The sequence below is a fragment of the Coregonus lavaretus genome (genome assembly GCF_964263955.1).
Source record: "Coregonus lavaretus genome assembly, contig: HAP1_SCAFFOLD_2649, whole genome shotgun sequence".
NCBI classification, from domain to species: domain Eukaryota; kingdom Metazoa; phylum Chordata; class Actinopteri; order Salmoniformes; family Salmonidae; genus Coregonus; species Coregonus lavaretus.
Window position 1 is genome coordinate 4,087 of NW_028163770.1, and position 72,089 is coordinate 76,175.

At 43.4% G+C, this 72,089-nt stretch overlaps 1 protein-coding gene across 1 annotated transcript; it reads right to left on the minus strand.

Moving 5' to 3' along the window:
• Positions 1–24,092: 24,092 nt before the first annotated feature.
• On the minus strand, positions 24,093–59,251 carry LOC311117793 (sec1 family domain-containing protein 2-like; the record flags this gene model as incomplete). The annotated part of the gene is made up of 6 exons (XM_084192704.1): positions 58,347–59,251; positions 57,995–58,163; positions 40,441–40,568; positions 29,654–29,829; positions 28,563–28,652; positions 24,093–24,201 (listed from the first exon to the last, which is right to left on the minus strand). Coding segments are annotated over exons 1-6 (1,486 nt in total), but the record flags the coding sequence as incomplete, so codon positions are not given.
• Positions 59,252–72,089: the final 12,838 nt, after the last annotated feature.

Below are 72,089 nucleotides of genomic sequence, written 5' to 3' on the forward strand. Positions count from 1 at the left end.
GAGCAGTACAAAGGAATGGAGGGAGGGCTTTTTCACAATAAGAGTTGTGCCTTCATTCACTGTGAATCTGAATAAGTTTGAGCGTGTGTGTTTGGAAATGGGTGTGTGTGATCTGACCTAACTAGTGTGTTTAAAAACATTTAAGTATGGGCGGGTGTATGAGTGTGTGAGGCCAAGAGAGAAAATATGTGTGTGTGGATGCGAGAACCTCTCAGTTGTTGACTGTTTGTCCGTCCAGACAGTTCTATAGTGAACCAGTGGGTGTCAGTATTGCACCATGCAGAGCCCTGGTCCTCCAGTCACTGCCTCAGTATGCAGATGATCTCAATCAGTGGTTCTTTACATCACTCTAACCAGGGCAAGGGAGAGGAGAGGAAGTCTTTATTAGACAGGGACCAAACCATTTGACTGATAGTATATTTTTAGACTATTAGCTGTGTGTGTTTTGTGTGTGTTGTTGCTTTGTGACTGAACATTCTGCACTGTTGACTTCAGCGGTACGTCATAGCTATGGATATTCAGTCAGTCATAACTGCCATTGTTACATCGTTTCCAGCAAGGGTGTGGTATCTTATGTTTTGTATAAAACATTGCAAAGGCTCTAGGAGTACCTAGCAGTGTCTCATTGGTTAGAATACTAGGGTTGAGACATTAGTTTCAGCACAGCTGTGTTGCTGTCAGTCCGTTAGCACGGGGGGGGGGGGGGGGTTGCTGACACTTGTCATGTAAATGGGGAGAAGCAGTACCCCACTTACAACCCCCACAGTTGTACAGGGGTCACAGAGATAACCCTGTGTTTATAATGTGTGTGTGCTTGTGTGCGGGCGCGCACATGTGTGTGTCTGACAGAGAGCAAGGGGCCCAACATCTGCACATCTGTTTGATGGGGAGGGGGACTTTGCTGTGAGTGAGTAAATAAATAGTCTCCATCCCAGTCCCCTCTATGCACTCACCTCTTCACCCTTCACTCTGACCCTGTCTGACTTAGATTACGCTGAAGCTGCATCTGTTTTCCTCAACCTGCATCTCTATTAACACACCTCCTCACACCTACACTTCTCCAAACATTTACAGTCATCTGTCTGCCAGGGCTATACACAGGAAACAGACTTACGCAATCCTGTACTCACACATTCACAGAGTCACATCCAGCCTGCAGCACATAACTGTGGGAGAGAATTAGGGGAAGAACAAGTGAATGAACAAAAATGATTCAACAAAAAGTTGTACAACATGTTTTTTTTTACAAACTTTAACAGAAACTTCTTGCTCAATGTCATCTACGGGAAAAAGTTAAAGATTGTGAAAAACAGAAAAATCCAAAGATTCAGGACTTACGATTCAGGATGTAGTGTACTGGGGTTTGGGCAGATAAAGAGAGACAGAAAACAGAGAGAGAGAAAAGGAGACGTCTTTGGAGAGATGTTATCGCCTTGGTGAAAAGGGGGTGCAATCGCCAGTGACCGCAGCAGTGAGGTGACTCATAAAACTCATATTTATGAGTCAATTATTATTATCATGATTATTCACTGTGGGCCTGCATGCTGACAGCAGAGGTATTTGGTTTAACAGAGAGAAAACAGTCAGTGGATGATGCCGACGCACACGCACGCATAATGAAAGCATTAATCAAGGGGCACCGCGTGATAAACGAGTACAGACATATTCTCTCCGTTATTCATCCTTTTTACTGGAAAGCCACTCTTCATACAAAAGAAAGGAAAGAAAATAAGAAATGTTACGAAATAGAACCCGCAGCAGGGGGTGGGGGTGCTCTTTTCAAAGCAAAAGTCCTCTTTTCAAACGGTCAAGCCTCTAAAACGGTTAGGTTAAACAGGCAAGGTCAAAATAAATGCTCCTCTGACAGTGGACAAATCCACTCTAAAAATGTTGGTAATGTCTTTTGAAACTCAACACCTACGGTTGATGGTTAAAGATTCAATACATGGAAGGCCAGAATTACAATCATTTACAAGCGTGTAAAGGCTTGGTTCCTCCCAAACGAGCACAGTAAACACATCGGTCACAGCATGCTACAGTCAGTGCATAGCAGGCAGCAGAGCATTAAGAGAAAGCTCTTTCTGTAGGTAATCTAAGAGGTGAGAGAGGCTTTCTGCACACACAGCACACCTCTGTCAGCGTCCCTGCTAGCGTGCTGCTAACACAGACTGGTTGGAACCACGCAGTTCCACCAAAACACTGCTGAGTCTGACCCCAGAAGGCAAACACACCTTTACACAGAGGGCTGTTTTCACCATGAGCAACACACAAACTGCCACTTTCACAATGACAAAGACACATAGGGTTCTATTTTAACAAACCTAGTGCAATGGTAAATCTAAGCGCCGGTTGTAGCGCTATAGGTTCAGGGGTGTCAGAAATATTTGTCTTATTTTCACAACCAGAATTTTGGGCGCAGTAGCACGAAAGGGTTGGGTTTTGATGAATAAGCAAGTTGAAGGTGTGTCGAGGCTTGACCCCTCACTGGCTAATCAGAACGTGCTCCATGGCTAAATACGTGGTTGCTTTAAGTTGTGTATCAACAGTCTTATGTACTGCGTTGACATCAACTTCAATTCGAATGTTAGTCCGTTATAGCCTAGTTTGTTAAATAGCTTACAGAATCAAAATAACACAATGTAGACCTATCCCATATTTGCTAAATATTTTGAACATGTTTTTGAACAGCATTTGCACTGACATAGCATTTGCACTGATATAAGCCTACTGTAAAATGCATTATGTCTGAACCATGGACAATAAGGAATATTACGTTCACTAATAATAAGACCTAAAAAGACAATGAATAATTATAATCAAATTCTAATAAAACAAAACAACTTGTTTTAAATAGGCTGTCTAAATGCAGTTACAGAGGCACCATAATTGCTCCCCGTGCGCATATAATATTAGAACTAAGACAAAGTAGATATCTAAAACTTTCACAGGAGTTGAAAAAAGATTGAATAAAAAAGGTGAATGTCCACTACTTGTTACTGTTCCCAAATATATATAGCTATAGCCTTCCATCGCTGTTGATATGACCAGTAGTGACTTTGAGAAAGGTAAACAAACAAGCAAATACAGTGAGGGAAAAAAGTATTTGATCCCCTGCTGATTTTGTACGTTTGCCCACTGACAAAGAAATGATCAGTCTATCATTTTAATGGTAGGTTTATTTTAACAGTGAGAGACAACAAATAAATCCAGAAAAATGCATGTCAAAAATGTTATAAATTGATTTGCATTTTAATGAGGGAAAGATTTCTGGCTCCCAGGTGTCTTTTTTACAGGTAACGAGCTGAGATTAGCAGCACACTCTTAACGGGAGTGCTCCTAATCTCAGTTTGTTACCTGTATAAAAGACACCTGTTAATAGAAGCAATCAATCAGATTCCAAACTCTCCACCATGGCCAAGGCCAAAGAGCTCTCCAAGGATGTCAGGGACAAGATTGTAGACCTACACAAGGCTGGAATGGGCTACAAGACCATCGCCAAGCAGCTTGGTGAGAAGGTGACAACAGTTGGTGTGATTATTCGCAAATGGAAGAAACACAAAATAACTGTCAATCTCCCTCGGCCTGGGGCTCCATGCAAGATCTCACCTCGTGGAGTTGCAATGATCATGAGAACGGTGAGGAATCAGCCCAGAACTACACGGGAGGATCTTGTCAATGATCTCAAGGCAGCTGGGACCATAGTCACCAAGAAAACAATTGGTAACACACTACGCCGTGAAGGACTGAAATCCTGCAGCGGCCGCAAGGTCCCCCTGCTCAAGAAAGCACATATCCATGCCCGTCTGAAGTTTGCCAATGAGCATATGAATGATTCAGAGGAGAACTGGGTGAAAGTGTTGTGGTCAGATGAGACCAAAATGGAGCTCTTTGGCATCAACTCAACGTGTTTGGAGGAGGAGGAATGCTGCCTATGACCCCAAGAACACCATCCCCACCGTCAAACATGGAGGTGGAAACATTATGCTTTGGGGGTGTTTTTCTGCTAAGGGGACAGGACAACTTCACCGCATCAAAGGGACGATGGACGGGGCCATATACCGTCAAATCTTGGGTGAGAACCTCCTTCCCTCAGCCAGGGCATTGAAAATGGGTCGTGGATGGGTATTCCAGTATGACAATGACCCAAAACACATGGCCAAGGCAACAAAGGAGTGGCTCAAGAAGGAAAACATTAAGGTCCTGGAGTGGCCTAGCCAGTATCCAGACCTTAATCCCATAGAAAATCTGTGGAGGGAGCTGAAGGTTCGAGTTGCCAAACGTCAGCCTCGAAACCTTAATGACTTGGAGAAGATCTGCAAAGAGGAGTGGGACAAAATCCCTCCTGAGATGTGTGCAAACCTGGTGGCCAACTACAAGAAACGTCTGACCTCTGTGATTGCCAACAAGGGTTTTGCCACCAAGTACTAAGTCATGTTTTGCAGAGGGGTCAAATACTTATTTCCCTCATTAAAAGGAAAATCAATTTATATATATTTTTTTACATGCGTTTCTCTGGATTGTGTTGTTGTTATTCTGTCTCTCACTGTTCAAATAAACCTACCATTAAAATCATAGACTGATCATTTCTTTGTCATTGGGCAAACGTACAAAATCAGCAGGGGATCAAATACTTTTTCCCCTCACTGTATAGCCTACAAGCGGCTTCAGCAACACGGAGAGTGATAGGAATTCACGTGATTTGACAGTTAAGTCCAACAGAGGAAAGTGGATAGGCTTTAAAAAAACAAGATAAACAAAAAAAAACAATAAGTAGTCTTTTTAAATAACTTGTTGTTCCAAAACAGACTTCCTATAGTCACTGACACCTTCATGCAATGGACATCACACATAATGAGTCCAAAAGTTTCACTAAAGATGGACAAAAATAATGTTCAATATGAATAAAAAAGGGTCATGTCTGTTGACTGTTTTGCTGCTCGGGATATTTTAATAAAATATTGGTGATGTACATTAGGCTACTGTGTGCGCCTCCGCTGGCTAAATCCATGCCATAACCAAATGCGTTTCCACTAAGACCAGCTTTTGGTCAGTCTTAAATATCCCTATTTGCGCTCACTGAAATTGGCATACGTTTTTTAAGGACACACCTCAAATATTTCCACCCTTCCCACTCCTGACACATGCGCCTCCTTATCGCCAGACAAAAAAGGAGCCCATAGTCATAACGAGACCCATGTTTTCACAATGACAAACAAGCACACCCTCATACAGAGGGCAGTTTTCACTGGTCATTTGTGAACATACAGACCCATATAAATATAGTTTTCACATGAGGATCAAATCAAATCAAATTGTATTTGTCACATGCGCCGAATACAACAGGTGTAGACTTTACCGTGAAATGCTTACTTACTAGCCCTTAATCAACAATGCAGTTCAGAAAATAGAGTTAAGAAAATATTTACTAAATAAACTAAAGTAAAATAAAATAATAACAATAAAAAATAAAAGTCACACAAAATAACAATAAGGAGACTATATACAGGGGGTACCGGTACCGAGCGAGTCAATGTGCGGGGGTACAGGTTAGTCAAGGTAATTGAGGTAATTTGTACATGTAGGTAGGGGTAAAGTGATTACGCATAGATAATAAACAGCACGTAGCAGCAGTGTAAAAACAAGGGGGGGGGGGGGGGGGGGGGTCAATGCAATAATTGTTCAGCAGTCTTATGGCTTGGGGGTAGAAGCTGTTAAGGAGCCTTTTGGACCTAGACTTGGCGCTCCGGTACTGCTTGCCGTGCGGTAGCAGAGAGAACAGCCTATGACTTGGGTGACTGCAGTCTTTGACAATTTTTGGGCCTTCCTCTGACAGGGATGGTTGCCTGACGACTCACCCTGAATATAATTCTGCTGCTCTATCGATCGCTACATACATTCAGTCTGAAACTGCCATCCTATATGTAGTTTCTGTGACTTCAAAATGAGGGGCGTTGTACAAAACAAATTCATCAGCGCTTAGATAGTCTATAACAAATCTATGTAGGCTGGCAGTCGTCATAATGTAGGCTGGCTCTGGCCCAACCCATCGGTTTCTGGGACCAATCAGAACAGTCAGAATGTGTTTGCATTCTAGAAATCGTAGGGAGGGAGGCAAATCCAGACTCATCGTGGAGAAGAAACGTTTGTTTGGCCGGAGCGATGTAGATGGGTAGCCAGGCAAAAGGGATGGAGCTCTGAGAGCTGTGTGATTGACAGCTGGCTGACATCATCCAACATACACTGATCCTTCCAGACACACACATACTCACACCCATTTACTCCAGCGCTAAGACTGAGTGTGTGTACATATGTTTGTGTTTGAGTGTCTCTCTCTCTCGCTCTCTGAGGGTGCTGGCAGAGGGATGGTGTTTATATGGGGTAGTCAGGTTGGAGACAGATTACAGGCTGATGAATGCACAGCGGATCGGTCTTTGTGTGTGTGTGAAAACACAAGCCCATGTCTGCTGACACTCGCTCTACACACAAAATGAAACAGAACAATACAACAACACACATCCACTAAGCCAGGGGTACAGCCTGGTCTCTACAGGACAAACTTTCCCAGAGCCAACAAAAAATAATAACCAGTCATGCAGTTAGTAATAACCAGTCATGCAGTTAGTAATAACCAGTCATGCAGTTTGTAATAACCAGTCATGCAGTTAGTAATAACCAGTCATGCAGTTAGTAATAACCAGTCATGCAGTTCGTAATAACCAGTCATGTAGTTAGTAATAACCAGTCATGCAGTTAGTAATAACCAGACAAGCAGTTCGTAATAACCAGTCATGCAGTTAGTAATAACCAGTCATGCAGTTCGTAATAACCAGTCATGCAGTTAGTAATAACCAGTCATGCAGTTAGTAATAACCAGTCATGCAGTTAGTAATAACCAGTCATGCAGTTAGTAATAACCAGTCATGCAGTTTGTAATAACCAGTCATGCAGTTTGTAATAACCAGTCATGCAGTTAGTAATAACCAGACATGCAGTATTCTCTCTACCTCTTATCTCTTTCCAGCTCTCTAAACCTCTTTGTATGCCTCCCTCTACCTCATCCTTCCCATCTCTGCTTCTCAGGGTATGATTCTATTCCATCCAGACCACACTGACCCGGAGTATCTCTCTCCTCCCAGTCTGGGAAGATAAGAATTCCTATTCCAGCAATGATAACTCTGAGTAATCATAAGATATATCTACAATAAACTCAGAGCTACAATAACTCACAACTACAATAACACAGCTCTAATCAAATCAGCCAAGGCTTCACAGGAAAGCCTATGTGTGTGATTAGGAGAAGGGCTCTGGGGGCAGGGATGGAGGCGGTGTGTGTGTGTGTGTAGGGTGTTGGAAAATAGTCAGCCAGGGTAAACAGCCTAGCCCTCCCCCTCTCCTCTCCTCTCCCTGGGGTTTAATGGATCACCTACATTTTCCAGAATTCTCGTGTCCCTCCCTGTGACCCCTCACACACCAAGAGAGAGCAGCTTCTCCATCAAGCATCAGCTTGGCTGTGTTTCTCACACTTCCTGACTCTTTTCTAGCAGTTGTTTTGCTGACATATTACATTGTGAGTTCTGACTTGTTTCTACTGTAAATGGAAAGAAAGTACTGCAGAGGTTCAGAATATGTGCAGCTGTTTTCTAAATGGTGGTTTCTCAATGCCTCTGAATTGATAGTAAAGATGTATGTAACCTTATCGCAGAATGACAGTTAGTGATAGAACAGTGCTGTTTGTGGGAGTTTTCTGACATTCTGATTGTATAAATGTCAATATTCAGACTACAACCACCCCTTCCACCCTCCCCTATCTCCATACCGTGAAAATGTATCTTCCTCCTCATCCTCCCTGGTCATCACTTCCTGACCAGATGGTAAACACATCACTAATGCCTCATCCAGCCTTTAACAACACTCCAAACTTCAGCCCCTAAACAAGCCCATAAAACATCACCCTGTTATGGAAAGAACTGAGAGCTCCCCGCTTCCTTTTACTCCACTGGGAACTGGGCTGATAACCCAGACAGACCAAACTACACGGTCACATCAACCTGACTCTCCTCCATCAACTTTTTCTCTATGTTTTGCTCACAAACCTTTCTTTCCCCCTCTGAACTATTTTGTTTACTGTATCTCTACATTCCTATTTTCTTTCAATCACTCCCTTCTTCAATCACCAGTCTCCTTCACTCTCCCTCTCTAGCTTCCTGTTGTATCTTACATTGGTCTGCCATACAGGGTTGAGTTGGACTGTATCAAAAGAGCTAGACCATAGATGGACCCTAACGAAAGAATAAGACTGCAGGCAAGCACCGCTTGGAAGTGCCTGAGGAAAGGGGTATCTGTATCTCCACCTCTCTCTCCATCCTGGATGTCTGCTACCACTCCAGACACAGATAGGGGAGATATTCTGGGAAACTAAAGATGGAGAGCAAAAGAGAGAGATGGAGAGATCAAAAGTCTGAAAATAAATAGTGATAGTATATGCAAAGCACCTAAATGGAGAGATCAAAAGTTTGTGGAAAAACTCAGAGTTAAAATAGGAATAGCCCTGCTGGACAGAGATGACTGGTAGAATGGATGAGTTAGCCGACTTCAGATATGCAAACCTGCAGAATACAGTGTGGATTCTGCACTTTGATATTTGTATTATTATAATGCCATGAGCAGGATGTGGAGCAGTGGTTAGATTCTGTACAATGTGGTGGTGTCAAAATCTGAGTAGACCACTGAACTTCTGACTTTTCCATTATTGAAGGGTGTGCATGTTCACTGTGAACTCAGTATACTGGAGCATAACCCAACAAGTCAGAGTGATTGGAGACCTCCACCATCACTGGTTGAAAAACATCTAACCTTCAACCAACGGGTGCCTGGTCCAGAACACTAGATTACACTTTTCTAACACATACAAGGCGACCCATACACACATCAGATCACAAACACACAAGGTAACCATAAATCATCTTCATGTCAAAGGCTTTCAGCTACAGACAACACCCTCCTCTCCATGATGAGAGGAGCAGAGCAGACATCTCTGCTGTTGGCCATAACACTGCCATCATACACAACACACAGGGACATATGTGTGTGTGTGTGTGTGTGTGTGTGTGTGTGTGTGTGTGTGTGTGTGTGTGTGTGTGTGTGAGAGTGAGTGAGAGAAAGAGAGAGAGAGTGAGAGAGAGCGAGAGACAGATCTATTTCACTTGCTTTGGCAATGTAAACATATGTTTCCCATGCCAATACAGCCCTTAAATTAAATTCAATTGAAAGAGAGAGAGAGAGAGAGAATGGAAGGCGTATGAGCCACCCCACTCCCCCTTCTTAGCCCCTTCTCGTCCGCCTTAACCAAACCCACTCATAATTAGCGGTTTGGCGTCGGCGGCTCGTTTTGGGTTACTTTCATTCCTTTTGCCATTTTCATGAAAACAACACTGCTACAAACAGGCCCACATGTGTCTATCTAGTCAGAACAATAGGCAGAGAGAGACGAGGCATTTTAGTTTTCCACAGATGAAAGCTAGATGGGGAAACAAGTGAGGTTTTGCCTACATGTGTTTCCGAGTGTATTTTTCCAGTTGTATAAAGTATGGCGTAGTTTGGTTTTACACTGCAAACCATCATGGCAGGCGATGGAAAAACTCACTCAGTTTGACAGTATCTTCAACCATGCTCAGCATCATAACCATGCTCAGAGCTCTCTACCTATGCTCCCACCTTCCCTGACCTTGTGTTATCATTGCTAAATAATCATGAAAAGCATCATACATTCTAACTAACCATGCTTTAGCGATAAACATGTCCAGTGCTTTGACCATTGTTCTCAGACCTTTATAACATTCAGATGACTGCCTTGGCTATGACCAGGGAGATATTTACTGCTGAAGGCAACTCTGGTCTGGGTTTGGAGTTGGTATTGATCCTTCACAGAAAGAGGACATCTGACAGTATGTGGTTATATGGTCTTCATTTACACTGCAGGACCAGATTCATCCCTCTCGAATACAATGAGGGGACCCAGATCTACCAATCACCACATGACACCAATCAGGCTATAAAACAAAGAAAAGAAAGAAGGGGGAAAAGAGAGAGAGAGAGAGAGAGCAAGAGACACTCAAACACAAACATATGTACACACACTCAGTCTTAGCGCTGGAGTAAATGGGTGTGAGTATGTGTGTGTCTGGAAGGATCAGTGTATGTTGGATGATGTCAGCCAGCTGTCAATCACACAGCTCTCAGAGCTCCATCCCTTTTGCCTGGCTACCCATCTACATCGCTCCGGCCAAACTAACGTTTGAGAGGAGGCGCAGAGTGGGAGGGAGAAAGGAGGTAGCCTATAGAAACAAATTGGGGATGAAGAGAGATATAGGAGGGAGCGATAGAAGGATATTTAAGCATTTCCAGACCCTAGCAGAAATCTCCCCCCTCTCTGTGTCCATCTGTCAATCACACTGTGAGGGGGGTAGGAAGGTAACAGGGGGGCTGCCCCCAGAAAGCTCTCCACAGAAGAGATTCATTTCATAGAAATTGATTCCAAGAACAACAAATGTGAACCCCTCCCCCCTCCCCGTCTAAAAAGAAAAGAAAAAGCAGCATGCACATATTTCCTCACAAATGCAAAGACCAGCTTCAGTTGAAAGAAAGCTGAGTTAAAAAACAGATACATCCGAAGTTGTCAAAACATATAAACACATGACGTTGGACAGGCCTGGAGTTCTGTATACTGCGGTCGCTCAAATCAAACACGGTCCGCTTTGCCAACCAACCGGCGCTCAGGACTCCTGGATGCTGAGAGAATAGCATTACATCCCATTGCCATAGCATGGGTCTTTTGCCATGATTCAATCTGACAGGAAAGAACATATCTCTTCTCAGGGCAAAGATCATCCAAGACATGGCTGACAAGGGCCACACGGTTCCCTAAATTAAGATATTGTAGAAGAACAGAAATGTCAAAGAGTGGGCTCAGGTTATGGCTAACATGAGTATGTTGTTTCCTAAACCCTGTCAGAGGTGGTTCACCTGTGTGATTAGTGTAACACATAACATCACCCTGCTACAGACAGATAAACGCCAAACCCATCATACTAAACTTCACCTGGACCTATTCTGTTGGGTTTCACAGGCTAACATTGCATCAGAGCACCTGGGAATTGTTGGTAATTAGTTACAGGGTATAAGGGTGGCAGGATTCTGTCTCTGATTGACAGTTACCATGGAGACTGGGGTCACGGTCACCATAGTGACCGGGGAGTCCAGTTCCATTTGGTTGAGTACATCCCTGGGGCGAGAGAGGGCGGTCTGTAGGGGGGGCATGAGTAAGCACTAAGCACTGGGGTGGGGAAGAGAGAGTGACAGGAGGATTGGGGCAGGACTGGAGGGGCCCAGGGGTCTTAGCTGGGTATAATTACAGGGTTTTACCATCCCATTCCCTGTGTCCACAAAGAGGGAGTCTGTGCCCCATCCAGGGAACTGTGGGCAGTAGGGGGTGCTACCAATCTGCTGTCTTCCAATTGAGACTGCCCAGGAACATATAGGCCAACAGGGCCCTACCCATGGTGCCCAGATCAGCTCTGAACTTCCCATAAGGGACTGAAAAGTACACTGTCCACCCACACACAGACTGGTCATTCATCATCACACTCACACATTCCAGTCAGTCAGGTTTCCATCTGTACAGCATTGGCATGCTGGGGTTTACCCTCTACAGACCAATCATCCATTACAGCCCCTCAAATGGATTAATTCACATGCTTAACTCTTCAAATCAGATACGCCCTTTATCCTTGGTTGTTCAATCACCATGAAAACTTAAATCTATTCTCATGATCCTCCACAGAGGACACGCACGCACGCACACACACACACACTCTCTGGCATGTGACCTCTGCTGGCCTGTGCTCAGCAGGTAGTGACAAATGAGCTGATAGCTAATCTCTGCTGAGGTGGAGCTGGTAGAAGGTTGAGCAGTTGTTCCACCACAGAAAGCACAACAAAGACGTTTTTGACACCCACCATCTCCAATTGTTCTGAAATTGTTTCTGTAGTTAGAAACAGATAAGATTAGCATTCCTGAAACATTATTTGGTTGAAAGATTATTTTAACTCAAATTGGCCATTTCAATTTTTAGGATTCATATAATATTAAATAAATAAATCTAGCACCCAACATCTGATTCGGACCAAACCTCTTCTTAACAATGATTAAGACGTGATGAATCCAAATAAATGGTCAAAAGCCACTCACGAACCTCCCCAAACCCCACACCAAAGGCCAGTATACAGTATCAGTTCTCTATGTTTGACAAGTAGTTTGAAGCTGTGACTTGGAGTATTCTTTATTCATACTATGTAATGTATTCTCAGTGAATTTGGTGATGTTTTTTTCACCCTGTTAAGAGGAATTAGCCATTGAAGTCGCTTACATTTCCCCCCATAAATGAGTGTGAAAGTACCAGGTTTTACCCACTAGTTCAAATCAAATCCAATTTTATGTCACATGTGCTGAATACAACAGGTGTAGACCTTACTGTGAAATGCTTACTTACAAGCCCTTAACCAAAATTGCAGTTTTAAGTGAATAGAGTTAAGAAAATATTTACTAAATAAATGAAAGTAAAAAATAAATAAATAAAACACGTAACACAATAAAATAACAATAATTAGGCTATACACAGGGGGTACACAGTGGGTACCGGTACCAAGTCAATGTGTGGGGGTACAGGTTAGTCGAGGTAATTTGTACATGTAGGTAGTGGTAAAGTGACTATGCATAGATAATAAAAAGCGAGTAGCAGCAGTGTAAAAACAATGCAAATAGTCAATGCAAATAGTCCGGGTGGCCATTTGATTAATTGTTCAGCAGTCTTATGGCTTGGGGGTAGAAGCTGTTAAGGAGCCTTTTGGACCTAGACTTGGCGCTCCGGTACCGCTTGCTGTGTGGTAGCAGAGAGGACAGTCTATGACATGGGTGACTGGAGTCTCCGACACTGCTGTCCCTGCTGTTACTGCCACTGCTGTCCCTGCTGTTACTGCCACACCCTTTTATCCATTTTGCTGGTCTCTTGTGTTTATTACATGGACCACCATTTTTTTTTTTTTTTTTTTACTTTGGGTAGAAAACCAAAAGCTTTTGCTCATGATAAAAATAAATTGTGTGGTCATCCTCACAAGTCAAGCCAGTCCTGCAGGAAAGCAATTCAGTTTGTCCTTCTCTTAGAAACCTAATGCTTCAACACAACTCTTTAAGAATAGTCCAACAAATGGCAGATGACAAATGACAAATGGCAGAACAAATGACCCTATGGTGCAATTCTCATAAGAAGACTTCCTCCAAGCCCAAGAATATGATGGAGAAATGGGCTAGTGACTAAAATATTGTGACAACCCTAATAAAAGAATACAATTATAAACCATTACATAGCAATCATGTTTTTCAATAAAATGATTAGAAAAAACATCTCTATATGTTGTTTGATTAATGACATTTAACATTAAACCCAACCCAAATCCAACACTGCTGTAGCCTAATGGTTTGCTAGTTCACCAGGAATGGTCTAACTAATCCAGACCCTTTTGAAGGGAATAAACTACACACACAGTGGATCCGTTTCCTGGACACAGATTAAGCCTAATAGAAGGACATTTTGTGCGTCTTTGAATTGTTTTCACGGAGGACTGGCTTGAATTGTAAGGATGACCACACCATTATTTTCATTGCAAAAGTTATTGGTTTTCTACCCAAAGTTGCAAAGGGTCCATTTAATAAACACAAGAGACCAGCAAAATGGATAAAAGAGAGTGGCAGAAACTGCAGGAACAGCGGCATCTAGTGGGCAAAACCTGGGGCCTCATTTATCAATCATGCGTAGGCACAAATCTGTGCAGAAGCGGTGTGGGCTCATTTGGATGCAAAGTGTGAGATTTACCAATATGAATGTTTTCTTGAGAGTTTACGTACATTTATGCACAGCCATGACCATGCGTGCGCAAAGTGCCAAGTGGTGGAATAAGGGAACTGTTTGTCATGCGTAGTCTAGTGAATGGGGAAAATATACTTTACAAAAATATCAACACAATATGTAAAGCGTTGGTCCCATGTTTCATGAGCTGAAATAAAAGATCCCAGAAATGTTTCACACACACAAAAAGCTTATTTCTCTCAAATGTTGGGCACAAATTTGTTTGCATCCCTGTTAGTGAGTATTTCGCCTTTGTCAAGATAATCTATCCACCTGACAGGTGTGGCATATCAAGAAGCTGATTAAACAGCATGATCATTATACAATTGCACCATGTGCTGGGGACAATAAAAGGCCACTCTAAAATGTGCAGTTTTGTCACACAACACAATGACACAGATGTCTCAAGTTTTGAGGGAGTGTGCAATTGGCATGCTGAATGCAGGAATGTCCACCAGAGCTGGTCATGTGAAATACATAGATTAGGTCCTAATTTATTTATTTAAATTGACTGATTTCCTTAAATGAACTGTAACTCTGTAAAATCGTTGAAATTGTTGCGTTTATATTTTTGTTCAGCGTATGTAGTGCATTCGGAAAGTATTCAGACCACTTGACTATTTCCACATGTTGTTACATTACATCCTAATACTAAAATTGATTAAATAAAAAATTCATCAATCTACACACAATACTCCATAATAATAATAAAGCGAAAACAGGTTTTTAGATGTTTTTGCTAATTCATAAAAAAATAAAACAGAAATCACTTATTTATATAGGTATTCAGACCCTTTGCTATGAGACTCGAAATTGAGCTCAGGTGCATCATGTTTCCATTGATCATCCTTGAGATGTTTCTACAACTTGATTGGAATCCACCTGTGGTAAATTCAATTGATTGGACATGATTTGGTAAGGCACACACCTGTCTTTATAAGGTCCCATAGCTGACAGTGCATGTCAGAGCAAAAACCAAGCCATGAGGTCGAAGGAATTGTCCGTAGAGTTCCGAGGCAGGATTGTGTCGAGGCACAGATCTGGGGAAGGGTACCAAAATATTTCTGCAGCATTGAAGGTCCCCAAGAACACAGTGGCCTCCATCATTCTTAAATGGAAGAAGTTTGGAACCACCAAGACTCTTCCTAGAGCTGGCCGCCCGGCCAAACTGAGCAATCAGGGGAGAAGGGCCTTGGTCAGGGAGGTGACCAAGAACCCGATGGTCACTCTGACAGAGCTCTAGAGTTCCTCTGTGGAGATGGGAGAACCTTCCAGAAGGACAACCATCTCTGCAGCACTCCACCAATCAGGCCTTTATAGTAGTGGCCAGACAGAAGCCACTCCTCGGTAAAAGGCACATGACAGCCCGGTTGGAGTTTGCCAAAAGGCACCTAAAGGACTCTCAGACCATGAGAAACAAGATTCTCTGGTCTGATGAAACCAAGATTGAACTCTTTGGCCTGAATGTCAAGCGTCACGTCTGGAGGAAACCTGGCACCATCCCTACGGTGAAGCATGGTGGTGGCAGCAACATGCTGTGGGGATGTTTTTCAGTGGCAGGGACAGGGAGACTAGTCAGGATCGAGGGAAAGATGAACAGAGCAAAGTAGAGCGAGATCCTTGATGAAAACCTGCTCCAGAGCACTCAGGACCTCAGACTGGGCCGAAGGTTCACCTTCCAACAGGACAACGACCCTAAGCACACAGCCAAGACAACGCAGGAGTGGCTTCGGGACAAGTCTCTGAATGTCCTTGAGTGGCCCAGCCAGAGCCCGGACTTGAAACCGATCAAACATCTCTGGAGAGACCTGAAAATAGCTGTGCAGCGACGCTCCCCATCCAACCTGACAGAGCTTGAGAGGATCTGCAGAGAAGAATGGGAGAAACTCCCCAAATACAGGTGTGCCAAGCTTGTAGCGTCATACACAAGAAGACTCGAGTCTGTAATCGCTGCCAAAGGTGCTTCAACAAAGTACTGAGTAAAGGGTCTGAATACTATTGTAAATGTGATGTTTTTTATTCTTAATAAATTTGCCAAAATGTCTAAAAACCTGTTTTTTCTTTGTCATTATGCGGTATTGTGTGTAGATTGATGAGGGAAAAAAACACTTTACTCCATTTTAGAATAAGTCAAGGGGTCTGAATACTTTCCGAATGCACTGTATGTTGAAATTGTGAGAGTTACAATTATTTCCATTGTGAATTCATGCAACATATCTTGACAGGCTATATCATATAATTTGACCACATCAGTGCATTTGTTATGATAATAATCCATATAAAGTACAGTAATTTGTTAAATTAGAGGCACGTGTGAAAGTGAAACCATTGTTGAAATACTATAAAAGACCGATATAATGGGAGACGGCTGATCTTGCTCTGTTGGAAGATTTGGCACATGCTGCATTTTGCATAGAGCACATTTTTAGAGACAGTTGGGACTTTTTGCAGAAAGTACAGATTGGCTCATCAGATATAGTTTCCCAAAAACAATCTTATGGATTTCTGTGAGGATTAAGACCTACTTTAGAAAGGCAAACACATGCCATTCTGGTGCACATCCAAGTGCTATCCACCCTCAGGTTTTTGGCTATGGGCACTATTCAGCGGGAGCTTGCCGATCGGCATCTCACAGCCCTCGATGAGCCGATATTTTGGATGCAATCATCAGCAAAAAAACTGTTACATCCAATTTTCATACACCATCGCACAACAGGTTGAAGTCAAGAGGGGTTTCTTTGCCATCAATGAGTTCCCAAATACACATCGCCATAAAAGCACATCCCAAAACGAGTTCAACTATGCGAACAGAAAAGGCTTCCATGCTCTTAAATGTACAGGTGATAGGAGTTGTGATGCACAAAAGGCACTGCTGAATGTGGTGGCAAGGTGGCCAGGTGGAATGCATGGCTCGTTCATTCTGCAGAACAGCAATGTTGGCCTATATGTCTACAGGAGGGCGCTGTTGAGGATGTACGGCTTATTGGTGAGTGTTGCCTACTCATTTGAAGTATATTTGCCATTGTTAAATAAACTTTAATTGTCCTAATGGTCCTCTCTTTGTAGCTATGTTTTTATTTTTACTGGTCAAGCCACAACTGAAGCGGCCGGCTACGACAGAGCCTGGATTCGAACCATGATCTCTAGTGGCACAGCTAGCACTGCGATGCAGTGCCTTAGACCACTGCGCCACTCGGGAGGCGTACGAACATTCTAAATTCTGTTTGTAAGTAGTGTTTTAGAATAATTTATATGCAATGTTGATAAATGAGGCTGGTACTTTCACACTAATTTATGGGGAGAAATACAAGCTACTTCAATGGCTAATTTCTCTGAACAGAGGAAAAAAACATCACCAAATTCACTGAGAATACATTACATAGTATAAATAAACAATACTCCAAGCCGCAGCTTCATACTACTTGTCAAACATAGAGAACTGATACTGTATACTGGCCATTGGGGCGGGCTTGGTGTGGGGTTTTGGAGTCCGTGTGTGGCTTTTGACCATTTATTTGGATTCTTCACGTCTGAGCCATTGTTAAGAAGTGGTTTGGTCCAAATCGGATGTTGGGTATTATATTTAATTAATATTATATGAATTCTATAAATTTAAATGGCCAATTTGGGTGCAATCAATTAGCTTGATTTCTCAGAGATCAAATTGACTTTCAACAAAATAATGTTGAAGGAATGTTTATCCTATCCATTTCTAACTACAGAACAATGGTGAGTGTCATGGCTTGCTGACATGAAATGGAACGACACTGCCATGGGACACGGCAGGAAGCACAGCCACTGTTACAGCCTGAGTGCACGCACATAGACCCATACAAACACACAGTGTTGAGAGGAACCAGAAGGTGTAAGCATTTCAGGCCAATACATCTACCTACTTACTGTATCTACAATGAATCGTAACTACACCATAATCAGTATAAGCAGGGGAATTGATCATCCAAACTAATAGACAAATGAACTGAAAGGTAGATGAGGTGTAGAGACAGCAGGATGAGGGTCCATCAGAGGAGAGGATTACAGCTGAATCTGTTACTACAGGGTCCGTCTGGGACACTGGGTCACTGTTAGGTCTCGTTCTCCAAAGGCCCAACGCTCTTTCCAGAACCTTCCTCATTAGAGTGAAGGGGTGAAAGTAGGGATTGTGGGGGATTTTCCCCAGTCTGTGGTCTCCAGCTGCAGTGGAGAGTGCTCAGAACAGCCAGATGCCAGGGGGACCAGACAGCAGACCACACTGACCCGATTCACCAGGAGAGGAGAGGTTCTACTGAGGACCGTTAGACCCTGCTCCCTACCGCACAGCAACCCTCTCCCCTGGACACTCACAGTCTCAACCCCAAACACACAGAGGGGAAGACCAAACAACATAACGCTATGCAGAAGATGACATCACCTATGTGTTTAAAAACCTCTCATGTCTGACTTTATTTTGGGTGTTTTATGATACGTACCCTTTGCTAGCAATTAGTATTGTATTATGAAGATGTTTGCTTTGAGTTGTCTGTACAAAGTGTGCATTTCTGGCTACGTTGAGTTATTAGGTCAGAAAAGTGAGCCTGCTGAGCCACCCAATGTTCTCTCCCATGACTGGGAAAAGCATTAAATCTACAGCTATCTACATACAAAAACACACACATCCACACTGAAATAAATCCTAGCCACATGAAAACTCCTGACATCAATGGTTCTGACTCCTCAGCCAAACAGCCATAACAAACAATACGAGTAAAAAAATGTGTCACAGATGAGAAGTACTGATGTGGTGAACATGGCTCTAACAACACGTGGCGCGCTGCCAAAGGAAAATACTAACTCATGCAAAGAAAGAAAGATAGAAAAGTGAGGATATGAGAGCCAAGGCTCCTTTATGCACTTCAACTGTTTCAGCATTCTCTGGCATACTGTATACCGGTACTGGAGTAATGTAGGCTAACTCATTTTCTATCTACACCAAGGCCTTTGTCTTTAGGTCTCAGTTCAAATGTGTCTGATATGGATTTGAAGGCTTTCCACTGATGACCGAGTGGCGCAGTGGTCTAAGGCACTGCATTGCAGTGCTAGCTGTGCCACTAGAGATCCTGGTTCGAGTCCAGGCTCTGTCGCAGCCGGCCGCAACCGGGAGACCCATGGGCGGCGCACAATTGGTCCAGCGTCGTCCAAGGTAGGGGAGGGTTTGGCCGGCAGGGATGTGGGTTCGTTTCCCACGGGGGGCCAGTATGAAAAAAACAAAAAAACATGTATGCATTCACTAACTGTAAGTCGCTCTGGATAAGAGCGTCTGCTAAATGACTAAAATGTAAATGTAATGACAATCTTAACATGTAAATGCGTGATAGCGCATATAAAAATGCAGTACATCCTGTAAATACTATAGAGCTAAAATATGGTGATGGGCCAATGATCTTCAATGAGGGAATGTTTTCATATAACTACTGTAGGTCTCTTGCCTGGCTACACATCGCTCAGGCCAACTGACATTTATTCTCCACGATGAGCGCAGATTTGCCACCCTCCCTGATGATTTCTAGAATACGAACACATTCTGACTGTTCTGATTTGTCCCAGAAACCAATGGGTTGGGCCAGACTCGTTATCAACTTTGATACTCTGATTGCTTTGATCGGTTAGAGACGATCCAATCACTGATGATTTTGTTTTGCACAACGCTCATTTTAAAGTCACAGAAACTATTTATAGGATGGCAGTTTCAGACTGAATGTATGTAGCGATCGATAGAGCAGCGGAATTCAATTCATGGTGAGTCATCAGGCAAGTAGGTCTCCATCCAAAATACTACTTCACTCCACCGACAAAAATTAACATAATGAAGTATCATTAAAGGGATACTAGGCTAACCAGTCAATGTAGGATTAGGAAAGCTGTGAGTCCAGCTAGCCAGGCACCTATCCTCCTCAGAGCAGAGTGGTAATGGTTCGTGATATCCGGGATCCTTGGGACATCCATTGAAGATTACATTTAAAATGGTTAAGGTAAGGGTTAAAGGGGAATGGAAACACTTTAGGAAGTAAAGCTAAGCAAAGAGATGCATTCCATCCACTATATACTAAACATGTGCATTTAACATAGAAACACCTCTATTTGTATATTTTGATATTGAAAAACATTTATTAGAGGTATGGGTAGCGCCATCTTGAATTGCCATAGTAACGACAGACGCCAATAAGTAATTGGCAGGTTTGAGTTTTGGTGCAGGGACTGAAATTGAATGCTGCCACCGGGAGGCGCCTCGCCTCCACTGGACCTGAATGGTTTCTCACAACTTTGACAGCTTTGTCAGAGATCAGGACAACAATATTAAGTTACAAAACTGTATACAATTTGTTTTTATGTTGGTAATTATAATATGTACATTTTAGAGTATTCTTTCCGATTGATAAGATGAGTCTGTGAAATGAACTTCTGCCGAGCAACGATAGACAGTCAGTCAAAAACGAGGCAAGGTATCTAGCTAGCCTACTTGGTGTCTTTGATAACTGTACAAAATAAAATGATCAGATTGACAATATGAAGACCACTTGTCATTGGTATTAGCTAAGAGCTAAAATGAACTGGCTAGTGTCTGATTCGATTTGTAGCTAGCTAGCTAGAGTAACTATCTAGTTAACCAGCCACAACTAAGAGAGGGCTGCTGCAGGATTGCTAATTTACCAGTAAAATGTATGACACCCATATAGTGATTTGCTAGCTAGCTAACTAGCTACATAGTTTGATATCTCATTAGGTGTCTGTTTATATGTGATATGATTCCTAAATATAGTAAGCCTGCTGGCTGTGGATTGGAAGAATGAATGTAGCCTAAGCCTGAAGCCTAACCCTTATGATGATAGCTAGCTAGCTAATAGCTATGACTTTTGAAAGCTCAGGCTGGTAGTCAGCTTGGTAACTAAATCAAAAACTGTAAATTCTGTATTATTGTTGTGTCCTGTTAGGCCTATATACACTGTATATAAGGTCTATGTTTTTTAAATACTCTCTCTCTCTTTATCTCTCTGTCTGTAGGACACTGGTGGACTGTCAGCTCTCAGACCTTTGTGTGAGGAGGAGGACACTGTAGACATGTCACCTGTGCACCAGGCAGTCAATATACAGTAGCTGTCCCCATCGTGTCAAGGACAGAAAGGCGCTGGAGAAACTAGACAACATGCTGCTGAGGCTGCAGACAAGGCTGAGGGACAATCACACCATCACAGCCTAGTTGAGCCTAAGTGAACTTCAATGTACTGGATGTCTACTCTATAAATTGTTGGCATTGTTACAGGAAAGATAGAAAGGAGGATATGACATGGTTTGTTTGTGTTGCACAAGAATGAAAGAGAAAGCAGTTATGCATTGCACGGAACCGAAATGGTGTTAGGTTGTGGTACTCCAGCGCGTGTGACTCATTGCAGACACAGGCACTAGTAAAGGGACTCCTAGTCTTCACCCAGTAGCTCAGATTGTCACTGGTCATTTCACCTCCCTTGCATTCTTTTAATTTGTTCCCATTCTGACTGTGTATTTATTTGTTTATTTTTATTTTACCTTTATTTAACTAGGCAAGTCAGTTAAGAACAAATTCTTATTTACAATGACGGCCTACACCGGCCAAACCTGGACGACGCTGGGCCAATTGTGCGCCGCCCTATGGGACTCCCAATCACGGCCAGTTGTGATAAAGCTTGGAATCGAACCAGTGGGTCTGTATTGACGCCTCAAGCACTGACACCACTGCACCACTCGGTATTAGGCAATAGGCCTAGTGGAATGTATGTACCAAAGAAATTGATGTTGTAAAATACAATTATTGTTATTATATGCCTTATTCTTATCATATTTTGTAATTCCAATTTTCAATGTAACTTGCATTTTGTTTTCAGGTTTGAATGAGACATTGTATTCTCCTCAAAGTTATTTCAATAACGTTCTTCATTTATTAATATTACATTACTTGTGTATGTCTTTTCTTAGCATATGTAAGATTAATTGCCAATACACTATATACACACAAAAGTATGTGGACACCCCTTGAAATGAGTGGATTCAGCTATTTTAGCCACACCCGTTGCTAACAGGTGTATACAATCGAGCACACTGCTATGCAATCTCCATAGACAAACATTGGCAGTAGAATGGCCTTACTGAAGAGCTCAGTTAGTTTCAACGTGGCACCGTCTTAGGATACCACCTTTCTAACAAGTCAGTTCGTCAAATATCTGCCCTGCTAGAGCTGCCCCGGTCAACTGTAAGTGCTGTTATTGTGAAGTGGAAATGTCTAGGAGCAACAATGGCTCAGCCGCGAAGTGGTAGGCCACACAAGTTCACAGTACAGGACTGGCGAGTGCTGAAGCGCGTAAAACAATCGTTTGTCCTTGGTTGCAATGCTCACTACTGAGTTCCAAACTGCCTCCGGAAGCAACGTTAGCACAAGGACTGTTCGCCGGGAGCGTCATTAAATGGGTTTCCATGGCCGAGCAGCCGCACACAAGCCTAAGATGATCATGCGCAATGCCAAGTGTTGGTTGGAGCGGAGTAAAGCTTGCCACCATTGGACTCTGGAGCAGTGGAAACACGTTCTCTGGAATGATCAATCACGCTTCACCATCTGGCAGTCCGACGGACGAATCGCCCAACATCAGTGCCCGACCTCACTAATGCTCTTGTGGCTTAATGGAAGCAAGTGCCCGCAGCAATGTTCCAACATCTAGTGGAAAGCCTTCCCAGAAGAGTGGAGGCTGTTATGGCAGCAAAAGGGGGACAAACGCCATATTAATGTCCATGATTTTGGAAAGAGATGTTCGACAAACAATTGTCCACATTCTTTTGGTCATGTAGTGTATGTTTTGGTGCAGATATGCGTTTTAATATACAATCCAGATAAAAAAAGTGTCTGATAATGGAACATTCCATAGAATTCTAGAAAAATACCACCATTCTCTAAAACGGCTGTAACTCATTCACACTAAAAAGGTATTATTATTCTGATTTCAGATGTTCAACCCTCACAAAATAACGAAGCATCAATATACTCTACGTTTTTCAATCTCCAATAGGAAGCTGTGTAAATGGTAGTTGTTTGGGGAAAAAAGCAATGTTTTTCGTATAAGATACACATTTTCACAGGTGTTTATTCTTGACTGATTACCATTTCATTGATGTGGTGCTATTGTATGTCATATCATTTGAAAGGGCTGTTTCTTAGCTTTCAAAATATGTATCATGTTTTCATATATGGTTTGACACCAGCAAATTTTGCTCATTAATGCACGCAGAGGTCATGGTCTTTGAGTCAGTTTTGGGATTCAGCCATTTTTGGGAAATCCTGCCAGTAATGCAACAATGCCAGTATGGCGAGTTAATTACAGTTAGCTGGTGTTCTAAAGCCTAGTGTTTCAATTCCCCTTTAAGGTTGGGGTTAGGTAAGGGTTACGGTTTAGGGTAGGGACGTCCAATGGATACCGGATAGCACTGACCGTCGAGTGGTGATGATAACAGGAAGTAACATGGGTTAACTTTGACCTCTGACCTAACAGTCCATCAGTCAGTTAAAAAGGTCCTTCTCTATAAACAGGTCTCTCTCTCCCTATTAAACAGATAGTACATTAGTCCAGGGTCTGGGCCGGGGCTGGGGCCGTGCAGTGGCGGTATAGTCAGGCCTGCTGTATGTATGTATGTAAACACAGCCGTCCCAGACCATCTTAGACTGTCTCAGGGTCCAGGGCAGTGGGGGAGAGAGAGGGGGTTATTTCTGGGTTTCCTGACAGGGGCAGGGAGTAAACTCCATCAGCGCTCTGCTCTCACTCCCAGCCGGCCGTCTGGGCCCACTGTAATCCCCCCCAACTAAACACAGGAAGGAAGAGACTGGTAAATAACTAACTTCTCTGATAAACCAGACTATATTTTTTATGACATGCTGAACAACGAAAGAGATAGGCTAGGAGGGGGAGATGGAGAGAGGAAAATAGATTAAGAGAGAGGGGTACAGACAGAGTAAAGATGGAGCGAGAGGGAGGGAAATCTATAGAGACTGAGTAAATGAAGTAAGACAGAGAGTCCCTGTCATAGCGCTAGAGAGACTGAGGGACTCCCAGCCCCCTGCTGCTCCACCGGGCTTACCGGCCGCTCTCTTCCCCCGGGGCTGGATGGGGGGACGGTCAGTCCAGGTCAGCTCAGATATGAGGCTGTAAAGCGGTGGGGAGTCTGAGGGGTCAGCGACGATGGACTCCTGGATGTCTCAGACCAGCATGTCACACAGTCATTCACACTCATTTGTTACAGTCTCCAGCCCCCTACAACGTCACAATGCCTTGTGGGGTAGGCAGGGGGCAGCAGCAGCAGACAGTCCAGAGAGGGAATGAATGTCTGGGCTGGCTGGCTGGCTGGCTGTTGGACAGGCACCATACCCCTGGGGTAAAGACAATTACAGGCTTAAAGCCCCTCTGTCTGTGGCATGTAGGTACAGGTACAGAGAGGACCCGGCCAATACTGCAATTTTTCCTATTTCAGCATGTTAGAGTAAACTGGTTGTGTTGACCAGAATAGCCTGCATGTTGTTCTGCTTATTAACTTTCTCTGATTGATCGGTCTAGCTATGGCTATACAGTACAGTCGTGGTCAAACGTTTTGAGAATGACACAAGTATTGGTCTTCACAAAGTTTGCTGCTTCAGTATTTTTAGATATTTTTGTCAGATGTTACTATGGTATACTGAAGTATAATTACAAGCATTCCAGAAGTGGCAAAGGCTTTTATTGACAATTACATTGAGTTTATGCAAAGAGTCAATATTTGCAGTGTTGACCCTTATTTTTCAAGACCTCTGCAGTCCGCCCTGGCATGCTGTCAATGAACTTCTGGGCCACATCCTGACTGATGGCAGCCCATTCTTGCATAATCAATGCTTGGAGTTTGTCCGAATTTGTGGGTTTTGTTTGTCCACCCGCCTCTTGAGGATTGACCACAAGTTCTCAATGGGATTAAGGTCTGGGGAGTTTCCTGGCCATGGACCCAAAATGTTGATGTTTTGTTCCCCGAGCCACTTAGTTATCACTTTTGCCTTATGGCAAGGTGCTCCATCATGCTGGAAAAGGCATTGTTCGACACCAAACTATTCTTGGATGGTTGGGAGAAGTTGCTCTCGGAGGATGTGTTGGTACCATTCTTTATTCATGGCTATGTTCTTAGGCAAAATTGTGAGTGAGCCCTCTCCCTTGGCTGAGAAGCAACCCCACACATCAATGGTCTCAGGATGCTTTATTGTTGGCATGACACAGGACTGATGGTAGCGCTCACCTTGTCTTCTCCGGACAAGCTTTTTCCCGGATTCCCCAAACAATCGGAAAGGGGATTCATCAGAGAAAATGCCTTTACCCCAGTCCTCAGCAGTTCAATCCCTGTACCTTTTGCAGAATATCAGTCTGTCCCTGATGTTTTTCCTGGAGAGAAGTGGCTTCCTTGCTGCCCTTCTTGACACCAGGCCATCCTCCAAAAGTCTTTGCCTCACTGTGCGTGCATATGCACTCACACCTGCCTGCTGCCATTCCTGAGCAAGCTCTGCACTGGTGGTGCCCCGATCCTGCAGCTAAATCAACTTTAGGAGACAGTCCTGGCGCTTGCTGGACTTTCTTGGGCGCCCTGAAGCCTTCTTCACAACAACTGAACCTCTCTCCTTGAAGTTCTTGATGATCTGATACATGGTTGATTTAAGTGCAATCTTACTAGCAGCAATATCCTTGCTTGTGAAGCCCTTTTTGTGCAAAGCAATGATGACGGCACGTGTTTCCTTGCAGGTAACCATGGTTAACAGAGGAAGAACAATGATTTCAAGCACCACCCTCCTTTTAAAGCTTCCAGTCTGTTATTCTAACTCAATCAGCATGACAGAGTGGTCCTCTGTAGCTCAGCTGGTAGAGCATGGCGCTTGTAACGCTAAGGTAGTGGGTTCGATCCCTGGGACCACCCATACATAAAAAATGTATGCACGCATGACTGTAAGTCGCTTTGGATAAAAACGTCTGCTAAATGGCATATTATTATTATTATTATTATTATTAGAGTGATCTCCAGCCTTGTCCTCGTCAACACTCTCACCTGTGTTAACGAGAGAATCACTGACATGATGTCAGCTGGTCCTTTTGTGGCAGGGCTGAAATGCAGTGGAAATGTTTTTTTGGGATTAAGTTCATTTTCATGGCAATTAATTGCAATTCATCTGATCACTCTTCATAACATTCTGGAGTATATGCAAATTGCCATCATAAAAACTGAGGCAGCAGACTTTGTGAAAATTAATATGTGTCATTCTCAAAACGTTTGACCACGACTGTACATAAAGAGAAAGCACACATTGATTTTGCACAACAAAAAAATCTAGCAACCCTCTGACACTCTGCAGGGCCTATCACAGCTGTAGGTTTGAGCCTGTGCAGGAGAGTTCAGGGGTTAGAGGTCAGGAGTCTTGAAGAGGGGGCAGACAAGACTAACTGGAGGCTGATGAGGCGCGTGGGTCACTAGGCTCCAGACTGCAGGTTAACAATACCTCAGAGCTCAGACAGAAAGATACATACAGATAACCTACAAACAACATATACACTTCCAGACAAACAGTCTGACAGAGAGACAGGCATACATATACATTCATGGCACATTAGTACAACAGAAAAGCCATGAAAATAGAAACACATTCAAACAGAGTCAGATAGCCAGAAATAGCAACTCACAGACAATCAGACAGGGATATGGAGTCTGGCTGGCTGTTCTAGTAATGTGTGACCCAGCGGCAGGGGGACAGAGCAGAAGTCTTGTTTCTGACCAGTAATAACTGGCAGCTGGAATGTTATGAGAGGCAGGCCGGGCTAATCTCAGCAGAGATAGAGAAACAGGCTTGGGTGGAGAGGTTAGCTCTGCTCTCCTATTGCTAACACATTTACTACTGACTCTTAATGAACAACAGACACCACACCATGACTGACTGACTGACTGTCGCTATCCCTTTCATATCATCATTCAATGAAGTAGTCTTACTCCCCCATGAGTTAGGCCTATTCCCTGTTCATTCAGTTTATCACACACTCAGTCTTTCAGAGAGATTGTATCCCTCACTAACTGACTCAGCCATTAGCTAGTCTATGGGAGGAATGTAGTACATGTATGGTTTGGGAGTAGCTCTGTCTGGGCCGTTGGTGTAGAGGTAGCTAGTGTGATGTTCCGGGAAGGGTTTGTTGAGACTGTCCTTGCTGCCCCCCACCCCTGTCTAGTACTAGTCCCAGGCTGCACACAGGCCCTGTGATTGTGGGCTGGGTACGACCCAAACCTGCTCAATCTGCCCCATTCAGACCAACACTCCTCCATTCCAGGGCCCCTGGGTCCACAGCATGGGACATAGCAGGGGGCAGATGCAGGGGCAGCATTGGTAGGTAGGGTGGCAGTGCCCCCAACCTTGAGGTAAAGCACTACTCAGAGGTAATTACTGTACCTGAACTGCCCCCTTCATTACTCTGTAAACACCCTGAATTAACACCATCTATCACACTGACCACATCTAGCTAGATCACTGGCCAACCACCATGCCAGCCTACTCAACCAGATCTATATCACTACAACCACATCTTTATCACAAAAATAAAAACTGTCACCCTATAAACATTCCAATATGCTGTAACTAACTTCTAACATGAGGGAAAACGTACCTACATTACATTTACATTTTAGTCATTTAGCAGACAATCCAGAGTGACTTACAGTTAGTGAGTGCATACATTTTTCATACTGGAACTACATGCGTTTTAAAGTAGGAAATATCCTGTTTGGTGGTTTGTAGTCAGATATTGTTTCACTGTTAACCACTGAGTGAATGGGAGGTCAGAGTTTAAAGGTGTCGACCTTATCACAGTAAGGCCTGATCTGACCTCACAGGACCTCCACTCTCATGGTTACAGTCTGTTCCCATGGCATAACTAACCTTACACCACCACCAGGGTCTGGCACTGTGTCCATCAGCACCATGTGCCCAGCTCTGCCCACTGCTCCCCTCACACACTCAGGCAGGGTAAACAGCGCAACCACCACACCAGCCAGAGAAAAGAGCCATTTCATCCAGCCATGCAGTTTCCAATGTAATTACCCTTCTCTGTGTCCACCCTGTAGCCAGAGCCCAAACATCGTGGTGAGATGAAATCAACAGAGAGAGGGAGAGGAGCACACAGAATCTTATTTAACTTAATACCTCAATAGAAAACTGGGGCTCACATTACGGGTCCGTTTTTATTGCAAACATCAACTCTCACGAGTCAAGCAAGGCTTGATTGTGAGATCTGATTTCCAGACCTGGGTTAAAATACATGTGCATTTGGGTATCTGGTATTTTAAATACTTTTTGTTGTGTATTTGAATGGTTATTTGTAAAAAAACAAATAGTCTGCCAAATTGTATATCAAATACACTGACTCAAATACACTACCATGCATTTAACCCAGGTATTTGAAAATAGCATTTGAAAATACTGTCAAAATACTTTCCAAGTGTATTTTAAAATAAAAATATGCAACTACTTTATTTTAATTTTTTTATATCTGAATAGCTACTTACTTTGAATATATGTAAAAGTAATTGAGATATTTGAACCCAGGTCTGCTGATTTCCCAAGAATGTGTTTTGAATGGGGTCCCAAACATACACCTACACAAACAAAAACAATACACAGTTGAGATAAGATGGTTATCACTGGGCCAACCTGGTATCTATTTTTACCTGAGGACACATTTTCCACTTTCTTCTATAAAAGCCTGCTGACTACTATGATACTGAAGCTGAAAGGCAGAGTGGACTGTGAGAACTACTGAGGTCAGAAGGGTACAGGACAGACAGGGAGTAATATGGATTGATGTGGACTAACATGGTACGAAGGATACTGGTACCAAATAAGCCGAAGCATCTTCCTCCCAGGAGCTCAGCTAAGAAACAAGATTTACAAGGTTGTTTTCAAATTCCACTTTGGCATGGGACGCTGGCTGGTGCAGGCCTGTTTTGTTTTTCAGTGATTTACTTTAATAAGTTCCTAAATACTGTGCTGTCCTGCTGCTGGCTTTAGAGCTTCAGGAATATAAAGAGACTATGAAAACAGAGAGGTAAGAGGAGGAGGAAAAGGCTTTGGAATAGAGTAGTATTAGTTAGATTAGAAGACTCTAGAACATGAGTCTCCACTCAGCATGAGAGAGATTCTAAACTGTCAGGAGACCACTGCTATAGGTCGGAGGTGTGATGAGACACACTTCTGCTCTTTAACTTACTCTTGTCCTGTCAGTCTTTCCCTCTGTCCCCTTCTCTAATAACCTCTGACCCTGCCATGGTCTGACACACGTGCACATCCGCCCCAGTCTGCCCTGGTAAACTGCTTCCTCTTCTCCCGTTTGCCCCAACAACACACTGACTGGAAAGCAGGCTATTCCCCCCAGAAGTTTACACAGGATCTGCATGTTTTTTCCTACAAACACAACTGGATGTGTTTATAAACCACAGTAGAGACAGTCAGAGTGCATTTTTCTCTCTCTGACAGACAGTTTATCCCAACAAAGTTGTGGTCACCTTGCCTCACCAGTGTCACCCCCCCCAGGCAGGCGTCCCAGCGGGGCAGGATGGGGTGGCGGAGTGTGTGTGTGTCAAGGGTGTGTGTAGTATACCTGCAGGAGGAGCCTCTCGAAAGCAAGGCAGGCGTCCCAGCGGGGCAGTGTGGGGTGACGGAGGGTATGGGCGGTGGCCAGGCCCAGCTGTATTACCCCACAGTGACTCTCTAGAGCCCCCCAGTTGCTCTTAAACAGCTGCACGTAGGAACACAGCTGCTCCGGGGTCACACGGCCTGAGGGAGAGACAAAACAGACATGAGGAAATTATATGAATTTCTTATTAATCTATTCAATGTCCTTTAATGAAACAGTCGATCATACAACTGCTAACATGAAAATGATCGGAGGAAGTTCAGGAGTAAAAACAAACAAAATATAATTATTGTAGAATTTGACTGTGTCCATTGTTGTTCACTAGTTTACTCCAATTGGGGAAGGGGTGGTGGGGTTGGAAAGTAATGAAGGGAAATATAATTTTTAAAAGGATATATATATATATATATATATATATATATATATATATATATATATATATATATATATATATATATATATATATATATATATATATATATATATATATATATACACACACATATATATTTGCGAGAAAAAAAAACATTGGGGGATTGGAAGTGATGCAGACAATTACATTGATGGAAGTTACAATCTATCTGAAATATTAAAGCTGATCTACCCCCTAAAAATAAAAATAAATAAAATAAATAAACAATATTGTTTTGTTCAGTGCATACACACTAGCATACTCATGCTAGTCTGCCTGGGGTGGCAGCCTGTTGGGGTAGAGTAAGCTCAGGCATACAGAGAGAGTGTGAGTGATACCATAGCAGACCATAATATTATCTCAGAGAGCCAGACTCCACAGGCAAAGGAGACAGAAGAGAAGCTTGGAGGAGACGGGCTGTGAGAACCTCAGCCATAATCATGTATTGGGCATACTGTATATTCTGTGAAAGTGTGTATCTGTATCTTCAACTGTTATTGTTGAAGTGTGAGGGTCTATGTTTTATATGAGTCATAGTGTGTGATGGAATGTGTGAAGAAGTATTTGCCCCCTTTCTGATTTTCTCTAATTTTGCTTATTTTTGATACTGAATGTTATTTACATTTACGTCATTTAGCAGACGCTCTTATCCAGAGCGACTTACAAATTGGTGCATTCACCTTATGATAGCCAGTGGGACAACCACTTTACAATTTAAAAACAAATATTTTTCTAATTTTAAATTTTTAGAGTATATTTTTTATTTTCATTTGTTTCATATATATATATATATATATATATATATATATATATATATATATATATATATATATATATATATATATATATATATATATATATATATATATATATATATATATAAAAATGTTGTGGGGGTAGGGGGTGGGGGGGGTAGAAGGACTACTTTTATACTATCCCAGGTATTCCTTAAAGAGGTAGGGTTTCAAGTGTCTCCGGAAGGTGGTCAGTGACTCCACTGTCCACTTGTTCCACCATTGGTGTGCCAGAGCAGCGAACAATTTTGACTGGGCTGAGCGGGGACTCTGCTTCCGCAGAGGTAGGGGGACCAGCAGGCCAGAGGTGGAAGAACGCAATGTCCTCGTTTGGGTGTAGGGACTGATCAGAGCCTGAAGGTAAGGAGGTGCCGTTCCCCTCACAGCTCCATAGGCAAGCACCATGGTCTTGTAGTAGATGCAAGCTTCAACTGGAAGCCAGTGGAGTGTGCGGAGGAGCGGGGTGACGTGAGAGAACTTGGGAAGGTTGAACACCAGACGGGCTGCAGCGTTCTGGATGAGTTGTAGGGGTTTAATGGCACAGGCAGGGAGCCCAGCCAACAGCGAGTTGCAGTAATCCAGACGGGAGATGACAAGTGCCTGGATTAGGACCTGTGCCGCTTCCTGTGTAAGGTAGGGTCATACTCTGCGAATGTTGATCCTACAGGATCGGGTCACCGCTTTGATGTTAGCAGAGAACGACAGGGTGTTGTCCAGGGTCACGCCAAGGTTCTTTGCACTCTGGGAGGAGGACACAGTGATCTTCAACCAAAACCTAACATTAGAGAAAGGGAACCTGAGTGAACAAATAACAACAATTACATACTTATTTCATAAACAACATTATGCAACACCCAATACCCCTGTGTGAAAAAATTATTGCCCCCTTACACTCAATAACTGGTTGTGCCACCTTTAGCTGCAATGACTCCAACCAAACACTTCCTGTAGTTGTTGATCAGTCTCTCATATCGCTGTGGAGGAGTTTTGGCCCACTCTTCCATGCAGAACTCAGCGACATTTGTGGGTTTTCAAGCACAAACTGCTCGTTTCATGTCCTGCCACAACATCTCAATTGGGATTAGGTCTGGACTTTGACTAGGCCATTCCAAAACTTCAAATGTGTTGCTTTTTAGCCATTTTCATGTAGACTTGATGGTGTGTTTTGGATGATTGTCTTGCTGCATGACCCAGCTGCGCTTCAGCTTACAGACAGATGGCCTGACATTCTCCTGTAGAATTCACTGATACAGAGCAAAATTCATGGTTCCTTCTATTAAGGCAAGTCGTCCAGGTCCTGAGGCAGCAAAGCATCGCCAAACCATCACACTACCACCACCATGCTTGACAGAGGTTCTTACTGTGGAATGCAGTGTTTGGTTTTCGCCAGGCATAATGGGACCCATGTCATCCAAAAAGCTATACTTTTGAATAATCTGTCCATAGAACATTCTTCCAAGAGTCTTGATGATCATCCAGGTGCTTTTTGGCACACTTGAGTCAACATTTTGGATGACATGGGTCCCATTATGCCTAGCGAAAACCAAACACTGCATTCCACAGTAAGAACGGTCAAGCATAGTGGTGGTAGTGTGATGGTTTGGGGATGCGACTTGCCTTAATAGAAGGAACCATGAATTCTGCTCTGTATCAGAGAATTCTACAGGAGAATGTCAGGCCATCCGTCTGTGAGCTGAAGCCGAAGCGCAGATGGGTCATGCAGCAAGACAATGATCCCAAACACACAATCAAGTCTACATGAAAATGGCTAAAAAGCAACAAATTTGAAGTTTTGGAATGGCCTAGTCAAAGTCCAGACCTAATCCCAATTGAGATGTTGTGGCAGGACTTGAAACGAGCAGTTTGTGCTTGAAAACCCACAAATGTTGCTGAGTTCTGCATGGAAGAGTGGGCCAAAACCGATATGAGAGACTGATCAACAACTACAGGAAGCATTTGGTTGAAGATCTGATAACATTCAGTATCAAAAACATGCAAAATTAGAGAAAATCAGACAGGGGCCAAATACTTTTTCATGGCACTGTATATACTGTGTGTGTGTGTGTGTGTGTGTGTGTGTGTGTGTGTGTGTGTGTGTGTGTGTGTGTGTGTGTGTGTGTGTGTGTGTGTACTATTGATAAGAGTCCCTGTGAGGCTGTCTAAGTCTGCCTAATACGTGTGAATCAGTGGTTGTCTCTGATTATTTGCAGAGCTGGCAGAGTGAAGCTGGGTTCCTCATACTATTTAAGGCCCTCCCTCCTCTAAGGATGATTCACAGAGACACAGGAAGAAGGGGGGAGGTGGGGGTGAGGAGGGCAGCCTGGAGGTAGAGGCAAGGGAGACGGACAGGGGGACGGAGCGACCCCAGGACTGGGGGCGAGAGGGGTACACATTAACTCCCCATAAACCCCACTTCTTCATGTTGATGTTCAGAACCAGGAACAGATGTGGGACTATTTCCTGTTGGATTACACGGCCAATGTTTTCTTTAGCGGGGCCAAACACATGAATAGAAGAGAAACAGACAGACGGAATGAAAAATGGGGCACAACGTTCCAGAATACAAAATATAAAAAGTATGGAGTCATGTCAAGTACAGACGTAACGACTTCAATTTAACAACTTTGTTATTAATGCTGGATTATAAAACATGTTGCGTTTTCGTCAAGAACGGTTAGACAAGCAGCGTTAACCTACCAACAAAGGACTCCTATTCCCAGAAAGCATTGTCTGGTGCTGAGTAAAGTTGACAGTGTGCAAGACTGCTGAAACTCAGCCTGTTGGGTAATGTCGTCTTCTCATCATCCTAAACCAACCTGTGTGCTCTCTGTGTGGCACCAATGGGCAGAATGGAAGATATGTGTTCAAAAGCGAATCAAGTTACCTTTCCAACATTAAAACATAATTGAGGAATGGATCCGGGTCCAGGAATATCCAGACAGTGAAAAGCCCTATTGTGAACAGCCCCGGCCATGGCAGTAAAATGGCCTGGCAGTATACCCAAGCATCACTGAGCCTGATGTGCCAACAATAACTCAGCCCAGGAGTGGGAAGGAGAACCACAGCCAGGGCCAAACATAATTTAGCCCTAGAATAGGCCTGAGAGAGGGATATACTGGGGGAAAACCATAATCTAACCCAGAGGTAGGGGTACAGTGTGAGAGGGAGTACAAGCTAGGGAAAGAAATAGAAAATTATAGAAGAATGAGAGAGAGAAGAATGAAAGGCCCACAATGAGTCTGAGGATCAACCATCATTCAACCCCTGAACAATGCTAGGAAGCCAAGGGCCAACCATTATTAACCCTAAAACTGAACCAGGGGGATGACTTGCATTTTTGTTGGACAGTATGTGGGTGATTCAGGGACTATGAAGTACTGACTGTTTGAGCATGAAGCTGAACAGTGGTCTGCCTCGCTCACAGTCCTGGCTCGTAAGTCACGGTGCTGCCTGGACCAGAGGAAGGAGCAGGGAATTGTATTTATGCAGGGGAAAGACCTGGGGCTTTTATTTATGGACACATCACTGGGCCTACTCCCAGACTGTACAGTACAGTAGAGTAGAGTACAGTACACACAACACACCTAGCTCAGCCACATCGCTGCACCTGTGTGTGTGTGTGTGTGTGTGTGTGTGTGTGTGTGTGTGTTTATAAATGAGTGAAGCAGCAAGAGAGAAAGAGAGAGACTGTGTAGCTGCATACAGCATGTGTCATGTTCATAAGTGCACAGAATATGTAGCCTAGCTCTTCTTCTCCTGTTTATAATATGTGAGAATGTGTGTGTTTTGATTCCTCTGGCATGGTTCTGATCTTGTTGGCTGGGAGAGCAGGAAATAGCTGTTGTTTGATGCATTGGTTTGGCTGCAAATGTGTGTGTGTGCGTACACTCAAGTATCTGCCATAGTCCCCTATTTCTGCAAAGTGAGAAATCCCACAATACACTGGGGGAATTAGGCCATATGCTACAGAGCCAGTACAGATCCTGTCAACACTTTTCTCTTCCACTGCAATTAAACACATTCACACACACATCTATATATATATATATATATATATATATATATATATACAGTGGGGAGAACAAGTATTTGATACACTGCCGATTTTGCAGGTTTTCTTACTTACAAAGCATGTAGAGGTCTGTAATTTTTATCATAGGTACACTTCAACTGTGAGAGACGGAATCTAAAACAAAAATCCAGAAAATCACATTGTATGATTTTAAAGTAATTAATTGGCATTTTATTGCATGACATACAGTGGGGAAAAAAAGTATTTAGTCAGCCACCAATTGTGCAAGTTCTCCCACTTAAAAAGATGAGAGAGGCCTGTAATTTTCATCATAGGTACACGTCAACTATGACAGACAAAATGAGAATTTATTTTCTCCAGAAAATCACATTGTAGGATTTTTAATGAATTTATTTGCAAATTATGGTGGAAAATAAGTATTTGGTCAATAACAAAAGTTTCTCAATACTTTGTTATATACCCTTTGTTGGCAATGACACAGGTCAAACGTTTTCTGTAAGTCTTCACAAGGTTTTCACACACTGTTGCTGGTATTTTGGCCCATTCCTCCATGCAGATCTCCTCTAGAGCAGTGATGTTTTGGGGCTGTCGCTGGGCAACACAGACTTTCAACTCCCTCCAAAGATTTTCTATGGGGTTGAGATCTGGAGACTGGCTAGCCCACTCCAGGACCTTGAAACGCTTCTTACGAAGCCACTCCTTCGTTGCCCGGGTGGTGTGTTTGGGATCATTGTCATGCTGAAAGACCCAGCCACGTTTCATCTGCAATGCCCTTGCTGATGGAAGGAGGTTTTCACTCAAAATCTCATGATACATGGCCCCATTCATTATTTCCTTTACACGGATCAGTCGTCCTGGTCCCTTTGCAGAAAAACAGCCCCAAAGCATGATGTTTCCACCCCCATGCTTCACAGTAGGTATGGTGTTCTTTGGATGCAACTCATCATTCTTTGTCCTCCAAACACGACGAGTTGAGTTTTTACCAAAAAGTTCTATTTTGGTTTCATCTGACCATATGACATTCTCCCAATCCTCTTCTGGATCATCCAAATGCACTCTAGCAAACTTCAGACGGGCCTGGACATGTACTGGCTTAAGCAGGGGGACACGTCTGGCACTGCAGGATTTGAGTCCCTGGCGGCGCGTAGTGTGTTACTGATGGTAGGCTTTGTTACTTTGGTCCCAGCTCTCTGCAGGTCATTCACTAGGTCCCCCCGTGTGGTTCTGGGATTTTTGCTCACCGTTCTTGTGATCATTTTGACCCCACGGGGTGAGATCTTGCGTGGAGCCCCAGATCGAGGGAGATTATCAGTGGTCTTGTATGTCTTCCATTTCCTAATAATTGCTCCCACAGTTGATTTCTTCAAACCAAGCTGCTTACCTATTGCAGATAAAGTCTTCCCAGCCTGGTGCAGGTCTACAATTTTGTTTCTGGTGTCCTTTGACAGCTCTTTGGTCTTGGCCATAGTGGAGTTGGGAGTGTGACTGTTTGAGGTTGTGGACAGGTGTCTTTTATACTGATAACAAGTTCAAACAGGTGTCATTAATACAGGTAACGAGTGGAGGACAGAGGAGCCTCTTAAAGGAGAAGTTACAGGTCTGTGAGAGCCAGAAATCTTGCTTGTTTGTAGGTGACCAAATACTTATTTTCCACCATAATTTGCAAATAAATTCATTAAAAATCCTACAATGTGATTTTCTGGATATTTTTTCTCAATTTGTCTGTCATAGTTGACGTGTACCTATGATGAAAATTACAGGCCTCTATCATCTTTTTAAGTGGGAGAACTTGCACAATTGGTGGCTGACTAAATACTTTTTTTCCCCACTGTAAGTATTTGATACATCAGAAAAACAGAACTTAATATTTGGTACAGAAACCTTTGTTTGCAATTACAGAGATCATACGTTTCCTGTAGGTCTTGACCAGGTTTGCACACACTGCAGCAGGGATTTTGGCCCACTCCTCCATACAGACCTTCTCCAGATCCTTCAAGTTTCGGGGCTGTCGCTGGGCAATACGGACTTTCAGCTCCCTCCAAAGATTTTCTATTGGGTACAGGTCTGGAGACTGGCTAGGCCACTCCAGGACCTTGAGATGCTTCTTACGGAGCCACTCCTTAGTTGCCCTGGCTGTGTGTTTCGGGTCGTTGTCATGCTGGAAGACCCAGCCACGACCCATCTTCAATGCTCTTACTGAGGGAAGGAGGTTGTTGGCCAAGATCTCGCGATAAATGGCCCCATCCATCCTCCCCTCAATACGGTGCAGTTGTGCTGTCCACTTTGCAGAAAAACATCCCCAAAGAATGATGTTTCCACCTCCATGCTTCACGGTTGGGATGGTGTTCTTGGGGTTGTACTCATCCTTCTTCTTCCTCCAAAAATGGCGAGTGGAGTTTAGACCAAAAAGCTATATTTTTGTCTCATCAGACCACATTACCTTCTCCCATTCCTCCTCTGGATCATCCAGATGGTCATTGGCAAACTTTAGATGGGCCTGGACATGCACTGGCTTGAGCAGGGGGACCTTGCGTGCGCTGCAGGATTTTAATCCATGACGGCGTAGTGTGTTACTAATGGTTTTCTTTGAGACTGTGGTCTCAGCTCTCTTCAGGTCATTGACCAGGTCCTGCCGTGTAGTTCTGGGCTGATCCCTCACCTTCCTCATGATCATTGATGCCCCACGAGGTGAGATCTTGCATGGAGCCCCAGACCGAGGGTGATTGACCGTCATCTTGAACTTCTTCCATTTTCTAATAATTGCACCAACAGTTGTTGCCTTCTCACCAAGCTGCTTGCCTATTGTCCTGTAGCCCATCCCAGCCTTGTGCAGGTCTACAATTTTATCCCTGATGTCCTTACACAGCTCTCTGGTCTTGGCCATTGTGGAGAGGTTGGAGTCTGTTTGATTGAGTGTGTGGACAGGTGTCTTTTATACAGGTAACGAGTTCAAACAGGTGCAGTTAATACAGGTAATGAGTGGAGAACAGGAGGGCTTCTTAAAGAAAAACTAACAGGTCTGTGAGAGCTGGAATTCTTACTGGTTGGTAGGTGATCAAATACTTATGTCATGCAATAAAATGCAAATTAATTACTTAAAAATCATACAATGTGATTTTCTGGATTTTTGTTTTAGATTCTGTCTCTCACAGTTGAAGTGTACCTATGATAAAAATTACAGACCTCTACATGCTTTGTAAGTAGGAAAACCTGCAAAATCGTCAGTGTATCAAATACTTGTTCTCCCCACTGTATACACACACACACACACACACACACATGCATGCATCCACGCACACACATAAAATACAAAGCACACACACAATCAAAGGCACACACAAACACCCCCACACAAATACAGATCTCCACACACACACACACGCACACGCACACGCACGTATACTGACACACTGAAACCAAAGCTGTCCAAACACCCAAAAACAACGTTGAACGCCCTCAGACTGACACACACACATCCACACACGTGCACACAGGGTTTCACAAGCCTATTCTGTTGTGAGAATGTGTCTCGTCTCTGAACGTGCTCAGCAGCATCAGAGAGATGACTTGTCTCTTTTTCTCTGGAGTCTGATCCTCCTGTGAGGTGAAATGAAGCCAACTTGGATCCAGACACTATATGTGCTTGTGATATATACATACAGTACAGTACATGTCATACAACTTGCATGAAGCTACACAGTATGTATGTGAACAATGCTACAGTGGAAGTAGATGCTGTGAACAGTACTGTATGTGTGTGAGCGTTAGTGTACAGTGTGTGGATGAATACTACTACGTGTGTGAGCGTTAGTGTACAGTGTGTGGATGAATACTACTACGTGTGTGAGTGTGTGTAGTCTGTGTGAAATCTGTCTAACTTACAGCTCTGTTTCCTCCCTTGACATGTGACCCCACAGGCATTAGAGTAGAATGTGTTGTCCCACAGTGCTGGTGGGCATGATGGGAACAGTGTGGGGGTGGGACAGGCACTGTGAGGGGTAGGAGGGGAGTGGAAGGGGAGGGCAGGTCTGGTCCTCTGCCAGCGGGGCATAAAGGTCCAGTGTGTCAAGGCTTTGACACTGCCCTCTAGCCTGGACACAGGCTAAGTCAACAGGCTGTCAGTCAGAGAGGAGCAACAGCTTACTGCCATACCAACACTTCACTCGCTCTCTCAAACCCCCTCTTTAGAACCATACCCTTCACCTTCTCCCTTTCCCCCTCTCTTTCTCTCTCTTTACTACCCTCTCTTTCTCTGAGGTGTGTTGGTCAAAATAAACCCAGAAGAGAGCGAGCCACCCAGTATTAGAAAGAACGACGGCGCTGCTCTCAGACACAGATGTGTGAAAGGAAACCACCATGGCGGCAGCATGTGTGTGTGCGTAGCGTTTGTGTGTGTGTGTGACCCCCCCGGCACATATTCCAACCTGCTTGTTAAGCGAGCCGGGTTACCTCTGTGATTACAGGAGCAGTGGGACCACAGAGCCCCTCCCAGCTCACCTCCCCTCCATTACTGTTGCACAGACACACAGACCTGCCACATGCTAACATACATATCAGTCAATGTGTGTGTGTGGTGTGTGGTGTGTGTGTGTGTGTGTGTGTGTACAAGACATGCTACATATGATTCATGGCATGCATACACCTAAGTGAGTCAAATAGGAGTCTAAGTACACAAAATGTGTGTGATGTGTACGTCTCTGCGTGTCTGCAAGTATTTCTACCCTCTGCTTAAGGCCCTTTTGCTTCATTAACAAACAACAAAAGTAATTGAGAGCTGTGTGTGTGTGTGTGTGTGTGTGTGTGTGTGTGTGTGTGTGTGTGAGTCAGAGAGCCAACATGTGGTTCACATTTCCTCTGTGGCCACATGGGCAAACACACACAGAGGCAGCTCTCTGTAGGTGGCGCTGTGGCTCTTTGTTAAAACAGCAGGACCTCTCTATCCCTCACTCTCTCTCCTACCCTCACACTCTCTCCCACTCCCCCTCACTCCCTCACTCCCACTCCCCCTCACTCTCTCTCTCTCTCTCCCTCACTCCCACTCCCCTCCTCTCTCCCCTCCTCTCTCCCCCCTCCCCCTCCGCCCCTCACTCCCCTCCTCTCTCCTCCCACTCCCCTCACTCCCCTCCTCTCTCCCTCTCCCCTCCCACCCCACTCCCCCTCCCTCCCTCCCTCCCCCTCCCTCCCTCCCTCTCTCCCTCCCCCTCCCTCCCTCCCTCTCTCCCTCCCCTCCCTCCCTCCCCTCCTCCCCCATCCTCTTTTCCTCTCTCTGCTATGCCTTCCAAATTCTGAGAGTTTGACTATATATTATAATAATGTAATTATGTGTTTACTCATTGCAATAATTTCCCCCTCTTTTATTATTCAGCCCTAGATCAGATAGTGTCTGTGTATTCTGTGGCATTGGGATTTGGGAGAGCGAGTCAGAGAGTGCCTGTTAACTTGGAGAGCGTCAACAGTGAGTGTAGTCAGTATGTCTGTGTGTGATGGTTGGTGTGTCCTGGTCCTTCCTTACCCAGACTCATCTTGATTGGCAGGTTCTCCTTGCTGGCGGCCTCCACCAGCTGTCTGCGAACCTCCATCACAGCCTCCTTCTGCTTACTGGCCAGCATGGTCTCCCATAGCAACCTGGCCGTGGACGACCTGAGAGGTAGAGGACAGACACACATCAGTAAGGTCACCCAGCTGCTACTGGAAAAACACTCTCAACATGTCTATTCCCAAAGACCGGTAAACACACACACAAATATATAGATATGTGTGTCTTGTTCATATATCCTGTACACAGACAAATCAGGGAAAGCGCTCCCACTCTCATACACACACATCATACACAGTACACACACCACCATGAACATGAGTGAGTGCTCGTCCTGTAGGTTGGGGATGCTGGGTAATAGGGGGCGTTCACTCCCTGTGGGACCCCTCACCGGAAAAAACAAAAATTAGCAGGAGGAACATCAGGAACTTTCCCAATCCCAATCATCTCTAAACGCTGCCGATTCCCCAGAGCAACCCTTTTCCAACATGACCAGAACCTCCCAAAACCAGAACCTGGACCAAGGAACCATATCTGGCTCCACCGTAACCCTCCCTCTCTTTCCACCAGGTCAAGAAGTACACTGATCACACATCTCAGATGGGAGAACAGGACTACGAGGAGAGTCATGTGTGTAACTTAAGACTTATCTGCCATAAGCAGTAAAACGAGCTTCAAGCGTTTACCCAGAGAATCAAAGGGTGTTGCGAATGCATTTCATCATCATTACCCTCACTGAGGCTGACACGGTTTTATAAAGGACCTCTGCATCTGAACCTGAGCCAATGTCTCTATTTCTCTCTCTGTTCAGATATCTCACCCCTCTTAAAGACATGTCAATGCTTTGATGGTTCTATAAAAGGCCATCAAATGGGCAGAGCATCTGTACTGTTCTGTTCGATTTGTCCTCAGTGTATCTGTGACCTTCAGTCTGATGTGTACATACTTCTAATGAGCCTGTGATCACTAGAGAGGGAGAAGTTAGTACACAAACTCAGGACTAAAGAGACAACAACAGAGAATGTTAGAATGGTTAGACAAGGGAGGCGCTTAGAGCGTACCGATAGGACACATGGGGAGTGAGTAGCTCCGTTTTGTACCCAACAAGCCGTGGCTTCCCTTAGAGGAAAAGACAAAGAACAACTTGGAGATGCAAATGAGAGCAACAAACAGCTAAAGGATATCCAGGAAAACATAGCTAAAACTGTTACAATCTGTTGTTAAAAAAGTAGGAAAGTAGAGTCCATCATGTCAGATATGCATATACAGGGCGGGCGCGTGGACGAACAGGACAACATAATTGACATTCTGGAAACAAAGGTGCAAACTTTAGACGATGAACTGGACCAGCAAGAAAACAGAACATGACAAAACATGAGAGTATTGTTCCTACTGGAAGACGAGGAAAAAGGAGACCTTTCCAGCTACGTGATCAAGCTGATATGGGAGGAGCTTGGCATAGATGTATCACCGAAGGATCTGGAGCGATGCCATCGAAGTGAAACAGAAGAAAGTTAAATACCCTCGCATGGTAATGTGTAAGCTGTGGAACTATCAGACCAAAGTCAACATTCTGAAGGCATAGGCGATCCAAATACATGACCAGCCCATCCGATTCGTCCAGGATCGGTCTGCTAGTCTGAGGAAAAAACGCAAGCAATTAATTCCGATCAGACAGTCACTGTAGAAAAAAAGAATCAAGTCTCAACTCCGATTCCCGGCAGTGCTGTGGGTATGGAAGGGAACACAGAGGATGGAGTTCACAAGCGCCGATGAAGGCCTAAACAGGATGAAGGAAACCTTTCCAGTTGAAAGAGAGCCCAGTACCCTGTGAAGAGGAAGAAGTGGAAAAAAGTGATAAGCACACTAGGCTACATACTGTGATGCCCAAAACCAGCCTATCGTAAGTTGAGACAATATTCTTTCCCCCTCCCCCCAATACAATCTAGACTCTATTGTCTCCAAGTAACTGTTCTTCTCTAGGAAGTAACGATATAATTAGCAAATGCCAATGAGATACATGGACACTGAAAAGACAACATAAAAGAGGAAAAATAGCATGCATGTCAATAATTGTTCTATGGATGTGTGTGGGTGAGAGGGTGTATGTGTGTATATGTCTGCATATGAATGGGAGACTGAAGGAGGGTGAATATTAATATGTGTAGGAGGGCGGAGAGAATGGGTGCACAGACGCATAGGCTATATGTTGTGTCCGAATTTAGGAGATGTGAAGAGTGGTGTAAATATATGTCTGAGAAGGGAGGGGGGAAAGACGGGAGGTTGGGATAAACTTGGCCTGGGTGGGTAAGAGAGGGAAAGATGGGAGGTGGTGATAAGCTTGACTTGGGTGGGCAGGTGGGACAAGCTTGTCTTGGGTGGTCAAGGGTGAGTAAAGATGGGAGGTTAGGATAAGCTTGGCTTGGGTGGTGTAAAGAGGGAAGAACTGGGAGGGGGTGGTGGAGAGGGATGTATTTGGTTTGGGAGAGAGAGAAGGAAGGAAGGACTTAATTATACTACAATGTAATTGTATTTCTTTTTTTATGACTTGTAAACCTGCTGTAAAATGAATAAGAGTTCTGGACAGATTAGGAAAGCATGTCGAATAATAATTATTCCTTGTTTCTCATTACAACTAAGATTCAATGGTGTTTATTGGTGAGAATGGAGAGGGGCTTTATCCGGGGATTGGGATGGGGTGACTGGGGGTGACCGGGGCCTCCATTCATCCCATTTCAGTCTCTTGGTGGACCGACTACCCAAGTAGACCCACACCAGCCACTATACTTAAATTTAATTTAATTTATAAAGGTACAGTGCCTTGCAAAAGTATTCATCCCCCTTGACGTTTTTCCTATTTTGCTGCATTACAACCTGTAATTTCAATTTATTTTTATTTGGATTTCATGTAATGGACATACACAAAATAGTCCAAATTCGTGAAGTGAAATGTAAAAAAATGCAAAAAAATCAATAACGAAAAAGTGGTGCGTGCATATTTATTCACCCCCTTTGCTATGAAGCCCCTAAATAAGATCTGGTGCAACCAATTACCTTCAGAAGTCACATAATTAGTTAAATAAAGTCCACCTGTGTGCAATCTAAGTGTCACATGATCTGTCACGTGATCTCAGTATATATCCACCTGTTCTGAAAGGCCCCAGAGTCTGCATCACCACTAAGCAAGGGGCACCACCAAGCAAGCAGCACCATGAAGACCAAGGAGCTCTCCAAACAGGTCAGGGACAAAGTTGTGTAGAAGTACAGATCAGAAGTTATAAAAAAATATCAGAAACGTTGAACCTCCCACAGAGCACCATTAAATCCATTATTAAAAAATGGAAAGAATCTGGCACCACTACAAACCTGCCAAGAGAGGGCCGCCCACCAAAACTCACGGACCAGGCAAGGAGGGCATTAATCAGAGAGGCAACAAAGAGACCAAAGATAACCCTGAAGGAGCTGCAAAGCTCCACAGCGGAGATTGGAGTATCTGTCCATAGGACCACTTTAAGCCGTACACTCCTTCAAAGCTGGGCTTTACGGAAGAGTGGCCAGAAAAAAAGCCATTGCTTGAAGAAAAAAATAAGCAAACACGTTTGGTGTTTGCCAAAAGGCATGTGGGAGACTCCCCAAACATATGGAAGAAGGTACTCTGGTCAGATGAGACTAAAATTGAGCTTTTTGGCCATCAAGGAAAATGCTAGGTCTGGCGCAAACCCAACACCTCTCATCCCCCCGAGAACACCATCCCCACAGTGAAGCATGGTGGTGGCAGCATCATGCTGTGGGGATATTTTTCCATCGGCAGGGACTGGGAAACTGGTCAGAATGGAAGGAACGATGGATGGCGCTAAATACAGGGAAATTCTTGAGGGAAACCTGTTTCAGTCTTCCAGAGATTTGAGACTGGGATGGAGGTTCACCTTCCATCAGGACAATTACCTTAAACATACTGCTAAAGCAACACTTCAGTGGTTTAAGGGGAAACATTGAAATGTATTGGAATGGCCTAGTCAAAGCCCAGACCTCAATCCAATTGAGAATCTGTGGTATGACTTAAAGATTGCTGTGCACCAGCGGAACCCATCCAACTTGAAGGAGCTGGAGCAATTTTGCCTTGAAGAATGGGCAAAAATCCCAGTGGCTAGATGTGCCAAGATTATAGAGACATACCCCAAGAGACTTGCAGCTGTAATTGCTGCAAAAGGTGGCTCTACAAAGTATTGACTTTGGGGGGTTGAATAGTTATGCACGCTCAAGTTCTTTTTTTGTCTTATTTCTTGTTTGTTTCAGAATAAAAAATATTTTGCATCTTCAAAATGGTAGCCATGTTGTGTAAATCAAATGATACAAACCCCCCAAAAAATCCATTTTAATTCCAGATTGTAAGGCAACAAAATAGTAAAAAAGCCAAGGGGGGTGAATACTTTCGCAAGCCACTGTAATACAAACTGACCACAGTACTTAAGTGGCAGTCTTTCTCCAATGCATCCACTGTTTTTCTTGGTACAATAAGAGAGGTGAACCTTAAAAGCTTTTTTTGGGGTGCTTTTTGTTAAATGTCTGCTCAGCCTACATGCCCACACGCTCTATACAGTGTATATGTAATGTATACAATAACTATATTTTTATACCATGACTCTCCCATTCTATGGAATGCCCACCGCCCTCATGCAGTGAGGGAAAAAAGTATTTGATCCCCTGCTGATTTTGTACGTTTGTCCACTGACAAAGAAATGATCAGTCTATAAATTTAATGGTAGGTTTATTTGAACAGTGAGAGACAGAATAACAACAAAAAATCCAGAACAATGCATGTCAAAAATGTTATAAATTGATTTGCATTTTAATGAGGGAAATAAGTATTTGACCCCGTCTCAATCAGAAAGATTTCACACTCTTAAAGCGAGTGCTCCTAATCTCAGCTTGTTACCTGTATAAAAGACACCTGTCCACAGAAGCAACCAATCAATCAGATTCCAAACTCTCCACCATGGCCAAGACCAAAGAGCTCTCCAAGGATGTCAAGGACAAGATTGTAGACCTACACAAGGTTGGAATGGGCTACAAGACCATCACCAAGCAACTTGGTGAGAAGGTGACAACAGTTGGTGCGATTACTTGCAAATGGAAGAAACACAAAATAACTGTCAATCTCCCTCGGCCTGGGGCTCCATGCAAGATCTCACCTCGTGGAGTTGCAATGATCATGAGAGCGGTCAGGAATCAGCCCAGAACTACACAGGAGGATCTTGTCAATGATCTCAAGGCAGCTGGGACCATAGTCACCAAGAAAACAATTGGTAACACACTACGCCGTGAAGGACTGAAATCCTGCAGCGCCCGCAAGGTCCCCCTGTTCAAGAAAGCACATATACAGGCCCGTCTGAAGTTTGTCAATGAACATCTGAATGATTCAGAGGAGAACTGGGTGAAAGTGTTATGGTCAGATGAGACCAAAATCGAGCTCTTTGGCATCAACTCAACTCAACTATGACCCAAAGAACACCATCCCCCACCGTCAAACATGGAGGTGGAAACATTATGCTTTGGGGGTGTTTTTCTGCTAAGGGGACAGGACAACTTCACTGCATCAAAGGGACGATGGACGGGGCCATGTACCGTTAAATCTTGGGTGAGAACCTCCTTCCCTCAGCCAGGGCATTGAAAATGGGTCGTGGATGGGTATTCCAGCATGACAATGACCCAAAACACACAGCCAAGGCAACAAAGGAGTGGCTCAAGAAGAAGCACATTAAGGTCCTGGAGTGGCCTAGCCAGTCTCCAGACCTTAATCCCATAGAAAATCTGTGGAGGGAGCTGAAGGTGTGAGTTGCCAAACATCAGCCTCGAAACCTTAATGACTTGGAGAAGATCTGCAAAGAAGAGGGGACAAAATCCCTCCTGAGATGTGTGCAAACCTGGTGGCCAACTACAAGAAACGTCTGACCTCTGTGATTGCCAACAAGGGTTTTGCCACCAAGTACTAAATCATGTTTTGCAGAGGGGTCAAATACTTATTTCCCTCATTAAAATGCAAATCAATTTATAACATTTTTGACATGCGTTATTCTGTCTCTCACTGTTCAAATAAACCTACCATTAAAATTATAGACTGATCATGTCTTTGTAAAAATTTTTTATTTGGTTCAATGACAGATAAGGTTAACTTATCCGTAAAGACCAACAAAATCCAATTCATCACATGGAATGTGCATGGGCTCCATGATGAAAACAAAAGCATATAGTTCTCAAACACTTAAAGAGATTGTCAGCATATTCAGTTTTCTTGCAAGAGTTACATTTAAAAAAAAGGAGAAATGTAATATTTAAAGAGGAGCTGGGTTAGAGAGGCCTATTCTGCCACCTACTGTAGTAACAGCAGAGGTGTAGGCATCCTGATAAATAAGAATACACCCTTTGTCGCTTATATCCCAGCACATGGACCAAGAAGAATGTTTTCTAATGTTGAATTGTACCTTACATGGTGAAAAATACACATTGATTTAATTTTATATCCCACCAGGTGGAAATCGGGTGTTTTTAAATAGAATTCAAGCTATATTAGATCAAATCCAGACAGGAACTATTCTTTTAGCAGGTGACCTAAATCATACATTCGATAAGATTGACATAAAAAAGGCTAATTTAGGGAGCCGCCAAAGAGGCTGAAAAATGTAATCTCTATAGTAATTTACAGGACACCTGGAGATTACTATTCCCAACTACAAAAGACTATTCCTTTTTTTCTCAAAGTAATAAAAGCTATTCAAGAATTGACTACATTTTCATCTGCACTCAACAATTTACTGGATAAAAAAATTCATAATATATTGATATCGGATCATTCTCCGGTATCATGCTTAATTAAACCAATAGAAAATAAACTTGACAGAATTTGGAGAATGAAAATAGAGCGCATCTTCTGGACCGGAAATTTATTAAATACGTAAACGAAAAAATAAAAACTTTTACCATTACAAATGTAGACAGAGGACAAAGAAAAGCTGACCCCCGATATAATGTATGCCTTTAAGGCATACATTACGGGAATGATAATCTCATACTCGGCAAAAGATACATCTAATTTAGAATGGAAAATGAAAGAAAAATACATCAGGAAATAAAAATTCTGAACTTAAGCAGGAAAACTTTTGAAGAGAGACTACAACTACAGGTTAAACTCAAATAAAGCATACTACTTAATGGCAAATAAACCTGGTAAATATCTTGCAGCTCTCACAAAACGAATACATGCTAAACCAGTTATAATTTTAAAAGATAAAGACACAAATGCATTAATTAGAAACAACATGATTAATGACAACTTGGTAGTAGGTGCCCGGCGCACCAGTTTGTGTCAAGAAGTGCAACGCTGCTGGGTTTTTCATGCTCAACAGTTTCCCATGTGTATCAAGAATGGTCCAACACCCATCCAGCCAACTTGACACAACTGTGGGAAGCGTTGGAGTCAACATGGGCCATCATCCCTGTGGAACGCTTGACACCTTGTAGAGGCCCTGCCCCGGCAAATTGAGGCTGTTCTGAGGGTGAGGGGGGAATTTAATATTAGGAAGGTGTTCCTAATGTTTGGTATACTCAGTGTAGTTAAATGCACTAAAGAGAAACAGTGGGTACATATTGAAGATGTGCATTCGCGTGCTCATCCCCAGAATCTTTTTACGTGTCTATTTTCAAAAGGATAAAGCTAAGAACATTAACAACTTCATAGTTAAGAACACTACAACATTACGGAAGAAAATTAAACGTATTCTCACTCCCTAAAAACACAACCCTATGGAACAATCCTTGGATAGCTTTTCAGAATTCACAGATAAATTGGTCCCATGGAAAACTAAAGGCATAGAAACCGTAAATGACTTGGTAACAGGAAATACATTTATTTCCATGACAGAATTAAAAAGCAATTTTGGGCTGACCGATATTTTAAAATACATGTAATTTAAAAGTAACATATAACAATTTTTTGAGTTGAAATCTTTTAGACATCAGAGCAACCTTCAGGGAATCTTATTTGAGTCAGAAAAGGATGTTCATATGATAGGGAAGATGTACAAAACCTGGCAGAGAGCATATCCAACAGACAATCTCTTAGAAAAAAGAAAAAGAAAACTATTGGAAGCAAGACTTAAAAAGAACTGATGTTGGCACAAGATGGAGGGAAAGTTGGAGCATAACTAACTAAATTACAGTTAACTAAAATGTACACTTAAACCAGTATAAACTAATGTATAGAATTGATTATACAAGAGACAAAATTAACAAATTCTACAGCACAACGGTAGAGTCATGTCTTAAGTGTAAAACTATCAATGACTCAATAATCCATGCTTTCTGGAAATGCTATAAAGTCCAAAAGTTATGGGCGGAGCTAGAAAGTTGGCTGTCAGAAGTGTTACAATGTAAACTTACTTTTAATCCGTCTGTCTGCATATTTCAAGACATGGCATATGGGGGTGTAGTGAGATACCCAATGGGCTGGACGATTCTCTTCTCATCACTCATCTTGAAAAAACACATACTAAAAACTTGGAAATCAATCAATCTGCCATAATTAACACAATGGAAAAATTATTTATTATTGAACATTTGAAATAGCATGGGCGACCCGAGAAAAACAAATTGGTCCAATTTAAGGCCAAGTGGCAAACAATAATGCAGGCAGTAGGGACGGGGGTGTGAGCATGCTGGTCTGGGCAGAGGAGATGTAGTAGTTGTTTGTGTGCGTCTGTAAGTTGTTGTTCGTATGTGTATGTTTGTATCTGGTGTGAAAAAAATATAAAAATAAGTTAGACAACTCCTTTCTACTCTGATAGAAGGATGAAGGAGAGAGGAAGAAAGAAAAGGTGGAGAGAGAGCGGGAGGAGGGGGTTCACTGACACGGATCCCAAAATGTTAAAATCTACTCTGTTTTTCTTATTAGTCTCTCTCCCTCTCACACACACTCTCACACACTCTCTCTCTCACTCTCTCACTCACTAACTGCCATGTGTTTAATATCAGATGTAATCGGTTCCAGACCCTGGGCTGGACGGGGAGAGAGGGGCTCAAATTGGGCCGACCGCCATCTTCACACTGAAAACGAGACACAAAGAGAGGCTCACTGCTCCTCCACAAAGAGAACAGCTATAATGGAATATTAGAAGTTACACTGCCAGATAAACATTTGGTTCACTTCACTGTCACTATGATGATGAATGTGGGTGAGAAGAATTTAAAAACGTTCAACAAACGGCACAAACTCTCTGAAAAGCATGACAGAGACATTGGAGTCATTTATAGAAAAACAGTTGCTAAGACTTTTCCTCAGGAAGACATGCATCATGGGCTTAGCTGTATGCTGGGCTTGGGTAGAGGGGGCCTGTTATGATTAAGCGTGTCGTAAAAACGGACACAGTTATCGTGGTTTAAATACCTGGGCTGTAACTTGGCCATACGTGTGTATGCATGCATGTGAATGGGACCTAATGTGCACTGTTTGTGTAAGTGTATGTGAGAGAGATAAGCGACAAAGAGATAGATAGAGAGGGAGCGAGAGATTGATAGATAGAGAGGCAGGGAGGGAGAGAGTGAGAGGGAGAGAGAGAGAAAGAAAGAGAGAGAGAGAGCCCTACTAAAATCTGAAGTCAAATGTCTACTGTTTGCTGATGATCTGGTGCTTCTGTCACCAACCAAGGAGGGCCTACAGCAGCACCTAGATCTTCTGCACAGATTCTGTCAGACCTGGGCCCTGACAGCAAATCTCAGTAAGACAAAAATAATGGTGTTCCAAAAAAGGTGCAGTTGCCAGGACCACAAATACAAATTCCACCTAGACACCTTTGCCCTAGAGCACACAAAAAACGATACATACCTCGGCCTAAACATCAGCTCCACAGGTAACTTCCACAAAGCTGTGAACGATCTGAGAGACATGGCAAGAAGGGCCTTCTATGCCATTGTAAGGAACATAAAATTCGACATACCAATTGAATCAGTTCTAGAACCCATTGCCGTTTATGGTTGTGAGGTCTGGGGTCCGCTCACCAACCAAGAATTCACAAAATGGGAAAAACACCAGATGCAGAATTCTGCAAAAATATCCTCTGTATACAACGTAAAACACCAAATAATGCATGCAGAGCAGAATTAGGCCTATCCCCGCTAATTATCAAAATCCAGAAAAGAGACGTTAAAATCTACAACCACCAAAAAAGGAAGCGATTCCCAAACCTTCCATAACAAAGCCATCACCTACAGAGAGATGAACCTGGAGAAGAGTCCCCTAAGCAAGCTGCTCATGGGGCTCTGTTCACAAACACAAACAGACCCGCAGAACAGCAACACAATTAGACCCAACCAAATCATGAGAAAACAAAAAGAGAATTACTTGACACATTGGCAAGAATTAAGAAGAAAGCAGCGCAAACTAGAATGCTATTTGGCCCTAAACAGAGAGTTCACAGCAGCAGAATACCTGAATTAAGGAAAGCTTTGACTATGTACAGACTCAGTGAGCATGGCCTTGCTATTGAGAAAGGCCGCCGTAGGCAGACCTGGCTCTCAAAAGAAGACAGGCTATGTGCACACTGCCCACAAAACGAAGTGGAAACTGAGTTGCACTTCCTAACCTCCAGCCAAATGTATGACCATATTACAGACACATTTTTCCCTCAGGATTACACAGACCCACAAAGAATTTGAAAACAAATCCAATTTTGATAAACTCCCATATCTATTGGGTGAAATACCACAGTGTGCAATCACAGCAGCAATATTTGTGACCTGTTGCCACAAGAAAAGGGCAACCAGTGAAGAACAAACACCATTGTAAATACAACCCATATTTATTTATTTTCCCTTTTGTAGTTAAACTATTTGCACATCGTTACAACACTGTATATAGACATAATGACATTTGAAATGTATTTTTCTTTTGGAACTTGTGTAATGTTTACTGTTTATTTTTTATTTAACTTTTGTTTATTATCTATTTCACTTGCTTTGGCAATGTAAACATATGTTTCCCATGCCAATAAAGCCCCTTGAATTGAATTGAGAGGAAGAGAGAGAGAGAGATAGAGGGAGAGAGATCGAGAGGGGAGAGAGAGGGATTGAGAGAGAGAGAGAGATTGAGAGAGGGGGGAGAGAGATGGGAAAAGACAGATAGATAGAGGGGAAGAGCCCATGAGCCTGTATATCTTTGTGGGTTCCAGGAAGACGAGAGGTCTTATAAAGGGATAGAATGTGGGGGGTTGAGGAGGTATGGTTCAATTTTGTCCCCCCCCTCCCGCCCCTCTCCCCTGGTGTTTTCCCCAGGCCGTTTGGTCAGACAAGGGTGGGGGTGAAGTTTGTACTGGCAGGGTGTGAGACAAGGCCCAATAACCAGCCAGGGTCTTGTTGAGTAACTGCTCTACTATAGAGGGGCTTGAGGCCATGGGGTGCGTGTGCCTGACATCCTGTATTTGTGTGTGTGTGAGCGAGTGCAGCTCCAGTGTGGCTCGCTCTGCTAGAAGAGGCTTCTCTAAACCTGAAAGGGGCACTCTTGTCCCTTCTGTAGACTGTGTACCCGTGCTGACCTAACACTAATTGGTCTTTTGACCATTCACATCAGATCTTTTCACATCAGATCTTTTTCAGAGCTGATCTGATCTTATGTGCCTGCATTTGTAAAGTGGTTTAGAAATGATTCCTATTTCCAACATTTTACACAGCCTGTTTGTAAATGTTTGTAGAGTAAATTGCTGCTGTAATCAAGACAATTTCAGTCTCAATCAAATGGAATGGACCTAAAAACTAGATTCTGGCTCCACACATTCCAGAAATCTAGCAAGAAAAGCATTGCCTAGAAGGCATAGCTCCTTAGCAGGACAGGAACTCCTTTTAAAAGTCTTTAGTGAGTGGAGTATAAATGATCCACTTGACCAGACTACTCAAAAGAGTCAAGCAACAGGTCTGCATCACCAGTTAGCCAAGTACATGAAATACAGAATGAAATACAATCAAGACAAGCCTCATAGAGAACCAGAGCTGATGCCAAGGTTATCAGGGCAGGATTGGTTGGCCTTATTATTGACAGAGTATGCTATTCGATGCTGTACTAGATACAGTTGAACTGCCTTAGACTTCAACAGCACAACCTCTGTCAGTCAGACAGCCAGAAGATGCAGTGAGCAGCCAAAAGCGTTGGTCATTCTCTTGGTCTTGCTGGGTGTGTGATATGGAGCTGAACAATATCATTTTGACAGGCTAATAAGTAAAGCAAAAGCTGTCAGTATAGGAAACCCAGAGGATGGGTGTGGCCAAAGAAAACAACAGCGGGTAACTTACACAGACCACACCCATGTGTCTCTTTTTATTTTTTTCCTGCTAGTCCTCTCCGATAGAGAGCAATAGTAATAGCGTATTTTTGTAGGCACTAACTCCGCAATGGTTCGTTAGACAGAACCTATGGGAAAATGAATGGACTTTTTATAGAGTTTTTGGATAAACGCCGAAAATAAGGTCTGTGGTAAACACAGGCTTAGGAGACCTTATTCGTTTTGTTCTATGAGATAATCTTCATCAGCTAACGTCACGTTTTGTGAATTTTTAAGCCATTTTTTGCTGCTTTCGCAACAACTAATGGGGATCCAATAAAATACCAAAAGACCAAAAAAAGAACATAAAGGCTTCATAATTGATAAAGGTCATGTTGACGGACTTATAGAACAAAATGTATAAGCCTGTGTTTACCTCAGACCTTCTTTTCGGCGTTTATCCCAGAACCCCATTCATTTTCCCCATAGGAATGGCTGAACGAACCAGAGGTAACTCATTTCCGGGTTTTAGGACTACAGGCTGGCGAACTCTATCCCTGTTCATTCCCATGTCTTTACCATGCAGCTGCCACAGAAATAATTGTGTGTTTTCTTTCTTTTAACTCTCTCCTTTCCTAGCTTGTCCAAATAGGTGTGTTTTCCATCTTTTCTGGTGGCAGGCAGAGTCAGACTTGCTGCGCTTTCTCACGGCAGGGTGCGGTTGGTTCCTTTTTTCTGAGGCTTGTCTCAAGGCTCGGCAGCCCCTGGACCAGACCAGGAACACCTTGGCCACACGCACAGACCCCTGCCTTTACCCGCCTGTCTGCCCATCATAGGATCAGAGTCCAGGGTACCCAGCGGTGGGGGTAGAGGTGGCGGTGCTGGTTTCAGTCTGAGAAGGGGAAACATAGCCCCCTGGGCCAAGAGGATTCATGTGTCCCATACAGGATCAAAGTGCACCAACCTGAGTACCAGCCAAGCACATTACATTACACAGAGTGGTCTGGAGGATACCGGACTTCACACACACACTCTCAACATCACCACATTCATACTGTACACCAATGCAGAGTTTCAAAGGCCCACCTGAACCAAAATACAGCACACACATGCTCAAAACCACCATATAACCTACTCTCACTGACAAAGACAGAACCTTGAACACATAGCAAACTTAAATGCAAAACATGTGTAGGCACACAGCCACACACAGTATACTTTTAGACTTTAGAGAAAATCTGGGGTCTGTCTGGTACGAGCTGGAAAAACACAGTTAAAGTCCAGGCTCGTGTTGAAGGTAAACTCACACCAGGTCATGAAACATCATACTAATTGCACAGCAAAGTGTGGGGTCCGTTTGGGAAGCTAAAATCAACGACCACCCATAGGAGCCCTAAACATAGTGATCTATAAAAATATCCTAAAATTACAAAAGGGAAATATCATACAATAAAATACTAAATTAGGCCCTGCCTACTATTTAAAGGGATACTTCGGGATTTTGGCAATGAGGTTCTTTATCCACTTCCCAAGAGTCAGATGAACTCGTGGATACCATTTTTATGTCTCTGTGTCCAGCATGAAGTCCAGCATGAAGTTTACAGGTAGTTTTGCAAGCCAACGCTAACTAGCACGCTAGTAGATATTCATAGACTTCCAGTCATTGCGCAAACGCTAGTTAGAATTGGCTCGCAAAACTACCTCTAACTTCCTCTCACTGGACACAGAGACATGAAAATGGTATCCATGAGTTTACCTGACTCTGGGGAAGCAGATAAAGGGCCTCATTACGAAAACCCCAAAGTATCTCTTTAAAGCTTTAAAAACAGGGCTCATTACAAAGCCAATCAAAACACAGTCTGGGAGGGTCTAGAATATATCAACAAATGTGACTCGTTTCCGGAAACTAGGCGTATGTCGCACGTCACTACTTCACAGGAGAGGCATTTGAACGTAAACGTTTATCTTATATCAAAATGCGTTTTTTGGCAGAAATGCCTTCTGGAACATGTGAACTTTTATGTGCTTTAATAACAAACGATTACATGACCCATCAGGTTAGCCAGGTGTGTCTGGGGGTGATTACGGCCATCTATTGTATTTCATGTGTACATGTCTAAACAATAGTGATCCATCCACTTAGCTAGATGTGGCACATTACCCATCAATTTAGACAAGTGTGTCTGGTAAGCGTCATCGAATAATTATAAAATATTAATGAAATATCTTTATCTGGACACTTTCTGTTTTTGATATTGCTACTATGTAAGCAACCATTTCACTGTACCGTTTGCACCTTCTGTATCCTGTGCATGTGACAAATAAACGTAGATTTTATTTGATATAGTGTATGTTTAACAGAGACGGTAATGTGAAGAACAACATGACCTGCACCAAAGTCAGATTAGGGTATAGGCCAAGGACTAGATAAAGTGTATTTTTACCAGGAGTTTTTCCTTATTGTAGGCTACTACTGTTACCACTTTTAGTCTTGAAATCTTTGGTTGTTTACTAAACTACTCACTCTGTTTAGCACATGGCCTCACATGTGAATCCTTAAAGAGATGAGTGGGGCTTAAGAGCGATGCTGATTGGGTATAGACAAAGAAGAGGTCTCCAGTAAGTGTACCAAAACATTCAAGGGACATTTTCTCAAAAGTGGGGTTACAAGTTTATCAACTTTCAAAGCAGAATTACTTTCCCATTGTTCCTCAACTGCAGTGTATGATATACCCTTTTCTAGCTCTGAGTCTCTACTTTTATCCAATGTAAAAAACACCATTTAAAATGTTGCAATATAAGACCGAATCGAGGCGGTCGGACACAAATCATATCAATGCTGACTGGGAGGAATTTCATAATACAGCCAATCATACTGTGTTGCCTGGCTGGGCCCTATAACAATTCATACTGTACCTGTATCATATGAACAGGGCTACACAACCAAACTATACAGACTTGATCCCAAGCCATCCATCAATAAATCAAAACATGTGCATACAGTTATTAGCCTAGTGGAACCAGCCTGATGCTGCTTTCACCATTCTATTTGAAGTGAAATAGAATGGTGAACGCAGCGATCAGGCTGGTTCCACCAGTCTATGAAGTTACATGCAGCCATTTGTGTTCTTCATAATTGTTCTTATTTCTCATGTTTTTTTCTAGTATTACATTGTTACTGATTATTGAATTGTTGGGTTTTGAGTTTGCAAGAAAGGCATTTCACTGTACTTGTACATGTGACATTAAAAACTTGAAACTATGTTCCCGGTATAGACGAACACATTACAACTTCAGACCAAAAGATTGTAATTTCACTCCACAGTGAACAAATGTTATTTGAGTGTAAAATGGGCCAGGAGCTCCAGGTGCTTTAACTTTACTGTGTCTGGGCCGTGCTTCAATCTCCTAAACAGCTGTGATAAGATAACTGGCCCATCTGCTACGAGATAGGGAAGGCAATAACGCTCCTGCTGGCACATCACACACTCAGCCCCTACAGACACCACGGCCCCCGGGTTCGAGATCATCCTATTACTGCTATCTCCACTTGTGTGTGTGTGAGAGAGAGAGATATAGCTGATCCCATCCTTCCCGACTCCTCTCTGCGATAAGACATTTGGCTCGGAGTCTCTCTCTGATGAAAGTCTGAATGCTGATGCTAAAAACTGATAGCAAGGAATAGGATACTATCTAATACAGCCTAACACCCCCTAAGGTCTGCTTCCCAATACAGGTCAACAAACTGCAGCCTTGTCCCTCACCTCAATCCCCCTTTTTGGATGTTAGACAATATGGCTAGTAATCTCATGTCACATGACTAAGTCTGAAGTAGGCTGTATTTGCAAGACTTCCTGTAGAGCCACCAGAACCTCCAAATGATCAACACACTTTGGATTTGCTAATCAGGACACAGTAAGTTGAGTACGTCCACATGGTGAGATATCTGTGGGAATGTGCAGGTGCTTGGTGTAGCCTAAATGCTCCAGACGAAGACCTCTGTCTGGGGGTCAGTGGGGCCTGCCCTACCCCCTGCTGTGCTCACATTAAACGCTACAGTACCCTCCCTGTCTGAGCTGCTCTTACCCAGCAGAACCAGCAGAACCGTTCCATTAGAACTGAACCTCCCACCTCGCTCAAACAGGGCCTGCTCCATTCCAGATCAACCACCCACTGGGTAGGAGCGGGTGCCCATTCAGGCAGACAAGAGTTAGAAAACATTGTAGAGCAGAGCTGGCCAACCATTCTCATAGCCAATGAAAGTATTTTCCTCCTGCAACCACATGAAGAGGCAGAGGAAGAGTGGAACACATGATGTTAGGACTAATCCCTGCCATGTACAACAGCCTCACTGCAAGACGCCAACACGTGCACGCCCAATAGCCAGACTGGAGGCAAGCTCCACTGAACCTCTGTTACTTAATACAAGTCATGTGTTCCCCATAAACGTAGGGGGTAACGGGGGAGGGTGAAAGAGCGAGAGAATGACTGGGATAGACTCAGAGAGAAACAATTTGAGAGAGCAAGAGACAGAGAGAGTAGGTGAGAGAAAGAGGGAGAGACAGAATGAGTGAAAGAGAGAGAGAAAGGAGAGAGATTCAGCACAACACAACACTGTTTACCTCCTGTGGGCCAAGAGAAATGAACCTCAACATATATTATTTATTTACCCTTATTTTACCAGGTAAGTTGACTGAGAACATATTTTGTTTTACAGCAACATTAGAAACATTGTTATACAGTAGATATGATATATTAGAGCCTTGGATAAATAAACATACATTATAGCAGAACTACAGTCAGATTAACACAAAAACCTGGCCAAAGGAAATAACATGGGCAGAAAGGCCACCAAGTCAAGCAAAGTTTTGCTTAAATTATGAGAAAATAAGAACAGTTACAGCAGTATAATGACTGCTGATCAGAGGTGACCTAGGCCAGATAAACATACAAAACCCATTCTCTAGTCTCCGCCTTCTCTATATCCCCTGTGCCTACGTGAACCATAATTCTAGGCCCAGCCAAAATGTAACCCTCTTTCAAATCCTAACCCTAGCCCTAACAATATCTCGCTCCATCCCCATTCAAATCCCAGATTGATTCTCAAAAAGGTATTTCCAGGGTCCATAAAAATGAACTATCATACAGTATCTGAATCATGTGAAATTAGACTTTTCAACAGTAGTATAATATTTTAACTATAACTGCTCCATCACAGATGTACTCACTGGGTCTGTGCCAGGCAGCCTGGAGCCAGGGTAGGCTGTGAATCAGGGGTGCGCTGCTGGTTAGTGAGCTCCAGCATGTCCACCAGCACATCAGTGGTGTGCCCTGGCAAAGGCTGCATCACAGTCAAAATCTTCTCCACCAGGCTGTCGCCATGGTGACCAGCAGCCCCTGAGGACAAGGAAAAACAGAGAGAGATTTTAACCAAAAACAAGGTCCAAGTAAACATGAATTCATTCGGTGCGTAAGGGGAATAGACTATGGACTAAGGAAGTGTGACAATAGAATGTTGGACTCTGGGTTGGCTTGGCATGTTTATGGACATCAGTAGTTGTACAAGACTGTGTTATGCACCTGTTAGATCCAGTGTCCTGTCGATGAAGACGATGGATGCTTTATTGGGGGCTGTCTTTCTGCGGTTTTTGGCTTGAGGATGATTGGCCAGTTCCCCAGCAATGAGACGGCTCATTGGACCCAAGGCAAAGCTCTCCTCCCGGGTGCTGGTGGACTCAAACATGGAATTAACCGCAGAGGCCAGAGATTTAATTTCAATCTGCAGCTCCGGAGTAAGAGAGTGTATGTCAACATCAGTCAAGCTGCCGAACCGCTTCTTCTCTGGGCGCTTTATATTGATGGTCTCGAGGTCTGGTGGCAGCAGCGGGAACAGGTGCGCGAAGGTGGGCGCGAGAAGGAGCTGTGGTGATATGGGAGCAAAGACTACAGGTGCATGCATGACTTCAGCGGTGTAGTTCATATCTCCCATCCACTCGCACAGTTTATCTTCAAACTGCTCGAACACAGGGTTCCCCTCTAATTCAGCAGTGACATTGTTAGCGAGGAGGTGTATGGAGTGGGCTACGGTGGTGAAAACGACACAGTACTGAAAATGACTGAGGCCAACGATGTCTTGTATAATGTCAGCTGTTCTCCCTTTGAGCAGAGTGCTCACCACAAACACCGCCTTTGGTTCGTTTTCACCACCGGCTTCGAAGCTCGAAAACTGCTTTAAATTACGAGCACCAGCCTCAAATACAATGGAAGCTCCACCGTTCCAATGAAGACTCTCAGCACACTTGTCGTCAATGAAAACCACCGCTTTCTTTACCTTTGACAACACTTTGTCCCACATCTGACCGGGGAAACGTGTAAAGCCCTCAGTTGGTAACATTGTGGAGATGATACTGTTGTTTAGACCGACCGAAAAGTGCAAGATTTCTATAAAATTGTCAGACAGACGCCATTCCAAAACAACAACACAAACACATGTGAGTCTCTTAATGGTGACGTGACATTCCACGTCGCGACAGATATACGTAATCATACATCTGCTGCACGGGTTTAATTTTGTAATGTTCTGCATTTGCTATTTACAAAAAAATGAAATTAGCCTGAATTGAGTTTCCTCATATAGCAATATACTAGCTACACGACACAAAAATACATGCCTTGAATAAATTGAAGAAAATAAGAAAAACATACATAAATAGATATGCTTATCATGAAGCTCAGAAATAAAGTTGCAAGAAATGTATACGTTGTAGCAAAAAAAGATAATCTCAAGACATACTGACCAATAGGAGACTCGTTTTTCTTCCAACGTGGATATACGTCGGTGAAAAGTGAACGTCCCTATAGAAACGTGTGTGTTAAAGTAAACTGTCACTATTTTTGACCGATAAGGTGACACGCTGTCCTTTCCGTTATTTTTTAAATTTCACCGTTGTAACTAACAGTTTGAAACTTGAAAATCTGTGCGGTGAAAAAGTTTGGCGAGTTTGGCGAAATAACTGTTATTTCATTGCGAGTTGTTTTATTTGCTAGAGTAACTGTCAAATTGTGTGATTCAGAAGAAGTGACTGAATTTGGAGAGATATGTCCGCAGAAGAAATTGACAAAGCTTCTGACGCAAGCAGGGGCTATGAAGAGGAAGAATGGTTATATGGAAGTTGTCAAAACAGATGTTATGACACTATTTAGCTCTTAAATAGTTACATTTTTGTATGGCTACCATTCGGTGTCTGGCAAATGATGGGCTGTCAAATTTCTGTTAGCTAGCAAGCTAACCACAACACCAGAAACAACACGTGCGACAGCTGTTTGGAATGTTTTCTCCTACTGCTTATTTCCTGTGACCTTTTTGGTAGGGAGCGAATATGAGAACAATGTCCAGTGACTATGAAGGAATTATTGAGTTCCGGCATTTAGATATTTGAAGATCGCTGGGATATTGTCTGTTTTGATTTTGAGTGTATGATGAAAACATGTTGATACTTGTTCTTATCTGTGATAGATTTGTAAAATACTTATGCCCCACATAAATTAGCTGTATATACTTGCAACATAATAAATACAAATGTTGTTCACATTCACACTCACACATTATTTGTTCACACCTGTGGTACACACATTGTTTGTGCCACTTAAAGCACTGCATAGTCAATCTGATATCTGCAGTGGCCGTACAGCATTTACTGCGATGCGGCCTCCGCAGAAGTCAGTCAGAGCATTCATACTTCTTGCTCTTCGTGGAGCAGAGCATATATGTTGTCAAGGAAGTTAGTTTTTTATAAAGGACCTCCCGCCCCGACCTACCTTCAACCAATCATGTCAATGGGGAGCTATACCGAGCCCTCGCATTGTTAAACAATTTGGGAGGCGCACAGCGATGCGGGACAGAGCTCGATGTGGCCTCCACAAGCCTATGGAGTCTCCGAAATTGCGTCACAACCTCCATATTTCCAAAGCAAGCATAACTTGGCTTTTACACAAATGACACCTTTTTAGTTTTCTACACGAATAATATAGTCATCACACCTCTATTTGATGTTTTTTGATATTCACAACACATAGTCACAGTATTCACTCAGAGTCAGCCAGTACCGATTCTACACATTTTGCCATTATAGCCTACCTGTTTTATAATCTCCAGCTTCATCTCCCCTATTTGCACTAAATGATTCTTGCTTTCAAACCATTTTGACCATGAGTGATCACTTACGGCAGTAAGCAGTGAACTGATTCAGAATAATATGGGATGGCAGCTTAATTTCCCATTAGGACCAATTGTGCTTTATTAATGAAGCGTTTAGATATAATGCACTTTTCACTGCTCAATAATGACTGAGCAATATCGTTATCTCTTGGTTGTGTGTGTCTGACGCCACTATGTGCAACGCCTGAAATGTGCAGCCAGTCAAGTGGAACATTAAGAACTATTTGGATGCTTGTTAAATCCTTGGCCGGGCAGGCGCTGTTTGTTTGTGAGCTTGGTAAAGTGGATCTAAGGCTCCATTAGATAGGGGCTATGATGGTCGCTGTGTTCGGCTTTGTTAAAGCGTATCACCTCAGAGTAAACGCAGCGTTTTCAGAATCAAACAGTCTCTCTTTGAGCTGCTCGACCATTACGTTACATTAGGGATTCTTCAAGCAATAGGCTGTCATTTTACTTTCATCTCTTTACAAGGAAATGTACAGTATGCAGTCTGCAGACAAGTTAAGTAATACCCCTGTTTGCAAATCTCTAACATTTCCCTGTACTCTATTCTTCAAATGTTACAAAAGTCTCAATGTAAGCAGACTGTGTGTTTCTAGTGATGTTATGTTTTTTCCACAGTGCAAAGCCCCAGCCAACTGCTGAGGTCCATGAGAATGTAATAGTGAAGCAGGTACCTACTGCTCAGGGTTATGGAGGAGTCAACCTGTGATAAACAACACTTTTCTGTTTTGATGGAAACCCATCATGGAAGTCCCTCAGAACCCTTCTTGCTACTTGGCATATTCCTCATTAACTGTGTGTGTGATGCATGTCATGCTTTTATGAATGTATGTTGTCTCCATCTTTGTCTTTGTGTTTCTGTAATGTCAGGATACAGGTCACGAAGACCAAGACAATGAGGATGATGATGATGACGTGTGTGTAACCATTGGAGATATAAAGACCGGAGCCTCGTCTCAGCCGTTCAGATGAGAATCTAGACAACAGCAATGTGTTAAATACAGCAGTGTGTTACTGTCCTGAAATCTGGATTTGTTTTGAAGCTCCAATTTGAGTTGAGAAGAGCATAATATATCAGACCCTGTACACTGTTAAATGGAAAAACCTTTTGTAGAGAGCGTTTTTTCACCTGACTGTCAGCACGACTGACATCAGTTGCTGTTGCCTCTCCTTTCTCAGATCATTTTATGAGTCATGATTATGGTTCCAAGTTACAGTATGCATATTTGGCAGCATGCCTTATTCTCACCACCCATGTCACTTTCAGGGGTCTTCAAAGCACATTGCCCAGAGTCATGGAGGCAGCATGTCTCTCAGTGCGTGTCCCCTTGGTGGTGATGATGATAACTGTGTGTGTTTGGTTTGTTTGTTTCATTGTGTAGTGCCTTTGGCTCCACGCCTGTTAATCTCAACATTAAGGCTGCAGGGAGAACACATGCGTCAGGTAAACACCCCTCACCTAGGCCACCTAGGTCATGTATGTGTCAGTGCATGCTTATGCCGAGTTCACGTGCTAGTTGGACATTTCTGAGTTTCCTAATTCCGACTAGCACGTGAACGCGGCATTAGTTACTCATCCAGACCCTCATTAATTATAGTGACAAGAGTGTGAAGTGAATGTGTCACTGACTGTGTGTCCTGTCAACTTTTCTACTATGGGGGACAGTAGATTGGCTGAGAAAGTAAATGTGGATGGTTATTCTAACATCTTCAAAGTGCGCATCGGAATTTGGTAAGAATGACGCACGTCGTTGCATCCTTGACTTGCATGTTCTGTTAATATGAATTACCATAATCTAAATGTGATTTCTGTCATTCTGAACAATGTGGGTGGATGCCCTAAGCAGGTTACGCACCCAATTTCTCAAATGTCCGGTAAAATCAAATGCTGCCGGTCAAATGTCCAGTGCCACATTTTCCTAACGAAAACCCTGGAGTGAGATGATGTCTGTGTGCGTGTTCTGTTGCAGGTGTAAGCTCAGGCCTGGCTGATGAATGGTCTGTGATACGGTATGTTCAGCTTTCGGTTGTGTTTGTGTTTAGGCTCGGACCTCTCGGACTACTTTAACTATGGCTTTAACGAGGACTCCTGGAAAGCCTACTGTGAAAAACAGAGGAGACTACGCATGGGGTATGAGGTCATGAACCACGCTTCAGCCACTAAACTCATGGTAAAATATGTATTTATTTTTGGACATGGATACAAGATTATGCATTATCACAATATAAGTGCAATAATTGTTCCCATTAAAGAAACATTCTCAGGCTTTGACATTGTGTGAGTGAGTTGCTCTTCCTCTTAGGTCCACCAGGGACGTTCAGCCCATAGAGATAGGGATGTGCCCTTCCCTGCTTTAGGTCTGACTACACCTCCCCCAGCAACCACTACAAATCAGCCTTGTCCAGGTAGGTACCCTGGTTTGTCCCCCTCTCCCCTCTCTACCACTGTATGTATCACAGCAGCTGTGGCATGAATAACCATACTACACATGTCTGTGGTAACCACTACCAGCCGGTCATCACTGCCTCACTTCCCTGGTCACTGCCACCTGGAACCCATCAGGGTGGTCAATGGTTTGTATTGGTCAGTGGTACCTGTGTCTGAGGTAATGTTCTTACCGAACACATTACATCCTGAAATGTTTTGAAGTGATAAGTCATGAAAGGTATGTTAAGTCACTTAACTATTAAATGGCTAGAAATAAAGGTATAGGTGCTGCGAGCGTTGCTTAGTTAATCTGGTCTGTTCCCTCTAATGAAGTCCTCATGTGCATCACCTCCCGTCACGTTCCCGTTAACGGCCACCTGTGAAGGGAAGTTTTTAGCATTGGGGCAAGCCAAGCCCTACGGGGGGCTGCTTTTACCGTGTGAAGACTGGGACCATGGAGTTTTACTGCTCAATTACAGTGGCCAATCATTTACGGGCTTGGGCCCGTAGCAGCAGACATTAGCAGACTGTGTTCGTAAACACTCCTGTCCTCTCAGCCCCATGGCCTCATTCTGGTTCCACTCAGGGACCAGGTGCTCTACGCCTCATAAGGAAGAGTGATGGACTATCACAAACACACACTCCTCCACCCCTCCCCTCCTTCTTGCTTTCCCTCTGGCTCTGTCCCGCTCACCTCCTACTTTCTCGCTCGCTCCCTCCAATCCTGTCTCTTGTGAGTTTAGCAGGGCTCCTGTCACGGTGGTCCAGACTACAGACTGAGGGGGATAAGGGTGACTAACACAGGCCACTTAATTAAAGGTCCGTCTCTATACGATGCCCACGCTCCCCGTCTCCCTCAGCAAGGTTCCCCTCAGGGGAGGTGATGTGAGTCTGAGCGTTACTCAGCGGTCATGCTTCTCCCTCTCTCTCGGTGACACGACCGACCGGGCCAGAGGGGAAGCAGGAAGTCTGAGCATGACAAACACAAATACACACAGCATTGTACAGCAGATGAAGTGTTAAATGAGGCCTCCCTACACTACAGACCCTCTCTCTCCCTCTGTTGAGCTGTGAGAACACTGGTGGCTCCGGAAGGGTAAAAGTTCAAACAAAGATGGTTTAATATGAAGATGTGTAGAAACTGCTTCTTCAGTAGAAATCCCAGATCATGCTTGTAGGCGATGTCATGGCAACGTTCGGTTAGCTAAGCCAATTCGCAGAAACACGTAATTGGTTCTAACGGTCGTCTCACGCTGAACTGCATATGTGCAGGCTGTCAAATCAAAGGCACTCCTTTGAAATAAAGTTGTTTTTGACGAAAATGAAAACATGTCCATTTGTCACTTTCACGAGGTTGTAGTAATAACATGTTCAGCTACTTAAGACATTGGCTCGAATCTATGTTGTGCCTTTAGATTTCGAGAAAATTAACAACTAAGGAATCATTTTTCACTTCTCTCATTGACCTCTCAAAACCCCTGTCTGGTCTGCCGAGTCTGCTTCGCAAGCATTCCCGGAAGTCTCGCAATGTTGGGCCTCTAGGTTTAGAAACTCTGTGGTGCAAACTTGATGCTTGGTTGAAGGAGCACATATTGTGTTGTATTGTATTCTCTCCACATTCCCTAAAATCAAATCACATTTTATTGGTCGCATAGACATATTTTAGCAGATGTTATTGTGGGTGTAGCGAAATGCTTGTGTTCCTAGCTCCAACAATGCAGTAATATCTAACAATACACAACAATACACACAAATCTAAAAGTAAAATCATGGAATTAAGAAAGAACAAAGGATCCAATTCAGGAAGTCGTGTTCCTGGTGTTCCGGGGAGTGTTAGCAGAGTGTAGTGAGAGGATGACCCAGTTAAAGAAGGTAATGCGTTAATGAACCTGGAAGAGGGTGATGGGGGTCACAGGCATTATATAATATACTGTATATACACTGAGTGTACAAAACCTTAGGAACACCTTCCTAATTGTCACGGATTCTGCCGAGACTGCTCCTCCTCCTGGTTCGGGCAGGCTTCGGCGTTCGCCGTCCCCGGAGTACTAGCTGCCACCGCTCCATGTTTCTTGGTGTGATTGCTTTCGTCTGTCTTTTACACCTGTGTCCGTTTGTGTGCTGATTACTTGTCCTATAAGTTCCTTGTTTTGCTTAGGTTAGATTGTGTGTTGTTTTTCGCCTGTCCGTTGTGCTGCGTGTTTTGTACCTGTTTTCTGGTTTATTTGTTTTACGCACAGTTTGCGTATTTTGCTCACCTCTGTTTATTGTTGAGGCCGTTCTCTGTATTTTTGCCTATTGGTAAACTTCAGTAAACTTTGTTGGACTAGCTTCGGTGTCCTGCGCCTGACTTCCACACACCTTACACCTCAGCCCTTGACACTAATATTGAATTAGTTCGTTGGCCGATGGACTCTACAAGGTGTCGAAAGCGTTCCACAGGGATGCTGGCCCATGTTCACGCCAATACTTCCCACAGTTGTCAAGTTGGCTGGTAGTGGATCTCTACTCCAAATAGCTTGTTCCATCTCATCCCACGGATGCTCAATTGGATTGAGATCTGGTGACTGGGCAGGCCGCTGCAGTAAGCTGAATTCACTGTCATGTTCGTGGAACCATTCCTGGACAATCCTAGCCTTGTGTCATGGGGCATTATCCTGCTGAAAAAATATTTTCGCAGATGGATACACTGCTGCCATGAAGAGATGCACCTGATTGGCAATGATGTTCAGATATCCTGGGGCATTCAAATGTTGCTCCACCTTTATCAAGGGGTCCAATGTGGGCCATGAAAACACACCCCACACCATCACACCACCACCACCAGCCTGCAATGCTGAAACGCGGCATGATAGATGCATGTACTCATGTGGTTTTCTCCATACTCTAGTCCTCCCATCAGTGTGAAACGGCAGGAACCGGGATTCATCAAACCAGGCAATGTTTTTCCAATTGTCCAGTGTCCAGTGTTTTTTCGTTCCTTTGCCCACTGCAACCGCAGTTTCTTGTTTTTTGCTGAAAGAAGTGGAACTCTGTAAGGTCGTCGGCTGTCATACCCCATTCATGTCAAGGTATGAAGAGTTGTGCATTATTTTATGTGTCTTTGGGCACCATAGTTGTACTGGACTTTGGACACTGTCTGTTGCTCTGCACAATTCGTGTCAGCCTCCTTTGTCCTCTTTCATCAATGACCCGTTTTCGATCACTGGCCTGCCGTTGGCTGGATGTCCTTTGGGTGGTGGACCATTCTTGATACACACAGGAAATTGTTGAGCGTGAAAAACCCAGCAGCGTTGCAGTTCTTCACACACTCAAACCGGTGTGCCTGGCATCTACTACCATATCCTGTTCAAAGGCACTTAAATATTTTGTCTTGCCCATTCACCCTCTGAGTGGCACACATACACAATCCATGTCTCAAATGGTTCAAGGCTTAAAATTCCTTCTTTAACCTATCTCCTCCCTTTCATCTACACTGACATCAATAAGGGATCATAGCTTTCACCTGGTCAGTCTATGTCATGGAAAGAGCATGTGTATTTAATGTTTTGTACACACGGTGTGTGTGTATATACTGAACAAAAATATAAACACAACATGCAACAATTTCAATGATTTTACAGTTCATATAAGGAAATCCATCAATTGAAATACATTAATTAGTCCCTAATCTATGGATTTCAAATTAATGGGAAGGGGTGCAGCCACGGGTGGGCCTGGGTGGGCTAGACCCACCCACTGGGGAGCCAAGCCCAGACAATCAGAATTATTTTTTCCCCCACAAAAGGGCTTTATTACAGACAGAAATACTTCTCAGTTTCATCAGCCGGGTGGCTGGTCTCAGACGATCCCGCAGGGGAAGAAGCCGGATAGGGAGGTCCTGGGGTGGCGTGGTTACACATGCTCTGCGGTTTTGAGGCCGGTTGGACGTACTGCCAAATTCTCTAAAACGACGTTGGAGACGGCTTATGGTAGAGAAATGAACATTACATTCTCTGGCAACAGCTCTGGAGGACATTCCTGCAGACAGCATGCCAATTGCATGCTCCATCAACTTGAGACATCTATGCTATTGTGTTGTGTGACAAAACTGCACATTTTAGAGTGGCCTTTTAGTGTCCACTGCACAAGGTGCACCTATGTAATGATCATGATGTTAAATCAGCTTTTTGATATGCCACACTTGTCAGGTGGATGGATTATCTTGGCAAAGGAGAAATGCTCACTAACAGGGATGTACATTTCTGGGATCTTCTATTTCAACTCATGAAACATGGGACCAACACTTTACATGTTGCATTTTATATTTTGGTATTTTTTTTCAGTATATATAAACTCAGCAAAAAAAGTATTTCAAAGTCTTTCAAAGATAATTAGTAAAAATCCAAATAACTTCACAGATCCTCATTGTAAAGGGTTTAAACACTGTTTCCCATGCTTGTTCAATGAACCATAAACAATTAATGAACATGCACCTGTGGAACGGTCGTTAAGACACTAACAACTTACAGACGGTAGGCAATTAAGGTCACAGTTATGAAAACTTAGGACACTAAAGAGGCCTTTCTACTGACTCTGAAAAACACCAAAAGAAAGATGGCCAGGGTCCCTGCTCATCTGCGTGAACGTGCCTTAGGCATGCTGCAAGGAGGCATGAGGACTGCAGATGTGGCCAGGGCAATAAATTGCAATGTCCGTACTGTGAGACGCTTGACAGTGCTACAGGGTGACAGGACAGACATCTGATCGTCCTCGCAGTGGCAGACCACGTGTAACAACACCTGCACAGGATCGGTACATCCGAACATCACACCTACGGGACAGGTACAGGATGGCAACAACAGCTGCCCGAGTTACACCAGGAACGCACAATCCCTCCATCAGTGCTCAGACTGTCCGCAATAGGCAGAGAGAGGCTGGACTGAGGGCTTATAGGCCTGTTGTAAGGCAGGTCCTCACCAGACATCACCGGCAACAACGTCGTCTATGGGCACAAATCCACCGTTGCTGGACCAGACAGGACTGGCAAAAAGTGCTCTTCACTGACGAGTCGCGGTTTTGTCTCACCAGGAATGATGGTTGGATTCGCGTTTATTGTCAAAGGAAAGAGCGTTACACCGAGGCCTGTACTCTGGAGCGGGATCGATTTGTAGGTGGAGGGTCCGTCATGGTGTGGGGCGGTGTGTCACAGCATCATCGGACTGAGCTTGTTGTCAACGCTGTGCGTTACAGGGAAGACATCCTCCTCCCTCATGTGGTACCCTTCCTGCAGGCTCATCCTGACATGACCCTCCAGCATGACAATGCCACCAGCCATACTGCTCGTTCTGTGCGTGATTTCCTGCAAGACAGGAATGTCAGTGTTCTGCCATGGCCAGCAAAGAGCCCGGATCTCAATCCCATTGAGCACGTCTGGGACCTGTTGGATCGGAGGGTGAGGGCTAGGGCCATTCCTCCCCAGAAATGTCCAGGAACTTGCAGGTGCCTTGGTGGAAGAGTGGGGTAACATCTCACAGCAAGAACTGGCAAATCTGGTGCAGTCCATGTGGAGGAGATGCACTGCAGTACTTACAGTTTTTCTCAGTCGCTTTGGTGCATTTCTTAGATCAAAAGTGCAATTCTTGATACTACTTGTACAAATTCCAAATCATCTAGTCACTTGTGCACATCATTAAAGCAATTTCTTATTCCTTTGAACAAATTGCAATTGCTTTTGTACATATTGCAATTGATAATGTACAAGTGTCAGCTTTTTTCCACATTTTCAATTGCTCATGTCATGTTGATCAAAATATAGTAGATGGTTCTCTGTTGAATAGTCTTACCCCTCAAAACATCTAGGCATTAGTTCCTTGCATAAGCCATTACATGCAAAATTGTTGAACTATTTGTCATAAACTGTCAAGCATAGTTTTACACATTTCTATTAGACCTTTTGTACAAAAACGTAAATTGCTGAATCGTGCAGGTGAAATTAACCCTCACTCATGAAGGAATGTAAAGTGTTAGTTCAACCAACAATCAACCAGTTGTCTAAATTGCTCAAAGGTGCATCTCATGAAGAATCAATTGGCAAGCATATATAGACAGACCACAACACAGAGTTGCAATTTTCCAATAATGGATGGACCAGGAAACGAACAGGGTCAACAGCCAAGAGGAGGAAGAAGAGGAGCAAGGATGCGTGGTGGAAGGCAAAACAGAGGAAGAGGCAGAAGAGGACATAGGCGCATATCTGATGACATAAGGGCCACTATTGTAGACCATGTTGTCAATCATGGCCTTACAATGGCTGAGGCGGGTCGAAGGGTGCAGCCGAATATTGGGAGATCAACCGTGTCCTCAATAGTACAAACGTTTCGAAGAGAGAACAGGTATGTCCACCAATGTACAGTGCACTGTTACTGTATATAAGCAGTATACTGTATACTTCCTACAATGCTTCATATTACAGTAGTCCACTTGTATTTCACAGCATACAGAAATATACTCTATACAGATACATACTGCACCTTACATGCACCCACCTGTATGTTTTACAGTAAAATGTGTGTTCGCATAGTTTTTGTCTATGTGAAAGTGTGCGATGCATCACTGCATTTTTCCACACATAGGACTGCAAGATTACCTCAAACCGGTGGCAGAGGACGCCTTTTCACACCTCAACAGGAGGAGGCTATTTGCACCATGGTCCGAGCAAACAATGCCATGAGACTCAGGGAAATACAAAGGACCATTATAGAAGACAACGATGTCTTTGAAAACATCCATACGGTTAGCATCTCAACCATCGACAGGGTGCTGCATAGAAACCAGATGAGTATGAAACAGCTGTACCGTGTACCATTCCAAAGGAATGAGGACAGAGTTAAGGAGCTACGGTACCAGTATGTACAGGTAAAACATATATCTATGTAACTACTTTACAGCAACATTTTATAGTGTTACATAGTACAGTAAGCATAAACTGCACACATTTCCATTGCTGTGGAAGGAACATGCAATATATGTACATTTTATGTCACTCTTCCTTACCAAAACAAATTCAACTGTGTGTTCTGGGATATAGCGTATAATGGAGTTGGAATCAAGTGAACCCTCTCACAACTTTGTATACGTGGATGAGGCTGGCTTCAACCTGACCAAATGCAGAAGGCGGGGTCGGAATATCATCGGTCACAGAGCTACTGTGGATTTGCCAGGCCAACGGGGAGGAAATATCACCATGTGTGCTGCTATTTCGGAGCATGGTGTCCTAACCCATATCCCCCTTTTAGGGCCATACAACACCCAGCATCTACTCAACTTTTTAGAGACTCTCTACAGGGCTCTCATCCCTGAGGATGAGAGGGGTCTGTTTAGAGAGGATTTGCCAAAGTATGTGGTCATTTGTGATAATGTGAGTTTCCATCGATCAAACATCATAAGGCAATGGTTTGTGACCCACCCGAGGATGCTCATAGAATTCCTCCCACCTTATTCACCATTCCTTAACCCAATTGAGGAGTTATTTTCAGCATGGAGGTGGAAGGTGTACGATCGTCAGCCACACACACAGATGACCCTGCTGGCTGCAATGGATGCAGCATGTGAGGACACCACAGTAGACGCCTGCAGAGGATGGATAAGGCATTCCAAAAGATTCTTTCCACGTTGCATTGGAAGGGAAAATATCCGGTGTGATGTGGATGAGAATATGTGGGCTGACAGACAGGAACGTCTGGATGTGTAGAGACAGCACTAGAACAGTGCTGTGGGCAAAGTTGTGCCTTAGGGGTGGTTTCCTGTGTTTCTTTCTAATTTAGTTTTTTTTCCTTTGTGCCCCTTGGGTTGTCCAGTCTCTTTCAATCAATAACCCACATACAGTAATATGTAAATAGTACTGTTGAAATTGATATATGCCATAGAAGTGCAGCCTTGTGCATTTTCAATACAGTAACTGTCATCCAAACTGTAGCCTAAGTTTACATCAGGTAATACAAGTACACAGTTCCATTGACAACATGCCTAAACATTTTGACAACCTTGTTCGTGAACAATGACTCAATGTCTTATCATTCTGATGACACTGACATGATCATTGGCATGAATATTTACTTTTGAGAGATGTACTAAGGATTTTTAGTGACTGACTAGCTTTAGAAACATATCTATTGTATATTGCAGTTTGTACAAATTGTTCTGAGAAATGCACTTATTATTTTGCACATGTTAGGGATGATGTGAAAAATGCACCAAAGCGACTGAGAAAAACTGTAATGCAGCTGGTGGCCACACCAGATACTGACTGTTACTTTTGATTTTGACCCCCCCTTTGTTCAGGGACACATTATTACATTTCTGTTTGTCACATGTCTGTGGAACTTGTTCAGTTTATGTCTCAGTTGTTGAATCTTGTTATGTTCATACAAATATTTACACGTTAAGTTTGCTGAAAATAAACACAGTTGACAGTGAGAGGACGTTTCTTTTTTTGCTGAATGTATATATTTTAAGGCAAAGGCCTTACTTCTTATGCCACTTCAGGGTGTTACCCAGACACTGGTAAGCAGATCACATCCTGAGATTTAAAACATGTCAAAAACAAGAGATTTACCCAAACATGCATACCTTTTTATACATGATCCATGCACAGAGACATATTGTGCTGGGTTTTTTGTATATTTACTCTGTT